This window comes from Coffea arabica, chromosome 8e (assembly GCF_036785885.1).
Source record: "Coffea arabica cultivar ET-39 chromosome 8e, Coffea Arabica ET-39 HiFi, whole genome shotgun sequence".
Taxonomy (NCBI): Eukaryota; Viridiplantae; Streptophyta; class Magnoliopsida; order Gentianales; family Rubiaceae; genus Coffea; species Coffea arabica.
Genome location: NC_092324.1, coordinates 35,283,504 through 35,355,592, shown reverse-complemented (window position 1 = coordinate 35,355,592; position 72,089 = coordinate 35,283,504). Strand labels below are relative to the sequence as shown.

The 72,089-nt window shown below is 37.8% G+C and overlaps 2 protein-coding genes across 2 annotated transcripts; both read left to right on the top strand.

Moving 5' to 3' along the window:
• Positions 1-29,878: 29,878 nt before the first annotated feature.
• LOC140012749 (uncharacterized) lies at positions 29,879-31,522 on the top strand. The gene has a single exon (XM_072061043.1). The coding sequence runs from the start codon at positions 29,879-29,881 to the stop codon at positions 31,520-31,522; it is 1,644 nt and encodes a 547-aa protein (XP_071917144.1).
• A 7,490-nt stretch (positions 31,523-39,012) lies between these two features.
• LOC140012748 (uncharacterized) lies at positions 39,013-39,837 on the top strand. Its single transcript, XM_072061042.1, has one exon. The coding sequence runs from the start codon at positions 39,013-39,015 to the stop codon at positions 39,835-39,837; it is 825 nt and encodes a 274-aa protein (XP_071917143.1).
• The last annotated feature ends 32,252 nt before the right edge of the window (positions 39,838-72,089 follow it).

Sequence of the window (72,089 nt, the reverse complement as noted above, 5' to 3'; positions counted from 1 at the left end):
TTTTGGGTTGCCACTTGAAGCCGGAAAAGTGCAAACCCTAAACTTTGGCCTGTATGAATGAATTTGTAATTTTCGGTTTTCACTTTGGGGTTTGTATTGTATAAGTGTAGTTATGTGTTAAGCTAGTTGGAGATGTACTAAGGGTGAACATGCAGATGTCCAATGCCAATGTTATCTCTGAAATTAATGTGTTTCTAGTATTTTGGATGTTTAAGGGATTGGCTTGTTCGGGTGAGGAAATTTTGTTTTGATTAAAGTTGTACGTGGAAAGGGTTTAGTCGGTTTCCTTGCGTGAGTCCTGACGAGAGCTAGGCAGGCGACCCGCCAACCCTCTGGTTCGCCTTAGGGGGAAGTGGGGCCGCCACAGGTGGTATCAGAGCTTAGGTTAGAAAAGTTATTTGAAAGAAATATTAGATATGTTAGAAACCCTGAACCTTTTAAGAGTTAAGAAGTGAGTTGGTTTGATATACCTTAAGTGGCACTTGAGCAAGTTAGCTATTTAAGTATTAACCTTTGGATTTTGGTTATTTTGCAGGTATGGAAAATAGAAACGGACATGCTAATGGTAATGGAGTGGCTAATGGACATGTAGAGCCTCTTAGGTCTATCTCCTATAGGCCACGAGACGGAAGACCTCGTATACGTTATATACCAGCCGATAGGTTTCCCCGATGCCAGTGTAGGGTCACGTATGCTTACCCTAATGAGTTAGTGCTGTCTTTGGACGACGAGCGTCGCCAGCTGAGGGATGCTAATCACATTTTGACCCAGGATGTCGAGGAATTGAGTATCATGGTTGATACTCAGATGGATCGTATAGCTGAGCTCGAGCAGAGGTTAGTAGCCGAGAGGGCTAGGTTAGATGCCGCTCGTGAGGAGTTAGGGAGACAGAGGTCTCGATTGACTCGAGTAACTGAGGAGGTACGTGATAGGAGTGCGGGTATTAGGGCCGACGCCACTATGATGATAGACGAGGTCATGGGGATTATTCAGGGTACTGCTCAGGCAGGTGTGGTGGAGGACCCGAAGGAGGATCCGGAGAAGGACCCGGAGGAGAATCCGGATGAGGACCCTGAGGAGAACGTTGCTCCTGGTAGCCCTGCTGAGGGTTAGAATAGGTTTGATCTGGTTGTATCTACATTTCTAGGGTTAGTTGGGGTGACACTAGTTTAGGTCGTAGCATTTTGTCTAGCTAGACGGCCTACTTTTGAGACACTATATCCCTATTTTTGGTTTAAGGGAGGCCATACTTTTGGAAGGCACCCTAACCTGTTATTTGTATGACCCTAACCTGTTATTTGTATGAATTTTGGTATGTGAATATATGTGTTAAGTGTTTTATTTTCCTTTCCTTAATATTCGTGTTGATTTTACTTATAAAAGAAAATATAATAAGTAAATAAGTAACAATATCTTCGCTTATTACTTCATTTATATCAATAGGCATAACTAGGTTATGGATCGACGAGTTAGAGGTAGAGAACGTGGGAGATCAACTAGACAACACCCTGAGGGTGGTGGTGATAGGGAACCTGAGGTCCATCAAGACCAGGGTCAAGGAAGCGTGGCCAGAGACCCAATGGCCACCGCAATCAATAGAATAACTGTGAGGACTCGAAAATTTGCTTATTTTTATAGAATATTACAGGGTTATTTAAATAATTATTCACTCATTTTCTCCAAATTATTTATTTCGACCATTTTAAATCCATTTAGATGGAACAACGTCTCTTTTATGTTTTTAAAGCGTTTTGTTGGAAAATTTACTTTTCAAAAATTCGTTTAGTTTGGAACAACGAGTGCACGTCTTTCGAGGCTATACTTGAATCGGGAGCGAATTAATATTGGAGAATTAAGAATGTTTAATAGTAGATTAAGAAAAGTTAATTGAGAAATTAATACTCGACTCATGCAAGAACTCACAAATTTACCTATTTTAAACTCCAGTTACGAGTTTATTTAATTATTTATCTGGCCAATGGCCCCGAATATTATTTTCTATCCTTATTAGACCTAAATACATGGAATTATAGCTTCATTATATTTTTAAAGTGTCTCGTTTCAAAAATAATTTTCTTGGAAGCTTGTTTAGCAAAAAAATGAAAACGCGTTAGGAAATTTTATCCGATTGAGAGTACAATAGGCTTGGAATATTCAAGACTTGTACAATGGTCCTAAAATAGGTAATTTTATATTTAAGTACTCAAGTGATAGTTAGTAGTATAATCGTTATAAGAATTTCTCGAAGGTTTCGCGTTATAGCGTTCAAATTGGCGATACGGATTTTCACACGCGCGATTTTAATTGAGGGACTTTAGACCCTTATTTCGGGACAATTAAGAGTGGATATTATCTATATGAATATAAGTGCATTAGAGGTTAGTGCACTAGTGCAACAAACGCGAGAGAAAATCGAGTCCAAACGCATCCTAATTGCACTATTTTCAAGTTGACTTTGAGATGGATTTTGCACCACACAATGAATCTTCCTTAGGAAGCCACAATTGAACCAACACTTTCTCTCTCCTCACTTCATTTGGCCGTGCAACAAGAAGGGAGAAGAACTCTCCATTGTTCTTCATTTTTCATCTTCAATCCATGCACCAAATTTCATCCAAATCACACCAAACTTGGAGACCAAACCACTTGGAGATTATATCTAGCTAAGAAAGAGAGGAGCTTTCAAGGTTTCTTGGAGCTTCAAGAGGGCCGAAAAATTCTGATCTTGCACACCAAAGGAGTAGGTAATGATCAATCCATGGATTCTTATCTTTTGGAGGTTATATAGCAAGATTAAGCTCATGCATGAACTTAGTTAGTTGTTTATGGTGTAAGATGAAATGGGTGGGCTCTATGAACTCCCACCTTCGTGATGAGGACTGATTTTGGGTAGATGATATTTATAATGTTGGATTAGTGTTTAAAATGTTGGATTATTGGTGCATAATTAGTGGAAACTTCAAGGAGAGCAAAAGGCCAAATCTGACCATTTTGCCTCTGCCTTGTTCGGCCACTTTAATGCAATATTTTGAGGTTCTAATGGCTTGATTGTGTTGTTTACATGTTATATTAGTTGTGTAAAAATTTTCATTGAAAAATATTGAGGTTTGGTTGGTCAAATGAATTTTTCTCCTAGAGCTCGCAATCTGGAAAACTGTCCCGTAATGCACTGACCAGTGGTAGCAGTTCGACCATAACTTTGTCCTCCGACGTCGAAATCGAGTACCGTTGGTGGAATTTGAAACTAGACATCCATACCTTGCAACGGTATAAAATGCACATTCTGATTCCCTGTGTAGGAGCCGAACCATTCATTTTAAGATAGCTGTCCTGTTTCTCTGTTCTGCTGGAATGATTTGTAGAGGCAGCAACTTGAGGCTCAATTTCGAGCTGGTTGTTTGCCAAATTTCAGAACGTTTTCTTCTGTGAATTTTTAGCCCTATGAATTTATTTTCCAACTCCATAAACTATGCTCAATTCCGAGTTAAGTCAACTGAGTTGTGATCAAAACAAGAACACTGCTCTGTTTTGGAAAAACCTAGTTTTGGACAGATTTGAGATGAGACTTTTGTGGTCTTACTAAATGAAATTCTTGGTGTTAAACACCTACTAAATGTCCCATGAATGTTCCTTAAACTTTCCTTTCACATATGAACCATGATTGGAGGATTTTCTTAGCCAAACGATTGGATTTGGAAAGAAAAGGATTAAAGGCAGATTGCCTTAAGAATTTTTCCAAACTTTAGTTGGTTCGTTAACTACCTTTCCGAAGGTATTTTTCTATGAAAAATGATAGAGAGATACCCTTCATATAAGAGTAAAATACTGCCAATTTTGGTACCAATCCAAGTTTGTTCCGATACCTAACTAAACTTCCAATGTTGGAAGTTCAAATCTAGAAATTCTTCTCCAGTCTTGAATTTTCCCCAACTTTGAGCTACTATATCTCGGTGCTCGAAACTCCGATTCTCGATCCGCTTGTTCTGTCCTAAATCTTACTTGCACCTCTAATTGAGATATAAATTCCAAGGGGCTGGTTTGCAACAAGTGAATTCTACCGAATTTCCAAAGCCCAATTCAATCCTGAACATTCTGAACCAGTGATTTCAAGCTCATCTTTGAGTACTTTTCACTTAGATTCGTGGAAAAGTGTCTTCTAAGAACTCTTAGTACTTTCCAAGAGGTTTCCAACGGTATAAAGTTTTCCAATTTTAGACTTGTATTGAGTAAGATACGATTTTTCAAAGATCCATATCAAAACTGAAAATTTTCAACTTTGAAGGAAATAGAGTTTTCCAAGAACTCTTTATTCTTTCGACATTATGCAAACGTTCTAACCTCGATTTCCAAAATAAAAATCCAAATGCTCCTGTACTTTATGAAACTCCACTCGAATCTCGATTTACAAGTAATTAAGGTTCCTTTTCACAAAAATTCCCTAGATTATAATAGTGCCCGAATTATTTATCGATAGTTGGGTTGCGTGAATAATAATTCACTATTATTTGCCCAGGCGCACACGAGGACCTTCAAGAGGATTCCACGGTGGACGCTTGAACTTTGCTTGACCTTACTTGCACTTAATACTTGGTGAGTGTCAAGTGTATGTCAAGTGTATGTAAACTTGTTACGTGCTTAACTGTTATTAATGATTGGAAATCTTGAAAGTGGAGTCGAGTGTGTACTTTACCACACTCGTTCTCATTAGAAATGAAATTTTAAGGATTGAAATGCATTGAATGAAATGAATGATTGAAATGTATTGAATGAATGAATGAAATGTAATAGTATGCTATAGCTGCATACATCGTTGGAGTGAATCTCCTCGACACACAAATGCACATGGGGACGCCCAGATCTCATTGGCCGACCTTGGACTCGAGCCGTCATGGGCTTGGTCGGGAACCTTGGCGAGCCATGAGATATATAAGCTTGACCTAATGAGAGGTCTTGCTTGGCATACTCGAGTAGTATCGCCACAAACAAATGACAGGCGGGTCCGATACAGGGGTATGTAAGGTGAAAGGGGACAGGTTAAGTGGAGTTCTACGGACTAAACCTACCCGATTGACGGAGTGTCAATTCGTGGAGGTTATTGAATGTGCAAGTGGAATATAGCTCCTGAGAGCTCCAGTATCCTTGAATTGTTTCTGGTTATCTTTCCAATAAATTGTTAATTATTAAAATATGATTGCTTGACTTGTAAATTGGGATTGTTATTTGAGCAATGTGTTTGCATGTGTGTTCTTGGCCTCACGAGCGTTTTGCTCACCCTGTAGATTTATTTTCTTTAACAGGACTGGATTTGGAGACGTATTGGAGAAACCCTCCTGATGTACTTTTGTTTAGGGTTTCTATCATATTTTGACTATACCTCTTGGTTTTGGGTTGTACTTTTGTAATTGGAATGTAGTATTTGGGCATAAGGTATTTTGGGTTTAAAATTGTATTTTGAACACCCGATGTACGGGTTGGATAATGGATGACCATGGTTAAACTTGAACGCTTCCGCATCTTTGTATTTATGTTATTGTACTTGTGACATTAGATTGGTAATAAGTTTGAATGCTTTGCTTGAGTTCTGGCGAGAGTTGGGCAGGCGTCCCGCAGATACCCTTTGGTTCGCCTTATGGAGAAGAGGGGGCGTCACAATAACCGATGTACTAGAGCGCATGACTGAGCACCAAGCCCTTGGAGCGGTGCATCATCAAGGAGGCCCAATCGATACAGAGGTGTAAGGCCCAAAGACAACCTAAGAGGGGGGTGAATTAGATTGATTAAAATCTTAATCAAATTTATGCAATTTTTCTTTAATAAAAATTTACCTTCTTTTCTAGTAATGATCAACCAAGTAGATTAGAAGAAGAGAGCAATGTTGATTAGAAAAACAAGTATAGATAAGTAATGAGAATTTTATTAAACAAAAAGAATAAGATAGAATATCAAACCGATTGTCTACCAAGCTTTCCTCAAACTTGAAGACCAATCACTAGGTTGAGCAACTTCTCTTTGATGAAAGATGATCAACTAGATGTACAATGGAGGGAGCACTTCCTCCTTGCCCTAAGCCTCACTTAGTCAAGCTAAGAAGTTTTACAATCACTCAGATAACCCTCAACAAAGCTACACTAATAAAACTTTCAACCACAAGAGAAATGCTCACAAGAAATTCACACAACTTGGAGAACAAATCTTGTCTTGGAGACTATTTTCAAGCTAAAATATCTCTTGAGATCTTGTAAACAAAGTGTGTAAAAGTTGTTGTCTGATTCAGAATCGTTTGTATTTAAAGGGAACCAAAAATGGGCTTCATTAATGCTTCTAACGGATAGAAGGCAGATGAAGAGTCAGCTAGCCGTTGGGGCTGTCGGACGTCTGACAGCTTAGTTATCGTCCGATTCTATCGTCCGAAAATCAGTCAAGTTGTTGTTCGGACGTCCGATGGGATTTTATCGTCCGAGCTTCTGTGTCCGAACGTCGTCTAGAGAGTTATCAAAGCTTTGTGGAATTTTTAGGACGTTCGATGAGATTGATGTGCGTCCGAAGCATGCGTCCGATCCTTCAGGACGTCCGATGCTTCCTTACGAGCGTCCGACAGAGTTTCCTTCTTGATGTTCTTCATCCTTTCGGACGTTCGACAGATTCCTTCGGACGTCCGACATGAGTGTCCTGTTTTTGCTTCTTCTTTTGGTTAATTTTTATTTCTTGACATATTCGTACCTGATTCTTTGATAGGCAAAAAATACTTATATTTGAAGAGAATTAGATAAACATTTCAAAGTACTTTGTGATCATCAAAATCAAGAATAGCATTCTCCCCCTTTTTGATGATGACAAAACAATGGTTTGAAATGAGATTTGATGATTGCAATATAAGCTCCCCCTTTCTCAATTGACAAAAACTCCCCCTTACTCAGTGAATCATAGAGCAAAAATTTGAAAAACTCCCCCTCACTTGGCTACCCTACCGAATTAATCAATTATCCAAAAACATAATAATTAAGCAGCCAACATCCAACATTTTACCAATTCAATCCATCAAGCCAATTCAATTTCAATTAAATCATCAATCAATCCAATCCAGTCCTCTCCCCTTTTTTGTCATCACAAAAGGCCAATCAATCACATATATCACGGAGAACCAATAACAAAAACATTCATATCCACACATTCATCATTCAAAATACTTAAACATCCATCCACATATCCATAACCATTACAGCCATAATCATCCATCAAAAAGTACTAAACGAACACAACATAAACATAAGCATTATATCTACATATCCATTGTTGAACACCACAAACACTAGAAACACATGAAATAGTCAAACAAATGTAAATGACCCTATGTGATCCTAAATGGTGAACTAGGTGGATCCAGGTGTCCTTCGAGAAAGCTGATATTGGGAGAGGTCCTCTTCTTCAGTTTCTTCATCATCTTCAGCAGTTTCTTCAACTAGTGCCTTGCCTTTATCTGATGTGGAAGGGCCATGAGGAGTCACGGGAGTTGATGAGCTCGGGTCTGGAATTGATGAACTTGGATCAGTGGGGCGTGGCTCTTTGCCATGGAAAACTTCCTCAATCACAGGTGGGGAAAAAAGAAGGTTCTTTTTGTCTAGGTAGGCTGTTTGTTGCTCAGAGGACATGGTGAGCATTAGACCATATTCCAGAAGAAGAACATGCTGTTTGAGTTCACGAAGGAGCTCAATCACTTCATCATTGGAGGAGGAAGATGCCTTAGTGGCAGACTTCCTGGGATGAATGGGAGTGAGTGCAACAGATGAAGGAGTGTGTAGTGGATCATGTGCAGCCTTAGACCTAGGTTCACTAGATGATGCCCCCTTATAAGCCCATAGATTATCCTTAAAGACAAGATTTTTCCTTTCAAAATATCCTTTGGTAAAGGCATAAGAAGATGCTTCTTTGGGACAAACACCTAGAATTGGTACTTTGTAAAACTCAAAAATCTTTTGAAGAAATTTTTCATAAGATAATTTTCTGCGAGAATCAGTGGCATAGCGAAGTAAAAACTTGCACATGACAAAACCAAAATCAATACGAATCTTTTCTCGAAAACAGTAAAAGAGATACAACTCCATTTTGTTTGCATCTGTTCTATGGCCATCAGTAGGCACAAGCAGGTTTGAAATGATTGAAAAGGCAATTAGATTCACAGGGGCAAGATCATTTAGTTTAGCATCAGCAGGAGCAGAAAAACTTCTTTTAAAATAAGTCAACATCTTAGCCCCATCAAAATGATTATCAGCAGTAGGATGCTCTTTATAGGAAAAGAAATTTGTAATTTTACTTTTGCATCCAGGTTCAATAGTAGTTTTTAAAATATCATTCACAATTTCAGAATCAAAGACTAAGTCTACCCCATTAACCCTGGACATAATCTCAGTTTGATCAGTGCCTTTCCTAAGATTGGCAAAGAATTGAAACAGCATTTCAGGATAATAGACATTAGGCATAGAAATGAGATGTGACCATTTCTAGAAAGCAAACAGACTCAGAATGGATTCTAAACCTATTTGGCGAAATTTAGAAGAATTTACGGTGCGTTGAGGGATGACACCTTTCTGGGATATCCAGGAGTGTTTGTCTTTTGCAGCATCATCAAAGAATGTAGGGACTGTGGTTGATTTTGGAGGCGGTTGAGATGAGGTTCCCTGTCCAGATTCAGGCTGAGGGGTGGGTTGTAGTGTAGGCTGTGACATTTGACCCTTTACAGCTCCCCTCTTGACGCGTTTGGATGATCGTTTGACCGTTGGAACATCATCATCCTCATCCCTGAGTGGATGCTTGCGTCCGGCAGTGACCTTCCCTCCTCTTAGATTCACCATTGTGCGAAATGTGTGGAATGAAGGATGCAAATGATGCACACAGTAGTATGGAAGTGAATCACACAGAAATTTTGGGACAAAAAGGCCTTGAAGAAGATTGGACAGAGCGGTTATGAGAAAATAGGGTTTTGAGGGAAATTTGGGAATTTGCGAAATGTTATGCGATTCGGTGAAATGATCAGGAGAAACGAATCGCAATCGATCAGGAAAAGTTTTGGTTGAGTCAATTTGGGAATGAGAGCTTCAGAATGGTACGAATTTGAGAGTGAGAAACGAGGGAGTTTTCGTCCGAGAGGAAATAGAAGAAGAAGAGTTTGAAGCAAATGAGGAAGAAGGTTACTTTAAAAAGTGAACCGTTGCACTGTCGGACGGCCGAACAAAGTCGTGCGTCCGACAGCTTCGTCCGAACAAGTGTTTTCTGGAAAAATAGCTGAAGAACATTATCGGACGTCCGTTCATCTTCTTTCGGACGTCCGAAGGCTTTGAAAAATTTTAAGATGATTTTTTGATTATCCCTAATTTTGATCTTAGATGAATGAACTGATCTAATGGCAAAGCTTTCGTAAAAATATCAGCAAATTGATCTTTAGAACAAACATAATTTACACATACTTCACCTTTTTGAACAAGATCGCGAATAAAGTGGTGCTTTATATCTATATGCTTTGTTCTAGAATGTTGAATTGGATTTTTGGTCAAATTGATAGCACTAGTATTATCACAGAATATAGGCATGCAGTCATATGACAATCCAAAATCATTCAAGGTATGCTTCATCCATAAAAGTTGAGCACAACATGCACTAGCGGCAATATATTTCGCTTCGGTTGTAGACAAAGAGATTGCATTTTGTTTCTTGCTAAACCAAGAGACTAAGCAATTACCAAGAAAGTGACAAGTTCCACTAGTACTCTTTCTATCCACACGACAAACTCCAAAATCAGCATCCGAATATCCATATAGTGCAAACTCACTAGATCTAGCATACCAAAGACCATAGTCTAATGTACCTTTCAAATACCTAAAAATCCTTTTAACAGCATTCAAATGTGATTCTTTTGGACAAGATTGAAATCTAGCACACAAGCAAACAACAAACATAATATCGGGTCTACTTGCGGTTAAATAAAGTAAGTTTCCAATCATACCTCTATAGTGCTTTTCATCCACATGTTTACCTTCTTCATCTTTGTCAAGTTTTGTTGAAGTGCACATTGGAGTTCCAACTTGTTTTGAGTCCTCCATGCCAAATCTTTTCAGTAATTCCTTAGTGTATTTTGCTTGATTTATGAAAATGCCCTCTATGGCTTGATGTATTTGAAGTCCAAGGAAGAAATTTAATTCTCCCATCATACTCATTTCAAATTCACTTTGCATAATGGTGGAAAAATTCTTGCATAGATACTCATTAGTAGCACAAAAAATAATTGTCGCGCCCCACTTTTTGAGTAAGTGAAACTAGTGTGTATATGAACATGTGTAAAGATGAAAATAAAAGGCCGTGGGATTGTGAAATGCGATGGTTTGGCCAAACAAAGTTCAAAAAGGGTTTTTGAATGGAAAATGGAGTCGCCACTTGGTATAGAGTTAGGGTGTACCAAGTCACCCAAAAATGATTTTTGGAAAGAAAAGCAAACAAACCCTTTTTAAAGAACTTTTAGGTCTACGTAACCAAAAAAAGGGATCGGGGGTCACATTTGATAAGGGAGAAGGCAAAGGCAAAGCCCAAGGCACTCCCTTACCCTAGTCAAAGCTAGTTGTGTGACTTAGCCCTTCTTTTCCCAATTTTTCTACCCAAAATATGTGTTGCATGTTGGATGTGACTAATGGATGCGAAAAAAATGCAATCCTAAATCTAAAATGTCTCTTATTAGGCTTTTTGGTCCCAATCACATGAGTTGTGATGGCCAATAAGGAAAACTCTCATAGAGGTCACGGGTAATGCAAATAAAGACCCAAATATGAGTGCAAGTGTGAAAAATGTAAGAGGAATGCAAAATAAGATAGAAATACAAATGTAAGTGCAAGTGTGCAAATGTAAGAAAAGTGCAATGTGTGCAAATGTAAGAAAGGTGCAATGTGTGCAAATGTAAGAAAAGTGCAATGTGTGCAAATGTAAGAAAAAGTGCCATGTGTGCAAATGTAAGAAAAATGCAATATGTGCAAATGTAAGAAAAGTGCATGTGTGCCAATTGAGAAAATGAAGGTGTTTGTGTGCAAGTGGATGAAAATATGGTATAAATGGTAGTAAATGCATATAAGTGCAATTGGGTGCAATTTGTGAGGTAGAAAATAAATGAGTGATAGTGAAAGAAGAGAAATGTGAACATGGCATGTGGAGTGAGAAAAATATAAGTAGTGAGAAAATGTGGATAAAAAAAGTGAGGAAGTGATATGATAAAAATGAGAGTGCATTAACCTAGAGGAATGCATCAAGTCGGGTACGGGAATGACTCCTAACTTCACGATTTTAATTTTTCCTTTGATTAGAAGGAAGAACTAGCGTGCTAAGGCTATTTTGTAGCCACACTCGCTCGTTTCCCTTACCAAAAGGGGACTCTCAAGCAAATGTACCCTATAACTAGCATGAGGATGCAAAAACCTAAAATGAACGGGAAAGGATTGGGGGAGCATGCCAAATGCTAGAAAACTAAGAAAAATGTATGAAATGTAGTGAAACATGCAAGTGTGTACTAACGAAAGGGGACGGCCTATTGGGTCTAGCATTGGACTAGCCCTTTTCTAACGCTTTTTCACAAGCATTGGACTTGCGAGAGTTCGAGGGGGAAGACCATGACTAGCATTGGACTAGCCACGGTGACGTGCATTCATCCACATAATCAGATATAATACTAAAGCAAATAGACATGCAAAACACATAGTTTCACATAGCACGTAACACATAAGCATACTTGTTTAGATGCAAAATCCCTATGAAAGCGGTAACAGATAGCACGTAAGCATGCAGATCACACAAGCAACAAGAAAGGAAGCCCTATCTATTACATTGAGGGGGGAAGCCTACTACAATCTAAAAAGGGGAAGGTTTGAAAATAATATCCTAACTATTACAAATTGGGGTTCAAATGCCCTCAAATGACTTGCCAATTAAAGGAAGCAAAATAAAATAAAAAGAAAAGCAAAACAGGCGATTAAACATAAAAAACGAATTAAAGCATGCATATTCACATGTAGCACGTAGGAACACATAGGATAAATGAAAATCAAGGAGATAGAGGTTACCTCCCTTGCAATTGGGCCCCAATGAAATGAAATCACTTATTTGCCCTCCAAAATACAAAAAAAAGGTCAAGGCACCACTTTAATTAACAAAACAATCATAAAGATAAAAATGAATCATGAAATTGAATCAATTAAATCATATAAACAACCTACATTCAAGAAATTAAAACAATGAAGGACTTGATTGCAAATATTAACTAAGCTTTGGGGTCAAATTATAATCATCACAAAAATCTGGGGTCACAATCAAAGAAAAATAAAATTCAAGGACCTATATGCAATTAAATTAAGGACCCAATTGAAAGCATTAAAAGTTGGTAGGGCCATAACAGAATTACAGGGAGCTTGGGGGGCTAGAATGCAATTTTGAAAACTTTTCCAGGCAAAGCTTACGAAGCAACCTTCTGCAACTTTGTTAGTGTCTTTCTTCTGCAAAAATTTTCTACCGTAGCTTCGCAACCATTTTCACAAGGTTTCATAAACGGGAAGGGACTAAACATTAAACAGCAAACTAAAACTTGATGCACCCATTGAACAACAAACTGAACCTTAACTTTGAGCAAACGCAAAGCTTCATCAACTCAAAGCGGCAAATTCTTATGCCAATCTCAACCCGAACATCACGCATCAGGTTTTTTTTTTTTTTTTTAAATACAAACATCAGATAGTAAATCCTACAAAAACTCCAAACAGTTGGGCTGTTCTACAAAGTACAGCAAAAATCATTTTTTGCAAGCAAGACTTTCGGTTAGGCACTTCATCGAACATCAACTGGCAATAAAATTTTACCGACTTTTCACTAAATTACAGTTACAATTCGCCCCAAAAGTATCAGCAAGCCCAATCAAATTGCTCATGCACAACAGCAATTATATGCATCACATGAATGGGATACACCAGAAAGGGATACAACTACGAGCTTCATTTGAGCATTTCATCGAACACCAAACGGGTGTTGAAAAATTTCGCCAATTTCGCTCAATTGCCATAAATCAGCACCCAAAAATTTCGTTAAATGCAAAGAAAAATTATTCCAATCAACCCATAACACATACTCGGTCAAAAATTGTGAGTAATTCACACAAACAATTGAAGAAATCATCCTCTGCTTTAAGCTTCAACAATATGAATTTTGAGCAGAAAAATAAAATTCAAAGAAAGGATCACTTACCATACACGTTTTTTCGGCGAGGATTTGCTGATGGCGGTGGCAAGGGACGGGAAGTTGGCAGTGGGAGCAGAGTTGGCGGCGGCGCCGTTGACCTGAGCATCGGAGGGTTTGGGTTGGGGCGAGTGGAGGCTGTCGGCGTAGTCATGGTGCGGTTTCCCCTTCTCACTCTCCAAGCTTCCCCAGCCGCTATTCCTTCTCTTTCCTTTTCCGCCTGGCCTTCCCCTCTTTTGCCAAACTTTTCCTTGTTGCCATTTCTTTCTTCCCCTTCTCGTTTGCTTGCCTCTGCCCGGAACTCTTCGTTGCCTCCTTCTTGGCCTTCTGCTCTGCTTTTAAGCGTTTTTCTCCTCTGTTTTTCATCAAGCCCCCTGACCTCCTTCTCTTCCATTTTTCGCCGCCCTTCCTCTGGCTTTTCTTCCTTATTTCTGTTTTTCCTTCCCCGATGACCTTTTCATCCGCTTGGCCTTTTTCTTTTTTCCTCTGGTTTTGCTCTCCTAGCTTTTCCAGATTTTTCCAGTCCCCCCCCTGTTCCTCAGACCGCCGCCCTTTTCTTTTTCTCTGTTTTCCTCCCCTTGAAAGCCTCCCTTTTCTTTGCTGCTCTATCTTTTCATCCTTTGCCTAGCCGAAGACTCTTCTCTTCTTGCTCTCTCTTTTTTTATTTTTTTTTTTAGCCCATGACCTTCTTGCTCAGCCCCCTCCCTCTCGGCTTTCCCTGTTTCCTTTTTTTCCCTCTGCCCTTGCTGAAGACCCCCTTGTTTCCCTTTTAGATTTTTTTCGTTAGCCTTTCGTACCTTTCCCCCCTTTTTCTTGACTTGCGGCTCCTCTCATTTTAAAGGCATCTCTAAGGATTATACCTAACTTGAAAGGCCAAGATTTCAAACCCCAAAGTAGGCTTATGTGTCTTATTCTTGTCCCTTCGATTGATTTTTCTTTTTTTTCTTTTCTTTTTCAATTTTATGCTAGAATGTCTAAAAATGAGATTAGTAAAACAAAAATAACAAAAATAATAAATATCGATAAAGATTAAAAATTAAATTAAATTAAATTAAATTAAAAAAAATAAAGCCAAATTTTGGTGTCTACAGTTTGCCCCTCTTTGTCTGAGTTTTGGAAAAATTTGAGACAAAAAAATAGACACCAAATGCTTACCTGTGTCATTCGGCTGCGAACAACTCGAATGATTGACGCCTTCTGAAACGGGAACTGACCCCTTTAACAAAATGTTAAAAAAAAATGAGACTAACCCAGAAGAGAAATTTAAATGAGACTGACCTGAACAAGAAATTTAAAATCATGGGATTGACCCGAATAAAATTTAATATCATGGGACTGACCCGAACAAAATTAAAATCATGGGACTGACCCGAATAAAACTAAAATCATGGGACTGACCCGAATAGAAATTTAAAATCATGGGACTGACCCGAATAGAATTTAAAATTATGGGACTGGCCCGAACAAAATTTAAAATCATAGGGACTGACCCGAACAAGAAATTTAAAACGGGACTGACCCGAACAGGAATTTAAAACGGGAATGACCCGAACAGGAAATTTAAAACGGGACTGACCCGAACAGAAAATTTAAAACGGGAATGACCCGAACAGGAATTTGAAACGGGACTGACCCAAACAGGAAATTTAAAACTGGGAGTGACCCGAACAGGAATTTGAAACGGGACTGACCCGAACAGAAAATTTAAAACGGAATTGACCCGAACAAGAAATTTAAAACGGGACTGACACGAACAGGAATCAGGAAATTTAAAACGGGACTGACCCGAACAGGAAATTTAAAACGGGACTCATCCGAACAGGAAATTTAAAACGGGATTGACCCGAACAGGAAATTTAAAACCGGACTGACCCGAACAGGAAATTTAAAACGGGACTGACCCGAACAAGAAATTTAAAACGGGACTGACCCGAACAAGAAATTTAAAACGGGACTAACCCGAGCAAGAAATTTAAAACGGGACTAACCCGAACAGGAATTTAAAACGGAATTGACCCGAACAAGAAATTTAAAACGGGAACCATGTTTAGTGGCAATAAAAATGAAATGCACGCTAGTGGAACTGACCCATGTTTAGCGGCGATAAAAATGCACACTAGTGGGACTGACCCAACGGCTAGTGGCAGTGCAAATGAAAGGCACGCTAGTGGGATTGACCCAACGGCTAACGGCAAAATAAAAGAAATGCGCACTAGTGGGACTGACCCAATGGCTAGTGGCAGTGCAAATGAAAGGCACGCTAGTGGGACTGACCCAATGGCTAGCGGCAGTGTAAATGAAAGGCACGTTAGTGGGACTGACCCAACGGCTAGCGGCGGAGTAAAAGAAATACTCACTAGTGGGACTAACCCAACGGCTAGTGGCAGTGTAAATGAAATGCTCACTGGTGGGACTGACCCAACGGCTAGTGGCGATGTAAATGAAATGCGCACTAGTGGGACTGACCCAACGGCTAGTGGCAGTGCAAATGAAAGGCACGCTAGTGGGACTGACCCAACGGCTAGCGGCAAAATAAAAGAAATGCGCACTAGTGGGACTGACCCAACGGCTAGTGGCGATGAAATGAAATGCGCACTAGTGAGACTGACCCAACGGCTAGTGGCAGAGTAAAAGAAATGCTGGTATGTATGAAGAGACTGTGTAAGACTTGCTCGAAAAATTATCCAAAGATTTGCCCCAATGTGATGAATTGGTCAGTGGGATTAAACCCGAGCCTGCCTTAGTTGGTGGTACAAAATCCAAGCCCAACGTGAACTTTGTGATGCTGCCGGCACAAAATCCAGGCCCAACGTGGTATAAGCGGTCAGCGGGATAGAACCCAGTTCTGCCGAGGTTGGCGGGATAAAACCCAGTTCCAACGTGATATAAGCGGTCAGCGGGATAGAACCCAGTTCCAACACGATTTTTGTGAAGCTTGTGAATGGTCAGTGGGATAAGACCCAGTCCTGCCATCCAATTGGTCAAGAAATTGAATTTGATTTGTCAAAAAATCAGAAATTAAATTTGATTTTCCAAAAAACAAGAATTTGAACTTGATTTTTGATTTTTGACTTTTTTTCTTTTTCTTTTTTTTTTGAATTTTTCTTGAATTTTTCTTGATTCTTTTTGAGAGGATCTTTCCAAAAATAATTTGCCCCCAGTGTAGGGCCCTTTTCCCTTCTTTCTTCTCTTTCTTCGGCATCGGCCTTCCACATCACCAGATGCTCTTTCGTCGATTTCAACTATGAATACCTGCACAGGGGCTTACCAAAATATGACATGCACTCAAATTTCCATGAAAAGAGCAGCGTGATTGATTTGAAAAATGCATTATTTGATTCTTGGACGAAATCCTCAATTGGACTACACAAATATTTGCCCTTGTGTGGGTTTATTTTACGAAATCTTACAAATAAAATTTTGCCCCCAGTGTGGGCCCATTTGATTGCAAAAATTGATTTGGATGCCTTCATTTATTTGAACAAAGTAAGAAACTGTGTTTCCTATATAATGTGAAGAAATTTGAACGTCTTGCTTAAACTCACACAGAAAATTTCATGATGAATTTCTCCAAATAATGCCAAATTACAAAAGATTTCTTTCTCACTTTAGCACCGATGCTTTGGGTAACGGGTCACCATTTCCTATTGGCTCTCTTTCAGGACCAATCAAGTGACTTTATTTCTGATTTTGAGGTGGCTAAGGAAAATGAGAAGTTAAGATTTGTCTGGTTCTTATGCCCCAGAATTGTATGTAATCCATTCAACATAACATCTTAGTGAAAGCAAAGAGTTTGTCACCCTTATTTCTTAAGAAAAATTAGTCAACATATAAGCTTGTAACGTATGGGCAGAAATGATAGCTAAACATGTGAAAACTGGTTATACCCTTGTGATCACAAATGATTGATGGATTTCTTACGAGCATAATCCTCACTTTGGGTTGTCATGAAGGGTAAGTCAGCGATGGACTTTATGAGCTTGTAATTTGGCTTGAAAACGATAGTTAAAGAATAAGACTTTCAAGGACATTGCACCGAAGATCGAATTTTTCTCAAAATTGCCCTCATTTTGGACTCCGAGATCTTGAACTTTGTTTGACTTTTTATCATCACTCAGCAGAGTCTTTCAGCATCAAATCTTTTTGCATTTTTCTTTTGCATTCATTTCGCTTGTTTTTTCCTTTTTCTCTTTTCCTTTTTTTCAAAAGTACCCTCGCGGGGTTTCACATGAAGAGCAGTGTCAACCTCACACCTAATCAATTCAGAAATACATTCAAAAAAATTCCTTGGCATCAGTATATGAATATCACTTGCCAATTAGAAAATTCCTTGACGGAGATATTGCAAAGAACAGAAGTCAGGACTTTCGGCTTTCGTAATGGGGTTTGGTGGGGTGCTTAGAAAAGTTAAGGCTTAAAAGCGAATTTCAAAAGCGGTTTGAAGAATCTGAGATCGCATTGTTGCGCCAACCCTATTTTAGGGCTAAATCAGAATTTGCCCCAGTTTATGCTCAATTGAGGCTTTTTCTCTTTCATTTTCTTTCTTTTTTGACTTTTCGGCCTTCTGCCATTTTTGAACTTTCACAAAATTTGCCCCAGTTGATTTTTGAACTGAGGTTCTCTTTTCTTTTGTTGTCTTTTGATTTTGTTGCATTATCACCTTTCACTTCTTGAAACTTTTTCTTTTTCAACTCAAACTTACCCCAGTGTGGGGTTTGCGATTCTCAGGGGTTTTGCCAAACGAAATAATTTATTCTGAAGGCTCAAAAGGGATAACTAGGGATAGAATGTTTGATTGGAAAAGAAGAGGGCCTGACTTTTATTCCGTTCCTTACAATAACTCTGAAAGGAAACTTTCATTAATGCGAAATTTCTTGCATGTATCTGAATTAATTGACTGAGGAAGACTCTTGCTCAATCAAACATAGGTGATCCGCCGGACAAAACTCTTTCCTTTTCTTTTCTTTTCTTCTTTTTCCCAAAATTGAAACCCAAGTGGAATCAAATTTCTCCAATTTGGAATTTTCCTCTTTTCTTTTAATTTTACCATTTTTGCTTTTCTCCGTTTTGGAAAACTCTCCAATCTTCCTCCCCAATGTGGGGTGCGATCATAGATGGTTTGAAAAGAACCACCAATTTTAGCTCAAATGAGGATGCAAGGGATAAATGGTGTTTAGGTTGTAGAAATGATGGCCAAAGTATCATTCTTACACCTCATGACAACCAAGTAAACGAATTGCTCGTTGAGAATCCATTCCATTTTGAAAATCTTCCCAATGTAGGGTAGTGATCATTAAGGCCCTTATTTGAAACGAAATTATTCTTTTAAGGCTCAAATGGGAGAGCAAATGATAAAATCTGTATCGGTAGAGAAACGAATGCTTGAAGTATCATTCCAAATTTTCAAAATAAACAAGAATAATGCACATTTTTGCTTTCACTTAGATGTGAATTGAATTTGGTTAGACCGGTGAGCATTTTCAAGCAAAGATTGCCCCAATTTGCAATTTATCAATCAATGTGACTGATTTTATTTTGGGGTTAATAGAAGTGGGCAAAATATGAATTGTACGGTGAAAGAGGATAAGGTATCGTATTGGGTCTTTTGAGTGACTTCTTTTAATTCTGAGCACTCTTATTGCATAACTCGGATCACCAATCTGGTGTATACATTTGTGAGTTTTCAGGCAAGTGGTTGAAAAACCTCAATTTGAGCTTATTTTCTTAAAATTCATCATGAAATCTCTTAATGAGCTCAATAAAGAATGAAATGTACACGAGTATATATAAAACAAATAATTGTCTGAATAAAAGCTTCATTATTGCCAATATTTGAAAAAATTTAAAAGCAATACATTGAGAAAAATTCTAAAAAAAAACTCCTTTGCACATGTATACACATTTTCTCTCTTATCCCATTTTTCTTTGAGCAATGAAACCTCTTAAAGGTTTTACACGAGCGCTTTCAGATGAATTTCCAAATTTACATTGTAAGGCCTGCCCAAAATCAAATAATGCTTGTAATTTTCACACTTTATTAGATCAGAATTGTTATCAGATATAGAAAAATATTCTTTACCTTATTGAAGCATTTTTATGAATGCATGGGAAGGGGGAAAAATAAAAGAAAAATACCCTGAGTTAGTAATCAAGACTATAAAATCGGTATGCATGTCCTATGGGGGAACCCTTTTATGACAAGGGTAGGCCTAGTATGAAAATGCAATCCTCTAGGGCAGGCACCATACAATACCTGATGAATCCGATCAACTGATTGAGTGAAAAATGATTTGAAAAATTTGGCCAATTTGGAGTGAGAAGAGACATTCGTCCTAAAAATGAGAACAAAGTCCGAATGGATGGCCTGCTTTGATCAATGCATGATGTGCCAAAAGGGAAAAAATGGTCAAATGCATTGAATGAAATTTGATTATTTATTGAAAATTGAATGGATAACCCTGAAAATGAATCAAACTAATCAAATGAATTGAATGAAATCAATTGATCAAACAGATCGAGTGAAATGATGATTTATTCAAAACCGACCAAATTGCCCTAAAACTAGGCAAATCGGTCAAATGGATCGGATGATTTATGCAAAATTGACTAGATCACCTTAAAAAGGGTAAACTGGTCAAATGAAATTGAACGGAACTGACGATTTATTCAAAATTGACTATATTGTCTTAAAATGAATGAATTGGCAAAATGGATCGATTGAATTGTCCGGCCATTGATGATTTCAAAATTATTGAGATGCATTAGTCTATGAGCCTCCTAAAATCAAGATTTGGCCTCTATATTTATTGTCTCAACAATGAGGAAATATTGGTGAATTTGTTCTAATTAATGTCCTTTACGCCAGGGATTTTTACCAATTTTGATAAAGTGGCCAAGAAGTGATTATTAGACGCTCATATTCCAAAGATCGCTCTATGAAAATGATCGGATCCTACTTTACCTTGTGCACTACCCCTTTGGATGGTACAAAGAATATAAATGTGCAAGCTTCCTTGGATTCAATATCCGAGACACAAGGTGGCTTATTCCTAACACGGGATCCCCTAAATGGCATTCCCTTTCTAGGGTTTATGCATGATGCCAGTTTATTAAAGCAGTAAAATATGCAATTATGACCTAAAAGGACCCTTTATACGCCAAGGTAGGCCTAGAATGATATGCAATTGAATGAAATAAACCATAATTTCTAAACGTGCAATAGCCTATCTACAAGGGTAGGTTCTAAAAGAAGGTCATGCCAGACCTCTTATTTGCTAGGGTTTTAGGAATGCAATGGAGACACAAAACCAAGAAAGGTTAGTTCAGCCAGATAAAATACACATAACACATTGTAGCAATGAGATAAAGCAATCAATACAAAGAAATAAAGCAATAAAAGAGAAAAAAGGGTTGGATCCCCCCCTCGTGAATAGTGTCCCTAATAAGGCAAGGCAGACTCTACCCTAGGCAAGCTATCATGGATGCATGAGGTATTGGCTCACTAATGCATCTAGACTCGATAGGTTTTAGGTCCCCGAGCCTTCAGACTTGGAAGCCAAGGGTCATCAATCCCAAGGTTCTTTGTCGGTGGCTCGAGCGATTCCCCAGACATTGCTACGCACACATCGTGTTATGGCTACATGTCATGAGTGAATCTATCAAAATCCTCAACCTTCGATTAAAAGCTAAAGGCTATGAACCCAAAGCTTAAAATGGAAGATTGAGTGACTCCTCGGATCATGCTACGTACACATCGTGTCGCGATCGCAAGTCCAAGTGAGTTGCCTAAAATCCTAATAGGGTGGAGTGGCGTGACAAGCCACTAAAAGGAAAATAAATGAGGGGTGAAAAATTAAAGCGTATGCACGTATGCTAGTGCTCGTTTGGAGGGGAGGGATCGAGAACCAACGCGAGGCTCTAGGGTAATATCCCCCACCCAAATGCAATGCAAAGCGCGGAATAAAACAAGTACAACATACATCCAAACAACCAATCATACATACGTGAATGAGGGAATAGTTTGATACGCGCACAAGGCAAAAAGTCCTAAAATGGAAAATGCAACCCTAATATCCAAATGCTATGCATAAAAAGGGTAGAAAAAGGAAAAGAATAGCTAAATCAAATGCTTGGACCCACTTAGGAAGTCCCCAGTGGAGTCGCCAACTGTCGCGCCCCACTTTTTGAGTAAGTGAAAGTAGTGTGTATATGAACGTGTGTGAAGATGAAAATAAAAGGCCGTGGGATTGTGAAATGCGACGGTTTGGCCAAACAAAGTTCAAAAAGGGTTTTTGAATGGAAAATGGAGTCGCCACTTGGTATAGAGTTAGGGTGTACCAAGTCACCCAAAAATGATTTTTGGAAAGAAAAGCAAACAAACCCTTTTTAAAGAACTTTTAGGTCTACGTAACCAAAGAAAGGGATCGGGGGTCACATTTGATAAGGGAGAAGGCAAAGGCAAAGCCCAAAGCACTCCCTTACCCTAGCCAAAGCTAGTTGCATGACTTAGCCCTTCTTTTCCCAATTTTTCTACCCAAAATATGTGTTGCATGTTGGATGTGACTAATGGATGCGAAAAAAATGCAATCCTAAATCTAAAATGTCTCTTATGAGGCTTTTTGGTCTCAATCACATGAGTTGTGATGGCCAATAAGGAAAACTCTCATAGAGGTCACGGGTAATGCAAATGAAGACCCAAATATGAGTGCAAGTGTGAAAAATGTAAGAGGAATGCAAAATAAGTTAGAAATACAAATGTAAGTGCAAGTGTGCAAATGTAAGAAAAGTGCAATGTGTGCAAATGTAAGAAAAGTGCAATGTGTGCAAATGTAAGAAAAAGTGCCATGTGTGCAAATGTAAGAAAAATGCAATATGTGCAAATGTAAGAAAAGTGCATGTGTGCCAATTGAGAAAATGAAGGTGTTTGTGTGCAAGTGGATGAAAATATGGTATAAATGGTAGTAAATGCATATAAGTGCAATTGGGTGCAATTTGTGAGGTAGAAAATAAATGAGTGATAGTGAAAGAAGAGAAATGTGAACATGGCATATGGAGTGAGAAAAATATAAGTAGTGAGAAAATGTGGATAAAAAAAGTGAGGAAGTGATATGATAAAAATGAGAGTGTATGAACCTAGAGGAATGCATCAAGTCAGGTACGGGAATGACTCCTAACTTCACGATTTTAATTTTTCCTTTGATTAGAAGGAAGAACTAGCGTGCTAAGGCTATTTTGTAGCCACACTCGCTCGTTTCCCTTACCAAAAGGGGACTCTCAAGCAAATGTACTCTATAACTAGCATGAGGATGCAAAAACCTAAAATGAAGGGGAAAGGATTGGGGGAGCATGCCAAATGCTAGAAAACTAAGAAAAATGTATGAAATGTAGTGAAACATGCAAGTGTGTACTAACGAAAGGGGACGGCCTATTGGGTCTAGCATTGGACTAGCCCTTTTGTAACGCTTTTTCACAAGCATTGGACTTGCGAGAGTTCGAGGGGGAAGACCATGACTAGCATTGGACTAGCCACGGTGATGTGCATTCATCCACATAATCAGATATAATACTAAAGCAAATAGACATGCAAAACACATAGTTTCACATAGCACGTAACACATAAGCATACTTGTCTAGATGCAAAATCTCTATGAAAGCGGTAACAGATAGCACGTAAGCATGCAGATCACACAAGCAACAAGAAAGGAAGCCCTATCTATTACATTGAGGGGGGAAGCCTACTACAATCTAAAAAGGGGAAGGCTTGAAAATAATATCCTAACTATTACAAATTGGGGTTCAAATGCCCTCAAATGACTTGCCAATTAAAGGAAGCAAAATAAAATAAAAAGAAAAGCAAAACAGGCGATTAAACATAAAAAACGAATTAAAGCATGCATATTCACATGTAGCACGTAGGAACACATAGGATAAATGAAAATCAAGGAGATGGAGGTTACCTCCCTTGCAATTGGGCCCCAATGAAATGAAATCACTTATTTGCCCTCCAAAATACAAAGAAAAGGTCAAGGCACCACTTTAATTAACAAAACAATCATAAAGATAAAAATGAATCATGAAATTGAATCAATTAAATCATATAAACAACCTACATTCAAGAAATTAAAACAATGAAGGACTTGATTGCAAATATTAACTAAGCTTTGGGGTCAAATTATAATCATCACAAAAATCTGGGGTCACAATCAAAGAAAAATAAAATTCAAGGACCTATATGCAATTAAATTAAGGACCCAATTGAAAGAATTAAAAGTTGGTAGGGCCATAACAGAATTACGGGGAGCTTGGGGGGCTAGAATGCAATTTTGAAAACTTTTCCGGGCAAAGCTTACGAAGCAACCTTCTGCAACTTTGTTAGTGTCTTTCTTCTACAAAAATTTTCTACCGTAGCTTCGCAACCATTTTCACAAGGTTTCATAAACGGGAAGGGGACTAAACATTAAACAGCAAACTAAAACTTGATGCACCCATTGAACAACGAACTGAACCTTAACTTTGAGCAAACGCAGAGCTTCATCAACTCAAAGCGGCAAATTCTTATGCCAATCTCAACCCGAACATCACGCATCAGGTTTTTTTTTTTTTTTAAATACAAACATCAGATAGTAAATCCTACAAAAACTCCAAACAGTTGGGCTGTTCTACAAAGTACAGCAAAAATCATTTTTTGCAAGCAAGACTTTCGGTTAGGCACTTCATCGAACATCAACTGGCAATAAAATTTTACCGACTTTTCACTAAATTACAGTTACAATTCGCCCCAAAAGTATCAGCAAGCCCAATCAAATTGCTCATGCACAACAGCAATTATATGCATCACATGAATGGGATACACCAGAAAGGGATACAACTACGAGCTTCATTTGAGCATTTAATCGAACACCAAACGGGTGTTGAAAAATTTCGCCAATTTCGCTCAATTGCCATAAATCAGCACCCAAAAATTTCGTTAAATGCAAAGAAAAATTATTCCAATCAACCCATAACACATACTCGGTCAAAAATTGCGAGTAATTCACACAAACAATTGAAGAAATCATCCTCTGCTTTAAGCTTCAACAATATGAATTTTGAGCAGAAAAATAATATTCAAAGAAAGGATCACTTACCATACACGTTTTTTCGGCGAGGCTTTGCTGATGGCAGTGGCAAGGGACGGGAAGTTGGCAGTGGGAGCAGAGTTGGCAGCGGCGCCGTTGACCTGAGCATCGAAGGGTTTGGGTTGGGGTGAGTGGAGGCTGTCGGCGTAGTCATGGTGCGGTTTCCCCTTCTCACTCTCCAAGCTTCCCCAGCCGCTATTCCTTCTCTTTCCTTTTCCGCCTGGCCTTCCCCTCTTTTGCCAAACTTTTCCTTGTTGCCGTTTCTTTCTTCCCCTTCTCGTTTGCTTGCCTCTGCCCGGAACTCTCCGTTGCCTCTTTCTTGGCCTTCTGCTCTGCTTTTAAGCGTTTTTCTCCTCTGTTTTTCATCAAGCCCCCCGACCTCCTTCTCTTCCATTTTTCGCCGCCCTTCCTCTGGCTTTTCTTCCTTATTTCTGTTTTTCCTTCCCCGATGACCTTTTCATCCGCTTGGCCTTTTTCTTTTTTCCTCTGGTTTTGCTCTCCTAGCTTTTCCCGATTTTTCCAGTCCCCCCTTGTTCCTCAAACCGCCGCCCTTTTCTTTTTCTCTGTTTTCCTCCCGTTGAAAGCCTCCCTTTTCTTTGCTGCTCTATCTTTTCATCCTTTGCCTAGCCGAAGACTCTTCCCTTCTTGCTCTCTCTTTTTTTTATCATCCAGCTTATTTCTAAATACCCACTTAGTGCCAATGATAGGGTGATTTTGAGGTTTATCAACTAGTGTCCAAACCTCATTTCTTTCAAATTGATTGAGTTCCTCTTGCATTGCCAAAATCCAGTTTTCATCCTTTAAGGCATCATTGATATTTTTAGGTTCAAAAAGAGAAACTAAAGCAAAATTGTCTATCAATTTCTTAGATGAGGAACGAGTGTTTACCTTCTCGGATGGATCACCAATTATAAGTTCTTTTGGATGATTTTGGATAAATTTCCAAGCCTTGGGAAGATCTTTGAATGAATCATCATTTTTGTCCTCATCTTCCCTTTCTTGATCTTCATGAGCTTCATTCTCCATTTCCTTTGCTTCCGGTTTAGAGTTTCCTCCATCTCCAATTTTTAGCTTTTCCATTCCTTCACGAACACCTACATCATCATCCTCACACGAACTTTTGGAATTATCATCATTAGTTTCATCAAATGTTATGTGTATGGCTTCTTCTATCACAAGAGTCCTTCTATTAAAGACTCTATATCCTCTTTTGTTCTCACAATATCCCAAAAATATTCCTTCATCAGATTTTTTCTCAAACTTACCAAGATGTTCCTTTAAATTTAAAATAAAACATTTACAACCAAAGACTTTGAAATATCCAACCGTAGGTTTCTTATCAAAAATCAGTTCATAAGATGTTTTATTCAAAATGGGTCTCAAAAGGATTCTATTCATCACATAACATGCAGTGTTTACCGCTTCAGCCCAAAGGTATTTTGGCAAACTACATTCACTTAACATAGTTCTAGCAGCCTCTTGTAGTGTCCTATTTTTCCTTTCTACAACACCATTTTGTTGTGGAGTTCTTGCAATTGAAAACTCATGTGTTATGCCATTATGATCACAAAATTCTGGAAAACCATAATACTTGAATTCCGTTCCATTATCACTTCTAATCCTAACAATTTTTAAACCAAGCAGATTTTGTACTTTAGCAAACAATGAAGTGAAATTCTTGAAGGCATCATCCTTATGAGCAAGAAATATCACCCAAGTATATCTAGAATAATCATCCACAATCACAAAGCAGTATTTCTTACCTCCCAATCTAGTGATTTGAGTAGGACCAAATAAGTCAAGATGCAAGAGTTCTAAAGGTTTAGAAGTTGATACACACTTCTTTGGTTTAAAAGAAACTTTTGTTTGCTTTCCAAATTGACATGCATCACAAATTTTATCCTTTTCAAAACTGATTTTTTGCAAGCCTCTAACCAGCTCCTTTTTCGAAATTTCCTTTAGTAAATCCATGTTAAAATGACAAAGTCTCCTATGCCACAACCAAGGATCTTCATTTGAAGTTTTAAGACATTTGAAGCTAGATGAATCAATTTTATCAAGAACCACAATATATATGTCGTCAAACCTCTTACCTTTGAACACAACATTATATTTGGAATCAAGCACAATGCATTCATGCTTTTTAAACAACACATTCAAGTCTTTATCACACAATTGACTAACACTAAGCAAGTTATAACCTAAGTTATCAACTAAGAGCACATTATGAACAAAAGTTTCACCATCCTTACCAACATCACCTATTCCAATTGTCTTAACTTTCACATCATCACCAAATGTCACCTTTCCACTTGATTTTGATTTTAGCTTTATGAACAAGGAAGGATCACCGGTCATATGCCTTGAACAGCCACTGTCAATGAACCATTTTGACTTGTTTGAGCCTTTTCCCTGAAAAGAGAGAGTGTTTGGTACCCTTTAACTTTTGGGTCCTCAAAAGTTAGCATTGTGCCTAACTACCCACATGCATTTCCCTCCTTTGTTCAGATTTCTTTTAACATAACAATCTCCTTTCAAATGCCCTCTTTGACAACAAAAACTACACAAAATAGAAAAGTCTCTAGCATGTAATGGTTTGATAAATCTCAATGCACTCCTTCTATATGTTGTGAAACCATATGCATTTTTGTTGTGAGCAAATGTTCTTTCATGAGCAGTAAGAAAGGTTGATGACATGTTCTTTTTGAGATAATCTTGCTTTCTAACTCTTAAGATCTCATCCAAATTGTCCATCCTTTTATTCAAATCACCATGTCTTTTCTTTAGCATTTCACAAACATTTGTCTTTCTATCAAGTTCATTTTGAACATCACATCCGGCTCTTACAAGACACTCATTGTCAGTCTTTAGTTGTTTATTTTGGTGAAAAAGTTTTGCATTTTCTTGAATGAGAAACACAACTTTCTGTTTTAACTGCTTGTTTTTATCATAAGATTCCTTTAAGGCATTATGCAATTTTTCAACAAAGGATTCAAGATCATCATCATCTTCATCATCACTATCAGATTGAGAGTGAATGGAAGTTACCTCATTATCTCCAATAGCCATGAAGGCCATTTGAGCTGATTCTTCTTCTTCTTCAACTTCGCCTTCGGAGTTGCATTCATTCCATGTAATCTGGAAGTTGTTGAACCTTGGCTTTCGATCAGCTTTTCCATCTTTCTTTTTCTTTAGAGAGCATTCGTTTGCGTAGTGTCCAGGCTGTCCACACTCGTAGCATTTGTCCAATTGTTTCTTGTTGAATTCTTGTTTTCCTTTGTACCTTGCATTTGAAGGCTAATTCTGGAATTGATTGCTAGGTCCTCCCCTTCTAAACTTCCTTTTATTTAAGATTCTCTTGAAGCTTTTTGTGATGAGAGCAAGATCATTGTCATCACCATCCGAGTCTTCATCATCCAACAGAGCTGGATCATCTTCACCTTGAGCAGCCTTTAGAGCAATGTTTCTTTTTGATCTCGCATCCTCTTCCTTTTGCACTTTAGTTTTCAACTTCAACTCATAGGAGGTTAGTGAGTTAATGAGAGAATCAATAGGTACAGAATTCAAATCCTTAGCCTCTTCTATTGCAGTCACTTTACTTTCCCATTCTTTGCCCAATGCATTAAGAATTTTCCTATTTTTCTCTCCCAAGGTGTATTCTTTGCCCAACACCTCGAGATCTTTGATCAAGTCATTGAACCTGCAATACATTTTGTCAATATCCTCAAGGGGTTCTATTTTAAATGATTCATACTTTGTGACCAAGATAGACTTTTTCTGTTCTCTCACGTTGTCACTACCCTCATGAATTTTTCTTAGCTTATCCCACATTTCTTTGGCAGATTTACATCCTTTGACTCTAATTGACTCATTTGAATCTAAGGCACTATAAAGAATATTCATGACTTTGGCATTCAATGTGAGATTGGTTCTATCTTGAGCATTCATCTCAGCTCTTGTTTTTGGCCGAAACAAACCTGTATCTGCATCAAGAATGTTAGCATCATGCTGTCCTTCATTTACAATAAATCATAGCTCAATATCAATGGATTGCAAGAAGATAATCATTCTTTCTTTCCAACTAACATAATTGGAACCAGTAAACATGGGAGGCCTAGTGACCGATTGTCCCTCAACAAACATGGCATGATTGGTTGTCATCTTTACTCCAAGCCGTTTGAGCTTAATCTCTAGGAGACCAAGCTCTGATACCAATTGTAAGGCCCAAAGACAACCTAAGAGGGAGGGTGAATTAGGTTGATTAAAATCTTAATCAAATTTATGCAATTTTTCTTTAATAAAAATTTACCTTCTTTTCTAGTAATGATCAACCAAGTAGATTAGAAGAAGAGAGCAATGTTGATTAGAAAAACAAGTATAGATAAGCAATTAGAATTTTATTAAACAAAAAGAATAAGATAGAATATCAAACCGATTATCTACCAAGCTTTCCTCAAACTTGAAGACCAATCACTAGGTTGAGCAACTTCTCTTTGATGAAAGATGATCAACTAGATGTACAATGGAGGGAGCACTTCCTCCTTGCCCTAAGCCTCACTTAGTCAAGCTAAGAAGTTTTACAATCACTCAGATAACCCTCAACAAAGCTACACTAATAAAACTTTCAACCACAAGAGAAATGCTCACAAGAAATTCACACCACTTGGAGAACAAATCTTGTCTTGGAGACTATTTTCAAGCTAAAATATCTCTTGAGATCTTGTAAACAAAGTGTACAAAAGTTGTTGTCTGATTCAGAATCGTTTGTATTTAAAGGGAACCAAAAATGGGCGTCATTAATGCTTCCAACGGATAGAAGGCAGATGAAGAGTCAGCTAGCCGTTGGGGCTGTCGGACGTCCGACAGCTTAGTCATCGTCCGATCCCATCGTCCGAAAATCAGTCAAGTTGTTGTTCGGACGTCCGATGAGATTTTATCGTCCGAGCTTCTGTGTCCGAACGTCATCCAGAGAGTTATCAAAGCTTTGTGGAATTTTTAGGACGTCCGATGAGATTGATGTGCGTCCGAAGCATGCGTCCGATCCTTCAGGATGTCCGATGCTTCCTTACGAGCGTCCGACAGAGTTTCCTTCTTGATGTTCTTCATCCTTTCGGACGTCCGACAGATTCCTTCGGACGTCCGACATGAGTGTCCTGTTTTTGCTTCTTCTTTTGGTTGATTTTCATTTCTTGACATATTCGTACTTGATTCTTTGATAGGCAAAAAATACTTATATTTGAAGAGAGTTAGATAAACATTTCAAAGTACTTTGTGATCATCAAAACCAAGAATAACAAGAGGATCGGACATTAGAGAGATTCTTGAAGTTTGGACCTTCTAAGTTCTATGGAGGCCTAGAACCCGAGGTAGCAGAAGGTTGGTGGGAGAGGATCTCTGACATTTTTGCAACTTTAAATTATACGGAAGAGAGACAAGTGACTTTTGCAGCATTCCAGCTTGAGGGAGCTGCTCGTTCCTGGTGGAACCTAATTAGGGTTAATTGGGATATGAACCATATGCCTAGGACCTGGGCAAACTTCACAAGGGAGTTTAATGCCAAGTTTCTACCCCCTCTCATTCAAGAGAAAAGAGAGGATGACTTTATCAAGTGTAGGCAGGGGGCGGTGAGTGTCGCCGAATATGAAATCCAATTCACAAAATTGTCCCGTTTTGCTCCTGAATTGGTAGCCACGGAGCAAAGACGTGTAAGCAGGTTTGTGAAGGGACTGAACGTGAAAATTCAGGAGGGATTAGCTGCTGTTCGGATAGACACATTTGCTGATGTCGTAGAGAGAGCTCGGAGGGTTGAAGTTGCCAGAGCTCAAGTAAAATCCTTCCAAGCCAAGAAAAGATTTGGCCCTAGCAGCAGTCGGGAGTCGACTTATGCAAATGCTCCACCGGCCAAAGTAGGTCGAGGAATGGGTAGAGTAAATAGTCCTGGAGCACCACTAGGCGCTCTAGCAAGAGGAGCTGGGGCAAGAGGTACCGGAAGAACAGATATCGGTACTAGAGGAGGACCAAGTAGAAGGAATCAAACTAGGAACGCCCCGCAAGGAGGTCGTGTGACCACCCCTCAGGTAACTTGTGGATATTGCAGGAGGGCTGGCCATACTGAGGACGGATGTTGGAGGAAAGAAGGGAAGTGCTTGAGGTGCGGAAGCAGTGAACACCAGATTGCCGGTTGTCTAAAAATACAAGAAGGTGGTACCACAAGTGCAGGACAAGCCACTTCTGGAGGAAACAGGCCGAAAGTTCCTGCCAGGGTGTACGCTATGGACGATCAACCTGTACCTGATTCCTCGGAGGTTATGGAAGGTACTCTTCCAATCTTTCACCGATTAGCTAGAGTACTAATTGATCTTGGCGCAACTCATTCATTTGTGAATCCAATTTTTATGTCCGAAATTGAGGTACAACCTATTAAATTACCTTTCGATCTTGAAGTTAGAACACCTATGGGTAATAGGAGTATAATTACTAGCCTGGCCTATAAGAATTGCGAGTTCTGGGTTGGAGAGCATAAGATGCTAGTAGACCTAGTCAGTTTGGACATAAAAGGGTATGATGTTATTATAGGAATGGATTTCCTAACTCATTACCATGCTAAGCTTGATTGTAGAGCAAAAGTGGTGGAATATTGGATTCCTGGGGTAGCAACCCTGAAATTGGATGTGAAAGGTAGACTAGCATCATCTGCTATGATTTCGGGAGTTCGGGCAAGAAAAATGTTGTATAAAGGAGCGCAAGGTTTCTTAGCTTCCTTGATTAACGCTCCCAGGGACCAAGTAAAGTTGGAGGATGTGCCGGTGGTAAGGGAATTTCCAGATGTCTTTTTCGAAGAATTAAAAACATTACCTCCAGAGAGAGAGGTGGAGTTTAAAATTGAAATGGTGCCGGGAATGGCCCCGATTTCTAAGAGTACGTACCGAATGGCTCCTGCAGAGCTAAAAGAATTAAAAATACAATTACAGGATCTATTGGAGAGAGGTTTTGTTAGAGAAAGTGATTCGCCATGGGGGGCACCTATTCTATTTGTTAAGAAAAAAGATGAAAGTTTGAGGTTGTGTATTGATTATCGAGAATTAAATGAAGGAACAATTAAGAATAAATACCCTCTACCATTGATTGACAGCTTATTTGACCAGCTGTAAGGATCAGTAGTTTTCTCCAAGCTGGATTTGTGGCAAGGGTATTATCAGTTGAAAATTAAGAAGGAAGACGTACCTAAAACTGCTTTTAATGCAAGATATGAACACTTTGAGTTTGCAGTCATGCCATTTGGGTTAACCAATGCACCAGCTGCCTTCATTGACTTAATGCAGAGAGTCTTTAAAAAGTACTTGGATCAGTTTGTAGTAGTTTTTATTGATGATATCCTAGTATATTCTAAGACTCGAGAGTAACATGTTCAACACTTGAAAGTGGTTCTGCAGATCTTAAGAAAGCATAAATTGTATGCTAAATTTAGTAAGTATGAGTTTTGGCTGGATGAAATTTCTTTTCTGGGGCACAAAGTTTCTAAAGATGGAATTGCTGTAGATCCGGCAAAAGTTGAGGCAGTCACAATATGGAAATAGCCAGAAACTCCAACAGAGGTTAGAAGTTTCTTGGGTCTAGCAGGTTATTTTAGACGATTCATCAAGGACTTTTCAAAGATTGCCGGAGCTATGACAGAGCTAACAAAGAAAAATAATAAGTTCATTTGGACTCCAAAGTGCGAGTCAAGCTTTCAAGAGTTAAAGAAGCGCTTAACATCAGCTCCTGTTTTAGCATTGCCTGACGGAGTAGAAGGTTATGTCGTATATTCTGATGCCTCTAGGGAAGGTCTAGGATGCGTACTAATGCAAAAGGGTAAAGTGGTTGCCTATGCCTCTAGAAAATTGAAGCCTCACAAACAAAATTACCCAACGCATGACCTAGAACTGGCCGCAGTGGTTTTTGCCTTAAAGAAATGGAGACATTACTTGTACAGTGTGACCTTTGAAGTTTATACGGACCACAAGAGCCTTAAGTACTTATTTTTCCAAAAGGAATTGAATTTGAGACAAAGGCGATGGGTAGAATTTTTGGAAGATTATGATTGTTCAATAAACTACCACCCAGGAAAAGCCAACGTGGTAGCAGACGCTTTAAGTAGAAAGGCTCAAGTAGCGGGGTTAATGGTAAAAGAATGGGACATGTTAGGAGAGGTTAGTAGTTGGAACCCTCGCTTGGAGAGATTGAAGATTTTATTTGGGAACCTGACGTTGAAATCACCATTGTTGGAGCGTATTAAAGAGGCACAGAAAACGGACCCTATAATCCAGAACCAGCTGGAGAAGTTGCGAAAAGGAGAAACCCTAGACTTTAAATTAGGGTCTGAAGGAGTGTTAAGATTTCGAGATCGAATTGTAGTTCCAGTTGATGAAGGATTGGGGAAAGAGATTCTAGAAGAATCACATTGATCGAGGTATACCATACACCCATGAGTGAACAAAATGTATCACGATGTGAAAGAGTTATACTGGTGGGACGGTTTAAAAAAGGACGTGGCAAAATTTGTACAAAAATTTCTGATATGCCAACAAGTAAAAGCTAAACATCAGAAACCCTCTAGTCTATTGCAGCCACTAGAAATCCCTAAATGGAAGTGGGACCATATAACCATGGATTTTGTAACGGGGTTGCCTCGAAATCAAAAGAGATTTGATGCGGTTTGGGTGATAGTTGACAGGCTTACCAAGTCCACGCATTTTCCACCTGTGAGTATGAGCTTTCCTTTGGAAAAAATGGCCAAGTTGTACACGGAAGAGATCGTGAGATTGCATGGTATTCCTATAAGCATTGTGTCGGATCGAGATCCAAGGTTTGTTTCACGTTTCTGGCAGAAATTTCAAGAGACATTGGGGACCAAGTTGAAGTTTAGTACCGCTTATCATCCCCAAACAGACGGGCAGTCGGAAAGGACAATTCAAACTTTGGAGGATATGCTGAGGTCGTGTATATTGGATTTTGGAGGTAAATGGAGCCAGTATATGGCCTTAGTAGAATTTGCCTATAATAATAGCAATCATGCATCAATTCAAATGGCACCTTATGAGGCATTGTATGGGAGAAGGTGTCGATCTCCGATTCTTTGGAATGAAATAGGAGAGAAGAAAATTTTAGATCCAACGGTTATACCTTGGATGGAAGAAACTCATGAGAAAGTGAATGTAATTATGGAAAGGCTTCAAACTGCCCAGAGTCGACAAAAGAGCTACGCCGACACAAGGAGGAAGATCTAGAATTTGAAGTAGGAGACAAAGTTTTCCTAAGAGTTAAACGCGTGAAGGGCGGAGTAGGGTCCAAAAAGGGTAAAAAGTTAAAGCCGAGGTATATTGGACCTTTTGAAATTTTGAAACGAATCGGAAAAGTGGCGTATCAACTGCAACTGCCTTCGAGCATGGCCAAGGTTCAAGATGTATTTCATGTCTCTATGCTTAGGAAATACCACCCCGACCCAAGCCATGTGCTGCATTTGGAAGAAATTGAGATAGATGAGTCGTTAACTTATGAAGAAGGACCAGTCAAGATTTTGGAGAGAAGTAAAAGAACTCAGAAATAAGAAAATTCCTTTGGTGAAGATTCTATGGAGAAATCATGGCTTAGAGGAGGCAACTTGGGAACTAGAAGAAAAAATGCAGAAAGGGTACCCCGACCTATTTCTGTAGAAGGTGAGAATTTTGAGGACAAAATTCATTTTAAGGAGGGGAGGATATGAGAACCTTGAAAAAAAATGCCTACCTATATATATATTTATCCATGCATATTGCATTTGTACTTTTGATTCATTAGTAAATTCTAGCATTAAGTATACTTACTCCTAACTAAGTACGTGAAAACAATTCTTATGTTATAAATACTAAAATTGTGTTAAAATATTAAATTACTTGGTTTTGGTTATGTTAAATTAATATTGCCTGAGTTAGATTAATTTTATTGCCTTAGTATACTTAGTACGGTAAAATCTCGATAATCGAATCTTTGCGAGATTAATATATTATTAGGCATTCAAATTACAGTTGGGGTAAATTTTGGAATTAGATTTGAAGTGAGGACTTAAGTGAAAATTCGGATGAAATGTGAAAAGATTAAAATAACCTCCACAATCTCGGAAATTACCATGCAACCACCAAAGCTTCCTCGCCCAACCTTAAAAACCAATATTCCATTTCTACCGGATGCAATTTCATCTTTCTCCACCCACACAACCAACCCCATCCGCAACTCCTCACCATATCCTCTCCACTACACATCAGACCCACCCACAACAACTCCACTTCACTTCCATTTCCCTGCCTTGGTATCATCGATGAGAGTGAGAGAGTGTGAGAGAGCAAGGAAAAAAAAATAAGAGAGGAAGGAAGTTGAGTGAGCTGCGAGTCCGGGACTGTCCGAGAGATAGTCGTGAGCTTTATCACCTTCCTCATCCCCACCGCGAGCTACCGTTTCATTCTGCAACTTCACCTCAACCAGCTGTGGCCATTTCCAACTACAAACACCGCACCTGCAACCACCGGCAACCAGGACAGCAGACCAACCATCCATCGCATGCGTGAGTTAACCGAGAGGAGAGGAAGAAAACTTCAGCTTCTGTCGCGTGAGTAAGCTTCCAGTAGAGGTAATTTCTGGACTGAAATCAGTAGATTAAGCTGGTTATGGACTTGCATGTGAAGTTGATGCATTCGGATGATGAATCAAAGCATAAGGAAAATCTGATTCGAAGGAATTGGGGATTTGCCGAGAAGCTGAAACAGAAATACAGCTTTAATTTTGTTTCTCTGAAGTAATCTGAGCTTATAAATGTGATTAGCTAACTAAAAACTAGGTGATTAAGCTTTGTATGAAGTTCGTTAGTTCGGTTAAAAAAAAACGAAACAACAATCTTCTGCATGCAAGCTCACCCGAGGTAGTTGAACAAAATTTCTGGAATTACGGATGAATGTTGCTGATATCCGAACCTGCTTTGGACTAGAAATGACAGTTAATTAGTTAAGGAGTTGTGCATGTGAGATTTGAGTGCAAAATACAAGGTTTTGGCCAAAGAAAATTCAGATTTATGATCAATTAACTGCTGGAATTTCTCAGTTTAGCCGAGAGAGGAAGAAAAGAATTTTTTCGGATTTCTTTTACGAATTTTGGGTTCCACATTGTTACATTAAAGTTTGATTCGTTGTAAAATACCATATTATTGCTGATTGCACTTTAGAATATCTTAAGATGGTCATGCATGTAAATTTTGGGGTAACAATTTGATTTTTTTTGGTTGGAATTTTTGGAGATGGAAGTTACTTGGTTGATAAACCACTTGCGGCTTAGTCGTTGGACTTTCTTGGCATTTGAATGGATATTTTGGAATAAAAATTGCTGGAAAATGTTTAATTTGTATTTGTCTGTGTATTATGAGATTATTGGTTGCAACATTGGGTAAGATGTTGTATCAAATCTTGGCCCTGTATCCATGTACAAGTTAGTGACTTTTAACATTTACATTTTGGGTTGATTGGTTATAAAAAAAAAACAGTTATTTGACGCGAAGAGCTAATGATTGATGAAGCTCTTCACCATGTGAGTAATTTTTGCAAGAGTTTAATTTTTGGGGAATTTGTTCAAGTAGTTGGCCGAAATGTACTTGGAAGGTCCATGGGTTGTGATTTGGGTTTGTTTTGATACCTTGGACCTTCTTTGTTGAATTTTGTTTGGAACTGAATCTGTTGAGACTTAGGGCTAATGATTGATGAAACCCTAGTGAAATTGATGTTTGGTTTGTGATTTTACTATATTGGTGACTTGGAATTCAAAGTGCAAATGAGTTGGAGTCGTGAAGTCCGTTTTGGTCTCTTGAATTCGAGTATTTTTGGTCAAGCTTTATTGAAATATTTTATCTTATTATCCAGGTATAGAAATTGAGTATAGTATGATAAAACTAAAATTTAAATGTCGGGATTTTTTTTAAAACCTTACTAACTAGTTAATTCTTTTCTTTGCTTAAACTAGTCCTAGTATTTTTAAGAAATAATTGTATTAACTTCCAAACTTTAAGTTTTTCATAAAATTGTCCTTGTCTAGTTGTTTTAGAGGGAATTGTTAAAAACACTAGATTTGAACAATTTCAAAAAAAAAAGGCATGGAAAACTTGTTCAGCAAGAAAACCTGTTTGAATTAAACTGGTTTAGTTGTACCTCTAGAAAGAAAAGTAGCTTTAAAGGAATCATACGAAATATTCTATTACTTTACCAGCTTTAATTCTAAGAGATTTATTGATTTATTCTGAGAAAATAAATTAGTTTTATACCAGATAATCTTTTGTATATAAACCAAGAGTTTGTTTAGTAAAACTTATAGCTTTCATTAAAAATACTTGGATTTCTAGGGTTTAGCGAGGACGTGGATTTCGATTCTCAGCTTGACTTTTGTGAGTGTCCGTTCTTGTTCTATGACTAAAGTGTTAAAGTGCTTTCTTGACTTGTTATGTGATAATTGGAAAGTGATTTTCCTGAACCATCGAAGTGGCAGTGTGTACTTTATCGCACTAACCTTTCGAGTGGTGACTTCCTTGAAATGTTTTCTCGACTAGTTTATAATGTGACGTCGTTGGGTGAATCCCTCGACTAGTTTAAAAAAAGGTATACTCGAGTACTACCAAACTCTCTCGTGAGGTGTGCGGGCCCGGTGGGAGTAAGTTGGTTGAAGCGTGTTAAGGAAAAAAATAATGAATCTACATGGACTTTAGATAGTAAGAGTTGACGGAGGGTCAACTGCGATTAATTTTGATCAAGTTCGTGGAAATGGCTCCTGAGAGCCCCTGTATCCTACCCTGTGCTGTTATACGCTTTTCTACTTGTTGAATTTAAGCTTGAAGTTATTATTTACTACTTGTGTTATATGATTGCATGTTTTGGGCACCACTGAGCTTTAGCTCACCACACGATATTTGTTTTCCTTAACAGGTTTTGGCGTTCGAGAGATTTGAAATCTATTTTTTTTTTGGTTTTTTTTTAAATATTGCTTCGAAACGGTCTATGTATCTTTTGTTTTGGGTTGCCACTTGAAGCTGGAAAATTGCAAACCCTAAACTTTGGCCTGTATGAATGAATTTGTAATTTTCGGTTTCCACTTTGTGGTTTGTATTGTATTAGTATAGTTATGTGTTAAGTTAGTTGGAGATGTACTAAGGGTGAACATGCAGATGTCCAATGTCAATGTTATCTCTGAAGTTAATGTGTTTCTAGTATTTTGGATGTTTAAGGGATTGGCTTGTTCGGGTGAGGAAATTTTGTTTTGATTAAAGTTGTACGTGGAAAGGGTTTAGTCGGTTTCCTTGCGTGAGTCCTGGCGGGAGCTAGGCAGGCGACCTGCCAACCCTCTGGTTCGCCTTAGAGGGAAGTGGGGCCGTCACAGGTGGTATCAGAGCCTAGGTTAGAAAAGTTATTGGGAAGAAATATTAGATATGTTAGAAACCCTGAACCTTTTAAGAGTTAAGAAGTGAGTTGGTTAGATATACCTTAAGTGGCACTTGAGCACGTTTGCTATTTAAGTATTAACCTTTGGATTTTGGTTATTTTGCAGGTATGGAAAACGGAAACGGACATGCTAATGGTAATCGAGTGGCTAATGGACATGTAGAGCCCCTTTGGTCCATCTCCTATAGGCCACGAGACGGAAGACCTCGTATATGTTATATACCAGTCGATAGGTTTCCCCGATGCCAGTGTAGGGTCACGTATGCTTACCCTAATGAGTTAGTGCTGTCTTTGGACGACGAGCGTCGCCAGCTGAGGGATGCTAATCACATTTTGACCCGGATGTCGAGGAATTGAGCATCATAGTTGATACTCAGATGGATCGTATAGTTGAGCTCGAGCAGAGGTTAGTAGCCGAGAGGGCTAGGTTAGAGGCCGCTCGTGAGGAGTTAGGGAGACAGAGGTCTCGATTGACTCGATTAGCTGAGGAGGTACGTGATAGGAGTACGGGTATTAGGGTCGACGCCACTATGATGATAGACGAGGTCATGGGGATTATTCAGGGTACTGCTCAGGCAGGTGTGGAGGAGGACCCGGAGGAGGATCCAGAGAAGGACCCGGAGGAGGACCCTGAGGAGAACGTTGCTCCTGGTAGCCCTGCTGAGGGTTAGAATAGGTTTGATCTGGTTGTATCTACATATCTAGGGTTAGTTGGGGTGATACTAGTTTAGGTCCTAGCATTTTGTCTAGCTAGACGGCCTACTTTTGAGGCACTATATCCCTACTTTTGGTTTAAGGGAGGCCATACTTTTGGAAGGCACCCTAACCTGTTATTTGTATGAATTTTGGTATGTGAATATATGTGTTAAGTGTTTTATTTTCCTTTCCTTAATATTCGTGTTGATTTTACTTATAAAAGAAAATATAATAAGTAAATAAGTAACAATATCTTCGCATATTACTTCATTTATATCAATAGGCATAACTAGGTTATGGATCGACGAGTTTGAGGTAGAGAACGTGGGAGATCAACTAGACAACACCCTGAGGGTGGTGGTGATAGGGAACCTGAGGTCCATCAAGACCAGGGTCAAGGAAGCGTGGCCTGAGACCCAGTGGCCACCGCAATCAATAAAATAACCGATGTACTAGAGCGCATGACTGAGCACCAAGCCCTTGGAGCGGTGCATCATCAAGGAGGCCCAATCGATACAGAGGATCGGACATTAGAGAGATTCTTGAAGTTTGGACCTCCTAAGTTCTATGGAGGCCCAGAATCCGAGGTAGCAGAAGGTTGGTGGGAGAGGATCTCTGACATTTTTGCAGCTTTAAATTATACGGAAGAGAGACAAGTGACTTTTGCAGCATTCCAGCTTGAAGGAGCTGCTCGTTCCTGGTGGAACCTAATTAGGGTTAATTGGGATAGGAACCATATGCCTAGGACCTGGGCAAACTTCACAAGGGAGTTCAACGCCAAGTTTCTACCCCCTCTCATTCAAGAGAAAAGAGAGGATGACTTTATCAAATGTAGGCAGGGGGTGGTGAATGTCGCCGAATATGAAATCCAATTCACAAAATTGTCCCGTTTTGCTCCTGAATTGGTAGCCACGGAGCAAAGGCGTGTAAGGAGGTTTGTGCAGGGACTGAACGTGGAAATTCAGGAGGGATTAGCTGCTGTTCGGATAGACACATTTGCTGATGCCGTTGAGAGAGCTCGAAGGGTTGAAGTTGCCAGAGCTCAAGTAAAATCCTTCCAGGACAAGAAAAGATTTGGCCCTAACAGCAGTCGGGAGTCGACTTATGCAAATGCTCCACCGGCCAAAGTACATCGAGGAATGGATGGAGTAAATAGTCCTGGAGCACCACGAGGCGCTCTAGCAAGAGGAGTTGGAGCAAGAGGTACCGGAAGAAGAGATATCGGTACTAGAGGAGGACCCAGTGGAGGAATCAAACTAGGAACTCCCCGCAAGGAGGTCGTGTGACCATCCCTCAGGAAACTTGTGGATATTGCATGAGGGCTGGCCATACTGAGGACGGATGCTGGAGGAAAGAAGGGAATTGCTTGAGGTGCGGAAGCAGTGAACACCAGATTGCCGGTTGTCCAAAAATACAAGAAGGTGGTACACCAAGTGCTAGACAAGCCACTTCTGGAGGAAACAGGCCGAAAGTTTTTGCCAGGGTGAACGCTATGGACGATCAACCTGTACCTGATTCCTCGGAGGTTGTGGAAGGTACTCTTCCAATCTTTCACCGATTAGTTAGAGTACTAATTGATCCTGGCGCAACGCATTCATTTGTGAATCCAATTTTTATGTCCGGAATTGAGGTACAACCTGTTAAATTACCTTTCGATCTTGAAGTTAGAACACCTATGGGTAATAGGAGTATAATTACTAGCCTGGCCAATAAGAACTGCGAGTTCTGGGTTGGAGAGCGTAAGATGCTAGTAGACCTAGTCAGTTTGGACATAAAAGGGTATGATGTTATTATAGGAATGGATTTCCTAGCTCATGACCTTGCTAAACTTGATTGTAGAGCAAAAGTGGTGGAATTTTGGATTCCTGGGGAAGCAACCCTGAAATTGGATGTGAAAGGTAGGCTAGCATCATCTGCTATGATTTCGGGAGTTCAGGCAAGAAAAATGTTGTATAAAGGAGCGTAAGGTTTCTTAGTTTTCCTGATTAACGCTCCCAGTGACCAAGTAAAGTTGGAGGATGTGCCGGTGGTAAGGGAATTTCCAGATGTGTTTCCCGAAGAATTAAAAACATTACCTCCGGAGAGAGAGGTGGATTTTAAAATTGAACTGGTGCCGAGAATGGCCTCGATTTCTAAGAGTTCGTACCGAATGGCTCCTGCAGAGCTAAAAGAATTAAAAATACAATTACAGGATCTATTGGAGAGAGGTTTTGTTAGAAAAAGTGATTCACCATGGGGGGCACCTATTCTATTTGTTAAGAAAAAGGATGGAAATTTGAGGTTGTGTATTGATTATCGAGGATTAAATGAAGGAACAATTAAGAATAAATACCCTCTACCATTGATTGACAGCTTATTTGACCAGCTGCAAGGATCAGTAGTTTTCTCCAAGCTGGATTTGAGGCAAGGGTATTATCAGTTGAAAATTAAGAAGGAAGACATACCTAAGACTGCTTTTAATACAAGATATGGACACTTTGAGTTTGCAGTCATGCCATTTGGGTTAATCAATGCACCAGCTGCCTTCATGGACTTAATGCAGAGAGTCTTTAAAAAGTACTTGGATGAGTTTGTAGTAGTTTTTATTGATGATATCCTAGTATATTCTAAGACTCGAGAGGAACATGTTCAACACTTGAAAGTGGTTCTGCAGATCTTAAGAGAGCATAAATTGTATGCTAAATTTAGTAAGTGTGAGTTTTGGCTGGATGAAATTTCTTTTCTGGGGCACAAAGTTTCTAAAGATGGAATTGCTGTAGATCCGGCAAAAGTTGAGGCAGTCACAATGTGGAAATAGCCAGAAACTCCAATAGAGGTTAGAAGTTTCTTGGGTCTAGCAGATTATTATAGGCGATTCATCAAGAACTTTTCAAAGATTGCCGGAGCTATGACAGAGCTGACAAAGGAAAATAATAAGTTCATTTGGATTCCAAAGTACGAGTCAAGCTTTCAAGAGTTAAAGAAGCGCTTAACATCAGCTCCTGTTTTAGCATTGCCTGACGGAGTAGAAGGTTATGTCGTATACTCTGATGCCTCTAGGGAAGGTCTAGGATGCGTACTAATAATGCAAAAGGGTAAAGTGGTTGCCTATGCCTCTAGAAAATTGAAGCCTCACGAACAAAATTACCCAACGCATGACCTAGAACTGGCCGCAGTGGCTTTTGCTTTAAAGAAATGGAGACATTACTTGTACCGTGTGACCTTTGAAGTTTATACGGACCACAAGAGCCTTAAGTACTTGTTTTCCCAAAAGGAATTGAATTTGAGACGAAGGCGATGGGTAGAATTTTTGGAGGATTATGATTGTTCAATAAACTACCACCCAGGAAAAGCCAACGTGGTAGCAGATGCTTTAAGTAGAAAGGCTCAAGTAGCGGGGTTAATGGTAAAAGAATGGGACATGTTAGAAGAGGTTAGTAGTTGGAACCCTCGCTTGGAGAGATTGAAGATTTTATTTGGGAACCTGACGTTGAAATCACCGTTGTTGAAGCGTATTAAAGAGGCACAGAAAACGGACCCTATAATCCAGAACCAGCTGGAGAAGTTGCGAAAAGGAGAAACCCTAGACTTTAAATTAGGGTCTGAAGGAGTGTTAAGATTTCGAGATCGAATTGTAGTTCCAGTTGATGAAGGATTGAGGAAAGAGATTCTAGAAGAATCACATCGATCGAGGTATACCATACACCCATGAGTGAACAAAATGTATCACGATATGAAAGAGTTATACTGGTGGGACGGTTTAAAAAAGGACGTGGCAAAATTTGTACAAAAATGTCTGATATGCCAACAAGTAAAAGCTGAACATCAGAAACCCTCTGGTCTATTGTAGCCACTAGAAATCCCTGAATGGAAGTGGGACCATATAACCATGGATTTTGTAACGGGGTTGCCTCGAAGTCAAAAGGGATTTGATGCGGTTTGGGTGATAGTTGACAGGCTTACCAAGTCCGCGCATTTTCTACCTGTGAGTATGAGCTTTCCTTTGGAAAAAATGGCCAAGTTGTACACAGAAGAGATCGTGAGATTGCATGGTATTCCTATAAACATTGTGTCGGAACGAGATCCAAGGTTTGTTTCACGTTTCTGGCAGAAATTTCAAGAGACATTGGGGACTAAGTTGAAGTTTAGTACCGCTTATCATCCCCAAACGGATGGGCAGTCGGAAAGGACAATTCAGACTTTGGAGGATATGCTGAGGTCGTGTATATTGGATTTTGGAGGTAAATGGAGCCAGTATATGGCCTTAGTAGAATTTGCCTATAATAATAGCTATCATGCATCAATTCAAATGGCACCTTATGAGGCATTGTATGGGAGAAGGTGTCGATCTCCGATTCATTGGAATGAAATAGGAGAGAAGAAAATTTAGATCCAACGGTTATACCTTGGATGGAAGAAACTCATGAGAAAGTGAATGTAATTAGGGAAAGGCTTCAAACTGCCCAGAGTCGACAAAAGAGCTACGCCGACACAAGGAGGAAAGATCAAGAATTTGAAGTAGGAGACAAAGTTTTCCTAAGAGTTAAACGCGTGAAGGGCGGAGTAGGGTCCAAAAAGGGTAAAAAGTTAAAGCCGAGGTATATTGGACCTTTTGAAATTTTGAAACGAATCGGAAAAGTGGCGTATCAACTGCAACTGCCTTCGAGCATGGCCAAGGTTCACGATGTATTTCATGTCTCTATGCATAGGAAATACCACCCCGACCCAAGCCATGTGTTGCATTTGGAAGGAATTGAGATAGATGAGTCGTTAACTTATGAAGAAGGACCAGTCAAGATTTTGGAGAGAAGTAAAAGAACTCAGAAATAAGAAAATTCCTTTGGTGAAGATTCTATGGAGAAATCATGGCTTAGAGGAGGCAACTTGGGAACTAGAAGAAAAAATGCAGAAAGGGTACCCCGACCTATTTCTGTAGAAGGTGAGAATTTTGAGGACAAAATTCATTTTAAGGAGGGGAGGATATGAGAACCTTGAAAAAAAATGCCTACCTATATATATATTTATCCATGCATATTGCATTTGTACTTTTGATTCATTAGTAAATTCTAGCATTAAGTATACTTACTCCTAACTAAGTACGTGAAAACAATTCTTATGTTATAAATACTAAAATTGTGTTAAAATATTAAATTACTTGGTTTTGGTTATGTTAAATTAATATTGCCTGAGTTAGATTAATTTTATTGCCTTAGTATACTTAGTACGGTAAAATCTCGATAATCGAATCTTTGCGAGATTAATATATTATTAGGCATTCAAATTACAGTTGGGGTAAATTTTGGAATTAGATTTGAAGTGAGGACTTAAGTGAAAATTCGGATGAAATGTGAAAAGATTAAAATAACCTCCACAATCTCGGAAATTACCATGCAACCACCAAAGCTTCCTCGCCCAACCTTAAAAACCAATATTCCATTTCTACCGGATGCAATTTCATCTTTCTCCACCCACACAACCAACCCCATCCGCAACTCCTCACCATATCCTCTCCACTACACATCAGACCCACCCACAACAACTCCACTTCACTTCCATTTCCCTGCCTTGGTATCATCGATGAGAGTGAGAGAGAGTGAGAGAGCAAGGAAAAAAAAATAAGAGAGGAAGGAAGTTGAGTGAGCTGCGAGTCCGGGACTGTCCGAGAGATAGTCGTGAGCTTTATCACCTTCCTCATCCCCACCGCGAGCTACCGTTTCATTCTGCAACTTCACCTCAACCAGCTGTGGCCATTTCCAACTACAAACACCGCACCTGCAACCACCGGCAACCAGGACAGCAGACCAACCATCCATCGCATGCGTGAGTTAACCGAGAGGAGAGGAAGAAAACTTCAGCTTCTGTCGCGTGAGTAAGCTTCCAGTAGAGGTAATTTCTGGACTGAAATCAGTAGATTAAGCTGGTTATGGACTTGCATGTGAAGTTGATGCATTCGGATGATGAATCAAAGCATAAGGAAAATCTGATTCGAAGGAATTGGGGATTTGCCGAGAAGCTGAAACAGAAATACAGCTTTAATTTTGTTTCTCTGAAGTAATCTGAGCTTATAAATGTGATTAGCTAACTAAAAACTAGGTGATTAAGCTTTGTATGAAGTTCGTTAGTTCGGTTAAAAAAAAACGAAACAACAATCTTCTGCATGCAAGCTCACCCGAGGTAGTTGAACAAAATTTCTGGAATTACGGATGAATGTTGCTGATATCCGAACCTGCTTTGGACTAGAAATGACAGTTAATTAGTTAAGGAGTTGTGCATGTGAGATTTGAGTGCAAAATACAAGGTTTTGGCCAAAGAAAATTCAGATTTATGATCAATTAACTGCTGGAATTTCTCAGTTTAGCCGAGAGAGGAAGAAAAGAATTTTTTCGGATTTCTTTTACGAATTTTGGGTTCCAAATTGTTATATTAAAGTTTGATTCACTGTAAAGTACCATATTATTGCTGATTGCACTTTAGAATATCTTAAGATGGTCATGCATGTAAATTTTGGGGTAACAATTTGATTTTTTTGGTTGGAATTTTTGGAGATGGAAGTTACTTGGTTGATAAACCACTTGCGGATTAGTCGTTGGACTTTCTTGGCATTTGAATGGATATTTTGGAATAAAAATTGCTGGAAAATGTTTAATTTGTATTTGTCTGTGTATTATGAGATTATTGGTTGCAACCTTGGGTAAGATGTTGTATCAAATCTTGGCCCTGTATCCATGTACATGTTAGTGACTTTTAACATTTACATTTTGGGTTGATTGGTTGTAAAAAAAAAAACAGTTATTTGACGCGAAGAGCTAATGATTGATGAAGCTCTTGACCATGTGAGTAATTTTTGCAAGAGTTTAATTTTTGGGGAATTTGTTCAAGTAGTTGGCCGAAATGTACTTGGAAGGTCCATGGGTTGTGATTTGGGTTTGTTTTGATACCTTGGACCTTCTTTGTTGAATTTTGTTTGGAACTGAATCTGTTGAGACTTAGGGCTAATGATTGATGAAGCCCTGGTGAAATTGATGTTTGGTTTGTGATTTTACTATATTGGTGACTTGGAATTCAAAGTGCAAATGAGTTGGAGTCGTGAAGTCCGTTTTGGTCTCTTGAATTCGAGTATTTTTGGTCAAGCTTTATTGAAATATTTTATCTTATTATCCAGGTATAGAAATTGAGTATAGTATGATAAAACTAAAATTTAAATGTCAGGATTTTTTTTAAAACCTTACTAACTAGTTAATTCTTTTCTTTGCTTAAACTAGTCCTAGTATTTTTAAGAAATAATTGTATTAATTTCCAAACTTTAAGTTTTTCATAAAATTGTCCTTGGCTAGTTGTTTTAGAGGGAATTGTTAAAAACACTAGATTTGAACAATTTCAAAAAAAAGGCATGGAAAATTTGTTCGGCAAGAAAACCTGTTTGAATTAAACTGGTTTAGTTGTACCTCTAGAAAGAAAAATAGCTTTAAAGGAATCATACGAAATATTCTATTACTTTACCAGCTTTAATTCTAAGAGATTTATTGATTTATTCTGAGAAAATAAATTAGTTTTATACCAGATAATCTTTTGTATATAAACCAAGAGTTTGTTTAGTAAAACTTATAGTTTTCTTTTAAAAATACTTGAATTTCTAGGGTTTAGCGAGGACGTGGACTTCGATTCTCAGCTTGACTTTTGAGCTTCACTTTTGGTGAGTATCCGTGCTTGTTCTATGACTAAAGTGTTAAAGTGCTTTCTTGACTTGTTATGTGATAATTGGAAAGTGATTTTCCTGAACCATCGAAGTGGCAGTGCGTACTTTATCGCACTAACCTTTCGAGTGGTGACTTGCTTGAAATATTTTCTCGACTAGTTTATAATGTGACGTCGTTGGGTGAATCTCTCGATTAGTTTATAATGTGACGTCTAGTTTATAATGTGACGTCGTTGGGTGAATCTCTCGACTAGTTTACAAAAAGGTATATTCGAGTAATACCAAACTCTCTCGTGAGGTGTGCGGGCCCAGTGGGAGTAAGTTGGTTGGAGCGTGTTAAGGAAAAAAATAATGAATCTACATGGACTTTAGATAGTGAGAGTTGACGGAGGGTCAACTGCGATTAATTTTGATCAAATTCGTGGAAATGGCTCCTGAGAGCCTCTGTATCCTACCCTGTGCTGTTATACACTTTTCTACTTGCTGAATTTAAGCTTGAAGTTATTATTTACTACTTGTGTTATATGATTGCATGTTTTGGGCACCACTGAGTTTTAGCTCACCACACGATATTTGTTTTCCTTAACAGGTTTTGGCGTTCGAGAGATTTGAAATCTGTTTTTTTTTTGGTTTTTTTTTTAAATATTGCTTCGAAACGGTCTATGTATCTTTTGTTTTGGGTTGCCACTTGAAACTGGAAAAGTACAAACCCTAAACTTTGGCCTGTATGAATGAATTTGTAATTTTCGATTTTCACTTTGTGGTTTGTATTGTATAAAGTGTAGTTATGTGTTAAGCTAGTTGGAGATGTACTAAGGGTGAACATGCAGATGTCCAATGTCAATGTTATCTCTGAAGTTAATGTGTTTCTAGTATTTTGGATGTTTAAGGGATTGGCTTGTTCGGGTGAGGAAATTTTGTTTTGATTAAAGTTGTACGTGGAAAGAGTTTAGTCGGTTTCCTTGCGTGAGTCCTGGCGAGAGCTAGGCAGGCGACCCGCTAACCCTCTGGTTCGCCTTAGGAGGAAGTAGGGCCGCCACAAGAATGGCCTTAAACTATATAGTTGGTTGATTTTTAGCCTCCAACTATTAAATACATACTTTTGCATGTTAAACTTGTAAAATGGTATCCTTTTCACCTTTACAGCTTGAGATAATTTTAGAACCCTCCCCTAATATTTACGGTAATATCACTTGGCACCTTTGAAGTTTCAAAAATATCACTCAACTTCCATATTAGTGAGATAGGGCCACTAATTACTATCATAGTATATATATTGACAAAATTATTTTTACTACTTGAACAATTTTTAGGGAAAACATTATGGAAAAGAAAATTTTTAGGCGAAAATTGTAAATCTTACATTATAATCAATTTGGTAGAAAATTCTATATAAGACAACAATAAAGGATAGAATTGGAAGAAAAATATCACTTTCTCGTTAAATGATTATTATAAGAATTTTTAATGATGCAAGAGTAAGGTTGTTACAAAAAAGTATGGTTTTAGGAGAGGTTATTGTACTTTTTTGAAACTTTAGAGATGCAAAGTAATATTAACATAAATCTCTAGGAGGTTTATAAAATTATCCCTAGCTAAAAGGGTGGAGAATATATCCTTTTACAAGTTCGAGAGATAAAAATGTGCACTTAATAGTTGAAGGACTAAAAGTCGACCAACTTAATAATTTGAGGGCCATATAATTTATTGCCCTTTAGTTTCTCAAACAAAAAATTTTCTTCTTTTTGCTAGTTAATTAATTAGCATTGTAGTTATTAGTTCTTGTTGTACAAAGTTAGCTACTATTTTGCTTCTTTATTTTGAAATTTAATTTCATGGACACATATCAAGACATGAAAATTCCTTCTGTAATTTGGAAAAAAAATCTTCAAATGTCGTAAATCTGCTTTAAATTGGAAAATTTGAGAATTAGATTTTCTCTTATCAAATTGTTAGGGACTAAAATTGTACATTTGCTAAACATTGAGGGCCAAATTTACTTGTACCAGAACTTTAAGAACTAAAACAGCATATAGATTGAAGATTGGGAACTAAAACTTCATTTCTTCGTTACACATTATTATTGACTAGTGGTTGAGGTACACCTAATGTGTGTACAACTAAGAAAAGGATACCAAAAAATATTAGAATTATTCTTTTGTTGGAAAGTAATAGTTTAGAATAATTCAACTATATTTTAGTATTTTAGAAAAATGGTAGTTTTTTGTTAAAGAAATGGTAGTTAATTCAACAGATTTGGTGTGGTTGTAAGGAGGTGGGTAGTTAAAATGGTACAATTGCCTTTAGAAATTAGGATAGATTAGACAATACATTGAATGATACAATTTATTTACACCTTTCACCTCCCTCCCTCTTTATGTATAAGTGTATATAGTATAATAAGATATGTTTGTAACAAGTACTCTCTTTAATTTGTGACAGGTTTTCCCTTCTCAAATTATAAGAACTAATCAACTCCAAAAATCAAACTCAATTCACCTTCTGTAAATTACTAAAAGAAAAAACAGTTGAATTGACAATATAAAGGTATACCATAGGTTGGTCTAATGGTCGAAGGACGGTATTTAGAGTTTTTCCTGCCATCAAATTTACTTAACCATACATTGGAACATAATTCAAAATTTGAAACTCTTTTTTGGAATAGAAAATATAAATGAACTGTCTCTATAATATGATTAATTGATCCTCCCACATGATCACAATTTAGAAGAATCCCTTAAGACCATTACTGCTCATGTGAAACTCACATGAATGATAATCTTCAGGAGCTGAAGTATTGGAAATTTCAAAATTTGTATCTAGTAATTTTAGAATGTACATATATGTATTGTATTATGAATCAAATAATTTTAAGATGTGCATACATTGTGATAAATGTATATTCATTCATGAATATATTCATATATGTGGGAATCCTTGAATGTAAGGATACATTCATATCTTTGATTATACAATCAAGTGATGCATAAATTAAAGTACATGAATTTGTACATAATACCTTGAATCTATTCATACAAGTATTTATTAAATTCATTTGTGTTTTAAACAATCTCTCCTATATAAAAAAGTCAAGTAAAGAGTGCTTTGTGGTAGAAAACCACTTTTCTACTATTTTGAATTCTCTCAAAAGCGCTCCATAGTTTGCAGGAGATTAATATAAACAAACTTCATCTTATTCTAAAAAAATTTGTCTAAGGTTATTGCACATTATACTAGACAAATAAAGTCTAAAGAAAAGTGATATACAATCAAGATTTGAAACCAATTCTTGTTACTTTGTTTGGCAGTTCATTGTAATACTTTCAACATGAAGTGGCAATGATTTCCGATTCTTTTATAGTTTAAAGGATAAGGTAAACAATTTTAATATTTTATCCGGCTTTTGATGTGGAAAATCTACCTAAACTTTCATCCACGTAAAACAACTAATAGGCAAAGAAATGAAGCTTAAGATTTAATCATTGGAACCAATCAATCTATATATATATATATATATCTTTCTCCAATTGAGATGTTTCTAATCATTTTCTAAGATTATTAAAATTTTTAATAAATTTGATGGATGATATCCAGTGCTATTGTTTACTAAATTCAAACTTCAAATCTCAATATAATATGGGACACAAAATTAAATGCCTAAATCATTACTTTATTTTGAAAATTCAAATTGTTTTCAAGTATTTATAATTCCATGCTTGGCATGGGATAAAAAGCTAATAAAGAGTTTTAAAGGAAAAATAACTTTAGTTTTCTATAAGAACAGAGAATAAGCAAATCTAAATTTCATAGCAACCAAAATGAAAACTACCAAGCAATACGGTATCCACCAGAGGAATTACTAGAGCTACTTGGAGCTGATTGTATAGGGGTTACGACCCCCTAGAGCTCTATAAGACACCAAAAAAAAAAAAAACTACCAAGTAGTTCATACTTGGGACAAAAGTAGTATCAGATACTTCAATTTTTTATAAACTTAAAATCCAAGTTCCATATTGAAAATATTGAAAGTACAATTAGTTTTTTGGAGCTGACAAGTTTTTTTTTTTTTTTTGGCTGTTTGTTTATTGGATCTAACAATGTTTTTGCAAATCTATCAGATCTGTGATTTCTTGGGTTATTTCATCAGATCTCAGCATCAACTTTACGCTTAAACGAGTTGGATAGCACATTTGATGGTATTTTATAAATATATTAAATCTAGTAATTTTTCAGATTAAATGTTTTTGTGACATTTTCAGTGTTTTTTTCTGCCATTAGTGCTATTTAATGGAATAAAATTTTATCTTTCATCAAAAAAAGGTTCCATATCGAAAATAGTCATTGGACTCCCAGCTTTCCTCTAAAACTAAAGATACAAAAAATGAAAAAAGAAACAAATTAAACAAGAGAAAAGAAATGAAAAGAAATACTAAAAACGTTCAAGTCGGGATTTACTAAGCCTTGTGGACAAAATTATCAACACAAAAAACCCTACTCTCACAACGGCTTAGGGCCATGCAAAACATGCTCAAAAAAGCAATTAGATGATAAAAACCTAACCTTTACACTTTTCTAAACAGCATCAATGTGATTAACATGTGTAGGACGGATAATTAATTGTTTCGTACCACACTTTTATCCGCAAATCCAAGTCCAAATTAACAAGCCCCCTCATGGCTTAATTATATTCATAACAGCGGAGTCTGAAACAGTACTGTCGTCAAAATTTCAACAAGTGGGTCAAATTTTTTGTACAACAAAGTTTGGTATTTGGAAATTTGAGATAAAGGTGTTACAGCCGCCATACCCAGTGATGGATGCGGAATTTAGCCAGTGATGGATGTGGAATTTTGATTTAGGGGAGCAAACAATCAAACAACGAGTAAGAAAAAATTATCAAAACAAATGATGCACACTAACCTAGAATCAAAGTCTTAAAACCAAAGTTTAATAGATGATAACTAAACACTAAATGCTTTTAATAATAAGAGACAAAACATGAAGCAAACGATGAAAATTAACCCACGGACCAAAATCATATAAACATTAACTAAATTCAATAAATGGACATTAACGCTATACAAATTAACAAAAAAAATTTTAAAATACAAATTTAGAAAAAGAACAATTGACAAATTAAAAATCATAAAAAAATCTAAATCACAAATTTAAAATAAGTGTATGTGTCTAGATAATGAATGAATATGAATCAAAATATAAAGGAATTATAGAGAAAACAATTGGACTTGCCTTGAAAAAATAAAGTTTTGGGAAGAGTGAATGTTTGGAATGAATTGAACGAACTTGGGGAAAGATTGATGCATGTTCATTTAGGTGCTGGCTTTTGACTAATACATCAAGTCAATCACGTATAAAAATATGATTCAATTTCCTTTTATTTGACAATTATTTGTTTCCTTACCTTAATTAATTTAAGGATACACTAAATATATTAAGGTTTGTTGTAAGGCAAACCCAATTCACGGGGTGGGGATGCCAGCCCCTAATTTATTGTTTAAAATGAAATAGTACAAAGAGTGAAAGGTATCATCCACAATGAGCTAGCAAATAGGGCTCTAATCCCTTACAGACCACCAATGTAGGTAAGAGACTTCCCTACTATCTAGTTTTATCAAGGTCCTAACTATTCCCGGAAGCTGCAGATACGAAGTACAATATAGTTTAGACGACAATCGCAACCCCGCTAACTTATCTGCCGAAGAGTTCGCTTCTCGTACCACATGAGATATGGAAGCTGGCAATGCATTTTATAGCGCTTTTATGCTCCTCAGTGTATTGCATAGTGGCCATTTTGATGCACCCCCGGCATTTAGCATGCGAACCAAACTCTCAGAGTCTACCTCCACCAGCAAAGAACTCATGGCTACTTCTTTACACAAGTGAAGGCCATGCAACAATGATAAGCTTTCCGCCCTCAACACATCCATTTCCTCAAATTCCTTGTAAAAAGCAAATATTAAATGGCCTTCCAAGTCTCGGAGCAATCCCCCCCCCATATGCTTGATTGTGAGAGACACCAGCATCAGTGTTCAATTTGACATAGTTCGATGGTGGCCGCTTCCAAGAAACCACATATCCCTCATTCTTCCTTGACAACCAGACACCAAGAAAAGCCCATGGATCTTCATAGTGTTGGGTGTGGGCCAGCCCATTTGTGGGCCAACCCATAAATAACACTTGAGGGTTTCTCAAGTTGATTAGAGCAAGTGGCAGCTGCAGAGTGTTTTTCTTTTCTTCGATCTTTGTGTGAGAAAAAGAGACAGCCGCCACTTTGAGAGAACAACGAAGAGAGAGAAAGAGCTAGAGAGATAAATTTTACGGTCTTGATTGGAGGGTGATTCGAAATCCGATTGAGACGAAATTTTACACACGCGATCCTCTCGTCAAGTTCTACTCATCTACTATTCAGATTTCAGATTTCCTCTTTGTTTGATAACACCTTTCCAAACCCACTTCTTTGACAGTTGTAGTTTTTGGGAGTGATTTTGTAGCAATTTGTTTGGTTGATATTGGTGCTATTATTGTCATCCGAATATTTCGGATAGACCTGTGTATTCCCATTATTGTGATAGTGGAGATTTTGACAGGACTAGTGTCGCGCCCCACTTTTTGATGGTGAAAGTGGTGTGTGGGATATGTATGTGAATGTGTGTGAAGATGAAAATAAAAGGCCGTGGGATTGTGAAATGCGACGGTTTGGCCAAACAAACAGTTCAAAAAGGGTTTTTTGAATGGAAAATGGAGTCGCCACTTGGTATAGAGTTAGGGTGTACCAAGTCACCCAAAAAGTGATTTTTTGGAAAGAAAAGTAAACAAACCCTTTTCAAAGAACTTTTTAGGTCTACGTAACCAAAGAAAGGGATCAGGGGTCACATTTGATAAGGGAGAAGGCAAAGGCGAAACCTAAGGCACTCCATTACCCTAGCCAAAGCTAGTTGCGTGACTTAGCCCTTCTTTTCTTAATTCTTCTACCCAAAATATGTGTTGCATGTTGGATGTGACTAATGGATATGAAAAAAAATGCAATCCTAAATCTAAAATGTCTCTTATGAGGCTTTTTGGTCCCAATCGCATGAGTTGTGATGGCCAATAAGGAAAACTCTCATAGAGGTCACGGGTAATGCAAATGAAGACCCAAATATGAGTGCAAGTGTGAAAATGTAAGAGGAATGCAAAAGAAAATAAAAATACAAATGTAAGTGCAAGTGTGCAAATGTAAGAAAAGTGCATGTGTGCAAATGTAAGAAAAGTGCATGTGTGCAAATGTAAGAAGAGTGCATGTGTGCCAATTGAGAAAATAAAGGTATAATGGTAGTAAATGCATATAAGTGCAATTGGGTGCAATTTGTGAGGTAGAAAATAAATAAGTGATAGGGAAAGATGAAAAGTGTGTGAACGTGGCATGTGGATTGAGAAAAATATTAGTGAGAGAACGTGGATAAAGAAATGAAAAAGTGATATGGTAAAATGGAGGTGCATGAACCTAGAGGAGTGCATCAAGTCGGGTGCGGGAATGACTTCTAACTTCATGATTTTTAATTTTCCCTTTGATTAGAAGGAAGAACTAGCGTGCTAAGACTATTTTGTAGCCACACTCGCTCGTTTCCCTTACCGAAAGGGGACTCTCAAGCAAATGTACCCTATAACTAGTATGAGGATGCAAAAACCTAAAATGAAGGGGAAAGAGTTGGAGGGACATGCCAAATGCTAGAAAACTAAGAAAAATGCATGAAATGTAGTGAGACATGCAAGTATGTACTAACGAGAGGGGACAACCTATTGGGTCTAGCATTGGACTAGCCCTTTCTAAAATTCTCTCACAAGCTTGGACTTGCGAGAGCTCGAGGGGGAAAACCATGACCAGCGTTGGACTAGCCACGGTGACGTCACACATTCATCACATTCATCTACGACTATAGAAAGCAAGTAGACATGCCAATCACTTATAAACACGTAGCACATAACACTTAGCATGCTCGACTAAATGCAAGAGCCTAATAAAGCAAATTAACACGTAGCAACAAAAGCAAGCAATCAAACTAATGAACCTATTACATTGGCTAACTAAAACAAATGGGGAAGGGGAAAAGTGAATAAAAATGCTCTCCAAACCCTATCTATTACAAGCCAAGAGGTGTACACATACCCCATAAATAAATAAAAGATTGACTTAATAAAAGCGAAAGTAAATGAAATAAATGAAATGAATTAAGGAAAAGCAAGGAAAACAAAGTAGACATGCAATTCTCACTTAGCACGTTGGATCACATAGGGGAGAGACAAAAAAGATAAAAGAAGTTATACCTCCTTTGAATTGATGCCCTAACGAAGTGAAATTACTAATTTACCCTCCAAAACAATAAAAAGGTCAGGGTATCAATTTAATTGAGAAAAATTAGAAGCAATGCGCAAATACAAAGCTCACTTGATCGTAAAGCCCCTAAAATTAATGACTTAAGTGCAATGGAAACAAAGCATAGTAGTCAATTGAAGCAAACAAGCAATGAAGTTGCAAAAATCAAAAGCTACCAAGGACCAAATTGAAGACATTATTCAATTGGTTGGGTCATGGTGAAAAAAGAGAGATTTAGGGGGCCAAAGTGTAATTTTTGGGAGCTGTTTTCATGCAAAGAAACATGCAAATGCTTCAGGCAAGCCAACGAACCAAGCTTCCTTTGCTTCCTGCAATATTCCAGCCGTGGCTTTCTCTATCTTAAGCATGTCAAAAGGCTCACCTCTCAGCCGGATTCTAGTATCAAAAAACTGACTCTAGCACACATGAACTTGCCACAGGAATGCAGCCAAGCAATCGAGATACCCATCAGGGGGGAAAAGAACTAAACAGCAAAAGGAAAAGAAAAAATACAGCAAGAACTCTCTCTGCAGACTCTCATTCACAAGCTTCATTCACGAGTCTTTGGCAAACAAAATATATACAAAATCTGCTGCAACCTTGGCAGCCGCAACTCATCTGAAGTTGACATGAAAACCTTTATAGCTTCGACCAACACATACAACCTCATCATTAAGCACTTAGGCAAAGGATTTAACTAGCAAAGGGATTCAAAATTTGGTGAGTAGCTGCAGAGCAGACAGCAACGAAGAAAATGCAGCAGCTTTTGGTTTCTCACGCGATTTTAACGTACCAAGGAAATAATTTAATGTGGTTCCCAATTTGTCCAAGGCCAGAAATGAGAGAACACGAGGCAAAGGAGAGGGGAGGCATCCAACATACACTCTCGAATACGAAATGCAGAAAGGTAACGTGAACTGGCTGCTCAAATATGCAAAATTCGAAACCAGAAATTCCAACCCATTTCCAAACCAACAAAAACCCATGTTATCCAAGCCTTTCATTGCTAAAACCCATCATCAACATCGCAAGACATAAAAGAAACGGCAACCAGGGAAGCATTAGGAATCCAAACACGACGAAAGGCATAAAGCCGAAAGCTTTTTCACAGTTTTCTGGTTTTGTCCATTCAAACACCATTAATGGCTTCAAACAACGAAAGCATGAATCAAAGCTACAACATAACTGCACATTCTTTCCACTTTCAACCATAAAACTCTCAAGGGTAAATACAAAAACTTAGAGGAAAAGAGCCTGCAAAAAACTAAAGAAACTTCTACAACCTCCCTTCGGCAAATTTGAGGACTAATCATTGGCTAAAGGAGGCCAGAAATGATCCCTATACCCTGGGTTTTATGAGCTATAACACACAATCCAAACACAGAGATATAGAGACAAAACGAGTTACCAAACGGGTTTCTACCAAAGATCCAGAGATGAAACCACAAAGAAAGGAAACAGAACATGCGTGCACAAGGAAGAAATTCATGGAACGAAACCCAGATCTTCACAGAAATGGTATGAAAATGACAGCAAGAAAGGCTAGACTCACCTGCAAACGTCGGTGAAGTAATCAAACGTGAAAACTCAGGAAAGTGACGCTGGTTTCTGGAAAAATGACGCCCAGGTAGATTTGTTGCAGCGGCATCAACACCTCATTTTTCCTTTTCCTTTGCTTTTCCCTACCTCAGTTTTCTCTCCTCCCTTGCTCTCTTCTCAATCTGCAGCCGCCAACTCTCCGTTTCTTTTCCTCCACCTAGCCGTCATTCCCCCACGATGAAGCTTATCTTTTCCCTGTTCTTCCTCTTTTTTCCGAAGCCCCCAGACGAAGCTCCCTCTCTTGCCCAAGTTTTTCTTATTCCCGTTTCTTTTCCTCTTGCTCCAACCCCAGCTCTCTGGTTCTCTCTCAGCTTCCCAAGACTCCAGCCGTCATAAAACTCTTCCCCTTTTATCACTCTTCAAACCCTAGCCATCATTCAGATTTTCTCTTCTCAGCCGCGCCTCCCTCCTTCTGTCCAGCTGCGGCTGTTCCTTTTATAGGAATCCCTAAGCCCCTAAACCCTCACCTCAAAGGTGAGGATGAAGAGTAGATTATTACAAAAGATCTGAGCCATTGGATGATATTTTTTGGATAAGGTTGGGGATCAAAGAAACCGCTGCAAATTTCTGTGGTTTTTTTTTCCGTTTCATGCTTCTGCCTCAAAAATGAGATATTGAGAAGGAGCTTGGATCCAGTGCAGCATGGTGCATGAGCTCTTTTTTTTTTTTATAACAATGAATTAAATAAATAAAGAAAAATAACAATTTAAAATAAATTCAGATAAAATGAACAAAACTATGAATAAAAGATAACAACAAAATGCTAATGATTTTTCTTCTTTTCTTTCTTTCTTTTTTTTCAAAAAAATTCTATGCTAAAATGACTTAAAACAAAAATAAAAGACTAAAAGCAAATAAAAACTAACATTGTCGCGCCCCACTTTTTGATGTGGTGAACGTAGTGTGTGGAATATGTATGTGAATGTGTGTGAAAATGAAAATAAAAGGCCGTGGGACTTGAAAATGCGACGATTTGGCCAAACAGAGTTCAAAAAGGGTTTTTTGTATGGAAAATGGAGTCGCCACTTGGTATAGAGTTAGGGTGTACCAAGTCACCCAAAAATGATTTTTTTTGAAAAAAGTAAACAAACCCTTTTTAAAGAACTTTTAGGTCTACGTAACCAAAGAAAGGGATCGGGGGTCACATTTGATAAGGGAGAAGGCAAAGGCAAAGCCTAAGGCACTCCCTTACCCTAGCCAAAGCTAGTTGCATAACTTAGCTCTTTTTTCCTGATTTTTCTACCCAAAATATGCGTTGCATGTTGGATATGACTAATGCAATCCTAAATCTAAAATGTCTCTTACAAGGCTTTCTGGTCCCAACCACATGAGTTGTGGTGGCCAATAAGGAAAGTCCTCATAGAGGTCGCGAATGATGCAAATGAAGACTCAAATATGAGTGCAAGTGTGAAAATGTAAGAAAACGTGCATGTGTGCAAATGTAAGACAAGTGCATGTGTGCAAATGGAGAAAATAAAGGTGTTTGTGTGCAAATGGATGAAAATATGATAGTAGATACATATAAGTGCAATTGGGTGCAATTTGTGAGGTAGAAAATAAATGATAAAAGAAGAATGTGCAAACACGGCATGTGGATTGAGAAAAATATAATTCGTGAGAAAATGTGGATAAAAGAGTGAGGAAGTGATATGACAAGAATGAGAGTGCATGAATCTAGAGGTATGCATCAAGTCGGGTACGGGAATGACTCCTAATTTCACGACTTTAATTTTTCCTTTGATTAGAAGGGAGAACTAGCGTGCTAAGGCTATTTTGTAGCCACACTCGCTCGTTTCCCTTATTGAAAGGGGACTCTCTGGCAAATGTACCCTATACCTAGCATGAGGATGCAAACAACTTAAAATGAAAGGGAAAGGGTTGGAGGGGCATGCCAAATGCTAAAAAACTAAGAAAAATGCATGAAATGTAGTGAGACATGCAAGTATGAACTAGCGAGGGAAATCCCTAAGGGTCTAGCGTTGGACTAGCCCATATCTATGAATTCCTACTAGCGTTGGACTAGTGGAAAACGGGACAATGAGCCACAACTAGCGTTGGACTAGTGTGGTGACGTGCATTCATCCATCATATTCATCTATGACTATAGAAAGCAAGTAGACATGCCAATCACATATAAACACATAGCACATAACACTTAGCATGCTCGACTAGATGCAAGAGCCTAATAAAGCAAATTAACACGTAGCAACAAAAACAAGCAATTAAGCTAATGACCCTATTACATTTGCTAACTAAAACAAAAGGGGAAGGGGAAAAATGGACAAAATTGCTCTCCAAGCCCTATCTATTACAAGCCAAGAGGTGTACACATACCCCATAAATAAATTAAAGAATGACTTTAATAAAAGCAAAAGTAATTGAAATAAATGGAAGGAATTAAGGGAAAGCAAGAAAATCAAGTAAAGTAGGCATGCAATTCTCACTTAGCACGTTGGATCACGTAGGAGAGACAAAAAAATAAAAGAAGTTATACCTCTCTTGAGTTGACGCCTTAAATGGAGTGAAACCACTTATTTATTCTCCAAAATAAAAGAAATGGTCAAGGTACCAATTTATTTGAGAAAATTAAAGGAAGTATGCAAACACAAGCTCACTTGGTCCGAAAGCCCTTAAAATTATGAATTAAAAACAATTTAAACAAAGCAAGGTGGCTAATTGAAGCAAACAAGTAATGAAGTTGCAAAAATTAAAACTACCAAGGACCAAATTGAGGAGATTATTCAATTAATTGGGTCATAGCAGCATTGGCTGGAAACCAAGGTGTCAAAGTGCAATTCTTAGAAGATTTTTCATGCAATCCATGCAATCCACGAAGGGAAAAACAGACTTCTGCAACATTTTTGCTCTTAAACCTTCAGTAGCTAAACAAACATCCGAACGCAACTTGCTTTGAAAACCAATTCTTTGATCAAAATCCTAGCGTGAAACTAAGCCACAAAGCCCATAACTTTAACACCAAACAAGCAAGAAAAACATAAAGGGAACTGATGCAGCTTCTTGGAAATTTCTATACAAAATGGTTCGGCAGCCTATTTTCCTTCTGCAATTTTCTCATTCGGCCGAGACAAACATCCATGCCAAAGACTCAAACGCATCTTCACCCATTCAAACGCAAAGTGCAGAAATTTTCAACAAAGGTAGAGAAAAACCTAATAAGCTTCAGGATACAAAATGCAATGAGAGGGCCTGGAAAACAGGCTAACATTTGAAGAACAAGCTGCGGCAACTTTCTCAATTTCTTATTCAAACAACCAGGATTAGCATTGTGCATTTTATCGTGACCACGGTAATTTATATACAATCAAATTCATTGTAATGAAGTAAACAAATGCATCCAGGCCGCAAAACAAAAAAATAAATGGCTTTACACTTGGTTCGAAGAGCATCAAAATCACAGGCTTCCGTGCTAGTTTCTGGTCTTGAACAAGAAATTTCTTTTGCGAAGGACACCATTCCCATTACATGCTCATCGCACCAAGCTAGAAACAAAGCAAAAAGAAAGACAAATGCAACCCGGAGATAGCAAACAAGTCCCAACAGGTTAAGCAAGCCAAAACTTTAGCAACTCAAGGGAAAAAGAATCTGTTCGCACGGCTGCAGAGAGCCTCGACCCTTCCTCAACAGAATTTCTGCAACTCTCGGACGCAATCCCAATGCATCATTAACATCTCAACCCAATTCAGTTTGAGCCAAACAATAAAATCACCAAATGTTCTCCTCATTTTTACCATAAAATTCTCATGTTTAAGCACTAGAAAATTCAGACGGAAGATCATACAAGCATCAAATAACAAAATTCTGCAATTTTTCAGATTCGATTTTCTACCATTGTTGCGTTTATTCAGTGTAATTTTCCATCCAAACACTGCTAAAACTTCAACCAAACATCAAGCTTCGATCTTAAGCCAGAAAAAAACAACATTCAACGTCCAAACATACCAAAATCAGTCCCAAAATGCAATCTTTTCTGGGTTCGTTCATTCAGCATACATACACCAGTCATGAACTCAAGTAAGAAAACATGATGTGATCTTATAAAAGACCTTTTCTGCCCCAAAACCCCAACAACAGAAGCAAGAAAACATAGCAAAAACACAAGATTCATGGCTCATGCCTTCTTCAGCAGATTCAGGACTTCACAAAAACAGACGTACAAAGGAGGAAGCCAAGCAGGAACAAGCATCGCAATTCTAGTGGGCTAATGAACAAAGTAAAAACATTACCTTCAGCCAGACGAAAGGCAAACCACGATCTGAAGTGATCAAAACCAAAAAGGTATCGTTGCCCAGACCAAAACCTCTTCTCGAAGCCTGCTCCCCTTGCCCTTTCCTCGATGAAGGTCTGCGGCTGATGACAGCTTGATGAAGGCTATAACAGCGTCCTCCCTCGGCCTTGTTTCTCTCTCTTTCTCTTTTCCAAGACTCCAGCTTTGAGTCACCAGTCCCTCCGAAGCTCCCCTCCTCTCGGCTCTCTCCCCCAGCTCTCCCTTTTCCTCTGATGTTTTTTCCTTTTCCAATGCTCAGCCCGTCACTCTTACCCTCGGCTTCTTTCTTTTGCTAAGCCTGGCCGCTACTCCCTAGCCGTTCCTCTCTCTCTTTGGATTTTCAGCCATCCTTTCTCTCTGGTCCTTGCTCTCTCTCACAAAACCTTCGCTATCCCGTTTTCTTTTCTTTCTCCAAACCTCTCTATCTCTCTCCAGTTTTAGCCGTTATCTCTCCTTTCGGTTTTTTCTTTTGCCGTCTCACGCACTCTCTTTTTTCCTTCTCCGCCGTCAACTTGGACCCTCCCCCAATCTCCCCGGCTTCATGGCTTTATATAGGCATCAACCATCCCTCAACCTAGCATCTACGGTCCCCTTTTTCTGCATTTTCTGTGACCCTTCCTGAGCCATTAGATGGCTTTTGCATTCCAGGATTTTGAGTTGCCGGATGAAGGGTCAGATCCTTGTACTATGCTAATCCGATGGAGCAAAATATTGAGCAAAAATGTCCGGAAAACCCACTGGAAGAAAACTGCATTTTTGTTTCTTGCATTCTGGCATGCCGCGTATATTTTTTTTTTTTAGAATAATAATTTAACAAAATCAATAATAAAGCTAAGTAATGAAAAACAACAATTTAAGTAACATCACATCAAAATATACAAACTAAAACAACAAAGTTGCCATTTTTCAATCTTTTTTCCTTCATTTTTCACTTTCATCTTTTTTCTTTTCTTTTTCCTCTTTTTTTTTACTTTTTCGAGAAATTCTATGCTAAAACCTTACAAATAAAAAAACTAAAAATAACTAAAAAGTATATAAAAACTAATACGACAAATAAAAATAAAAAAATAAATAATAAACGAAATTACTCTAAAAATTTGGTGTCTACAAACATGACAAATAAAATAATAGTAAATAAAAATACACTAAAAATTTGGTGTCTACAGTTTGCCTCTCTTTGTCTGAGTTTTGGAAAAACTTGAGACAAATAAGTAGACACCAAATACTTACCTGTGTTATTCGACCACAAAATGATTCCAACGGATAGGAATTTAAAACGAGACTGATCCGAACATGAAATTTAAAACAGGACTGACCCGAACAGAAAATTTAAAACGGGACTGACCCGAACAGGAAATTAAAACGGGACTGACCCGAACAAGAAATTAAAACGGGACTGACCCGAACAGAAAATTTAAAACGGGAATGACCCGAACAGGAATTTAAAACGGGACTGACCCGAACAGGAAATTTAAAACGGGAATAACCCGAACAGGAATTTAAAACGGGATTGACCCGAACAAGGAATTTAAAACGGGAATGACCCGAACAAGAATTTAAAACGGGACTGACCCGAACAGGAAATTTAAAACGGGAATGACCCGAACAGGAATTTTAAAACGGGACTGACCCGAACAGAAATTTTAAAACGGGACTGACCCGAACAGGAAATTTAAAACGGGACTGACTCGAACATGAATTTAAAACGGGACTGATCCGAACAGGAAATTTAAAACGGGATTGACCCGAACAAGAAATTTAAAACGGGATTGACCCGAACAGGAAATTTAAAAAGGGACTGACCCGAACAGGAAATTTAAAACGGGATTGACCCAAACAGAAATTCAAAATCATGGGACTGCACACTAGTGGGACTAACCCATGTTTAGTGGCAATAGAGCTGAAATGCACGCTAGTGGGACTGACCCATGTTTAGCGTGATTGATTTGAAAAATGCATTATTTGATTCTTGGACGAAATCCTCAATTGGACTACACAAATATGTGCCCCTATGTGGGCTTGTTTTCACGAAATCTTATGAACAAAATTTTGCTCCAGTATGGGCCATTTAATTGCAAAAACTTGTTTGGATGGCTTTCCATTTATTTGAACCAAGAGAAATCGCACTTTCCAAAATTTAGAAAGTAACGTGAAGCAATTTGAATGTTGAGTTCATGCAGAAATTTCATGATGAATCTCTCAGAATAACACCAAATTACAGAAGATTTCTTCCTCACTTTTTGCATCGGTGCTAAGGGTAACAGGTCACCATTTCTTGTTGGCTCATCTTTCAGGGCCAATCGAGTGGGGCGTTATTTCTGATTTGGAAATGTGAGGTCAAGATTTGTCTTATTCTTGTGCCCAAATGGTATGTAATCCCTTCAATACCACATCTTAGTGAAAGCAAAGAGTTTGTCACCCTTTGATAAGTGACTAATTTACGTAATAATTGTATGACATTATATATTATTTTTAGTCACTTTGGGTATATTATTGGAAGAAAATGATTCATTTTGGCTATAATTGGTGAAAAATGTTTTTAAGTGGTTAAATGAGGTTTTTATCACTTTTTACTTGGATTTTGTGTATTTTGACAGTTTTGACACATTTTCGTATTTCGGCTATAACTTGAGCTACAGTGATCGGATTAAGATGATTCTTGAACCAATTTGAAGATAAGAGATAGATCTACAACTTTGGTGAAGACATCTAAATCCAGTTTGAAGGTTTTCCAGGTCAAAATGCCGAATTACAATAGCAAATTTCTACTGGTCGAAACTGGAACAGGGCAATGAGCAGGTAAGGGTATTTCGGTCATTTCTCAGCCTACACAGATCCAAATGAGGTGATTCTTGATGAATTGGAAAGCTAACTCAAAGGGCTACAAGTTTTATGTTTTGGTCAAGAGCTAAATCAGCTTTTATCATCAAGAAAAGTTCAGTTGAAGTTGAGTCAAAATCGGAGCAGAGCTGGAAATTGAACCAGAAGTGACCAAATGGTCACTGTAGCAATCCGGCCGGAATTTGGCCGGATTTGTGGCCGGATTCCTGGCCGGATTGTGGTCAGAAAAGGTTGCTATGTACGCGTAAAACTCAATTTCACCTCCACCAACTCACATGGGATGCTATACATGTGAGAAACATTCCCAGCTGTAAAAGGGAGATGTAATCCTCATTTCTTGACCATATTTCATCATAAAATAGCCAAGATTGCAAGATTGAAGGGGATCCAATAATATAGAGAGGAGATGAGTAGATAGCAGAGAAGGGAGTTCATAGCAGAGTAAGAGATAGAGAGCTACGGGAGAAAGCTTGAAGTTGCAGAAATGTAGCTCTTTCATCTCCCTAGTGTTAGTTTAGCTTAGTATAGAGTAGTGTAGCTTTTCCATTCTTGTTTATTATCTAGATTAGGATGAAGATGGAGGATGAAGAAGGCAAGGAAGAAAGCTCATGTGACAAGGGTTGTATTCCTTCCAAACTCTTTATCTTTTGTATTTGATTCCAAGTTTAGTTAATATACAAGTTCTGGATTTTGTGTTCATTATGTGTTTCTAAAGTTTATACCTTGGGTTTGGTTGAACTTTCTATAATTGTTAGTGTTTATTATTTGGTTATTTGACTGCTATGTTTTGAGCAAGTTATTTAGCACTTTAGCTCTTGAAATCATGATTAATCTGGTACCATTGATTGTGATTATCTAAGGTGTTGTTTCTGCAATGAAAATTGAGATTTAACACTAGTTCAAGGAGTGCTAAACATAGGGAGTACACTCACGAAAGTAGAGGTGCACTTATGTGGTTTTTAGTGATTCATTTCATGTAATTTCATTGAAGAAATGAACTTGTAGCTAATTTCATAACCATGACAATAGGTATGGATTAGTTATGAGTATAATTGATTCACTACGAAAGTAGGATTCAAATGCATAAGGAAATTACACCATAATTAGCCTAGATGTAGTACTCAATGATCCAAATATAGCACTTGCATGAGTAGTTAGGGATGCCACAACCTAAGGAGCTTTTATTTGTTATTTTGTATAATTTCAGTAGGTTAAATTTGTTATAATTTATTGATAGTCTAAATAATAGAGAAGCTTTAGTAATACCGGTAATTGTTCACTCTTCCTTGTGGGATCGACCCGATATATACCCTAAACTACTAGTTGATCTGTATACTTGCAGTGAACGGGTGTAATTCGGTATTTTTTAGCTTGCACGTATGTAAAATACCCGTCAAGTTTTTGGCGCCGTTGCCGGGGAAGATTTGGCAATATCGGTGTGAAGAGCAACTTTATTAATTTAGACAATTTTTCTTATTTTTGTTGTTTTTGCTGTATCTTATGTGTTTTATGTCATTTTTTTTTTTAATCAACTTTTATTTTATTTTATTTTTCTGTTTTAGTTTGTGTCTTGGAATCTATCCTTCTTAACTAATCTTACTTTTGAGATTGTTTAAAAGTAATTTTAGATAATGAGGAGGGTAGGTCAATTTGGAGGACAATGCTTGAGAAGTGGAAGATTGGAAATGGATGGTTACCAAGTGCAAAGCTCTTTCAATAGAGGTAACCAAGAAATTACTAGAGGTATGTCTTATGAAGATGGTTTGAAGTGTTTAAAGGCTAAATTTGATGTTATGATGTTACAAGTTCAAATGGACACAATTATGCATAAAATTGAGCAAGGGAGGAATGTTAATGCTTTTAATTCTTATCATGTGATTTGTGACTTGTGTGGAAGTTATCATGCTACTAATACATGTATGCAAGCACAAAATGTGGATTATTATGATGAATTAGAGCATTACAATCCTTGTTTTGATCAATATAGTGCTAATTGGAGCAATTCTCCTGCTTATGGTTGGAATAATCAATGTACTTATAGTGATAATTCATGTTTTTATGATTACCAATCTGAAAGTGTCCAATATGAATCAAAACCATCTTGGGAGTTGGCAATAGAGAAGTTAGCTAATACACTTCTACCTTGGGAGTTAGAAAGTGAACCATTAGCTAATGATTCTAATGCATCTTGGGAGCTAGCTGTAAAAAATTTTTCTAATCAATTTGATTTAGCCATAGAAAAGCTAGCAAATGCAACCTCTGACCGTTTTGATAGGATTGAGGAAAGGTTAGATGAATTAGCTTCTCACTTTGGTGATATACATGAGCAATTGAGTGCATTGTGTGAAGTTATTTCCTCTAATAATGTGCAAAATGATCCTAGCATGAATGGTGGGAATGTTGTATGTGAAAATGGGTTGCATTTTGATGAAAATGATGAATCTCAAGAGTGTTTTAATGAGCAAATATCCATTTCACATGATAATATCTTTGGAACTAACTTTGAACCTAAAGAGGTGAGTTTTAATGGCTCAATTTTCACCCCTCTTGAGGAGTGTATAAAAAGTACAGGTTTTAAAGATATTCCTGCCCAAGATACTTTCATGGCATTTCATTTGGTAAGTTCTCAAGTGGTGCATATTCAAGGTAATATCTATGAAACACTTGGTATAGGTAAGTCACTTTCATTTCTCACATCATTAGATCATGTGGCTTTTTCTATTAAGTCACCTTTTAATGATCCACCACGGCCTAAAATGGTGGATTATTCGTTAACTAAACCTCCTTGAAAAATGAGGTGATATAGTCAAGCTATTGACTTTAAAGAAGCGCTTATTGGGAGGCAACCCAATGCTTGTTTAAGTTGGTGTTACTTTGGAGTGATTTTATGTTTAAAGTATAAGTTTGAGTAATTTTGTTGTTTTTCATTTGTAGGTTTTGAAAAAGTGACCAAATGAGGTGAAAAGAGCGAAGTTTGATCAAAGATCTCAATACCTCAAATTCAGTAATTATGGTTTTTGATGCATTAAAGAGGTTTAGAATGCATGTTTAGATCATTTTACATGTGCGTGAATGGTTTATTTTGACATAGAAATGATCTAGGGTGTATTTTGAAAAATTGAGGTAAAACTGAAAATTGCAAAAATTCTGCAATAAGTGCAGATTCAATGGATCCAAGGCCTCGGATCCATATGGATCCAAGGCCTCGGATCCACTTCTGCAATCAGAGAAAACTTCGAGTTTCTTGATCCGAGCTCGGATCCATATGGATCCAAGGCCTCGGATCCACTTCTGCAATCAGAGAAAACTTCGAGTTTCTTGATCCGAGCTCGGATCCATATGGATCCAAGGCCTCGGATCCACTTCTGCAATCAGAAAAAATTCGAGTTTCTTGATCCGAGCTCACTTATCATGATCCGACCTCGGATCCTTTCAAAAACAACCTCGGATCCTTTCAAAAACGAAGGCTTGGATCACTTTTCAACTCCACTTTTCTTCATGTTGGCTTGTTTTTAGTAAGTTTTAGTTTTTCGATTAATGTTTTTGTGTGTTTTGTAGGTGGCAATGGCAAGAGTTCATGCAAATGATCTCAATTGCAAAGGTGTTTACATTAAGGCAAAAAGGGAGTTTTCATGTTCAATTGCTGCATCTCATGCATTTAAGGTGTTTCATGTTTAAGTTATATTCATGCATGATCATGTTAAATTTGAATTTTATTCAAAGAACATGAAGTAGGTTGAATGTGGAAGGTTGGCCAAGCAAATTTGGAGGAAAAACTGCAGAAAACAGCTTTTTCTGCAGCAAATCCGGCCATAAATCCGGCCAAATGTTGGCCGGATTGAAGGCCGGATAGTCAGGGGAGAAAAGAAAATTTTTTCGAGCATTCTGGACAGAATCCGGCCGAAAATCCGGCCTGAAATCCGGCCAAAAACTGGCCGGATTGTAAAAAAAAAAAAAAAAATCACTGTAGCAAATCCGGCCAAGAATCCGGCCGGAAATCCGGCCAGAAACTGGCCGGATATGCAACAGTATAAAAAAAAAAAAAAAAAAAAAAAAATTTTCTGCCCAGAATCCCTCCAGCAATCCCTCCACGAATCCCTCCAATTTCTGGCCGGATTGTGAACAGTAACCTGCCTAAGATGAATTCGTTTCACGGATTCCTCACAATTTTTCTCCCTTCTTCTTCAACCCAACTCACACACTAACACCTCAAACACACACTACTCACTAAACTCACTCTTTTCACCATCCAATCTTCAAACCAACTATACCAAAACACTCCCCTTTTACTTGAGAGATGATTTCATAGCTAAAAAATTCTTCAAAAACAAGTCTAAATTCGGATTTTAGCTTAGCAAGAACAAGGGTTTCAAATTTTTGAACTCTTCATTTGAGGCCGAATTGGAGTGAAATTTTTGGGGGTTTCATCACCATTGGCATCCATAATCATCAACCAACAAGTTTGAGGTAACAAATCTTCACCAAATGTTGTTATTTGAATTTTGCCAATTTTTATTTTTTTTCTATTTTTGGGCAATTTCGAATTTTTTTCATTTTGTGAAGTTTGGTGCTTTACATTGTGCTTATTGAGCTTATTGATGATTATTGGTGATGTTTAACTCATGAGTTTGTCATTATTTGGTGAAATTTTGCTAATTTTATGCTTAATTTGGCTTAGTGATCAAGTTGCATATTAAGTGGCCAATGTAGCATTTTAATTAGTTTTGTGGGAGTTTATGATATTCATGTGAGTAATTTAGATTACCTAATGAATGAAAAGGTGCTTGGTTGAATAATTTCGTAAATTCTTAGGTAATTCTAAAAGAAGAGGTGAATTGAAGATGACCTTAATTGATGAAATTCATAAATGCACTTATAATCCTTGTGGTTCAATGGTTTTTAGTATTTCATGAATTCTCAAGAAGGTCATCTATATTTTGGTTTGGTGTGTTTGTCTCCATTTTGAGATTACTTTTGTACTTGAGGGGATTTGATCATTGATGACAAAATGTATAAATGGAACCTATTTTGTTCATGATTGTGGATTTTTTGTGTGAAATTAGCTTCCCTTTGCTTTGGATACTAATGCATATATTTGATTAGCAAAGATTAGCTCATTTCATGTTTTTATCCCATGAACATTGTATGGTTCCACATGCTTGATCATTTTTCCTTTTTCCTTAAATTGCATGATTTTGTTGATTGCAACCTTTTATTTTTAAGAAATTTATTTGTTTTTATTTTGTCTTTTTCAGGGTGCAACAAGTGAACTCTCCATTCTTTCTCAATTACGGTTGGAAATTCATCACTTGGACATGGATTCGGATTGCGCAAGTTCAATTGAGCAGTATTTTCTTTTACTCCTTATTTATTTTTCTTTTCTCACATTGAGGACAATGTGAAGTTTAAGTGTGGGGGAGGAAAGTATTGAACTTGCATTTACTTGCTAGGTGATGATATTTTGTGGATTTAAATGCTTAGAAATGTTGGAATTGTGTTTGAATTATTTGCCATGTGGATAATTTGATTGAAATTGGGTTTGTTGGCAGGGAGTTTTCTTCCATTTATATGGGGAAACTCCGTCAAAATTTTTCTAACATCTTGTCCAATATTTCGCTATGGCCCAAAAGTTCTTCAATTTTTTCATTTTTATTTCAAAAAGGGCCAAAGTATTCCAAACTTAAGTGTTTAATTCTTCCAATTGTTGAAATGTTATATGTATTTTGGAAAGTTTAGTCCTCATTTAACTTGGAAATGGTTATTATGCAATTAGAATTTTTACATTTTAGAAAGTATATTTGGTAAAGTAAGGAAAATTATGCCTATAATTTTACATGTTTAATGAGATTTCTTCTCTTTACTTAATTTTGCAAGTAAGTGATTGATATAGTCGATAAAGGTTATACTCCTCCTTTGATTATTTCTATATATATTTTTTTTCTATGAGGGAAAAAAAAAGAGAAAAAAAAAAGAAAAAAAAAAAGAGAAAAGAAAAGAAAGTAAATAAAAATTGTTCTACTCCAATGATTCTCGTATCGAGTAACCGGGGGTTGGCATCTACAAATGTCGATATTCGCGTAAAAAGGTACTTGAATTAAGAGTATGCATTAGCAACTTGAATAAGTGAAATGTTGAGTAACCGGGGATCTTCACCTAAAAGTATCGATTTTCGCGTAAAAAGGCATTCTCACTATTTAAGTAAAATTTGTGTGAATAAATCCCTCTTAGTTATAGAATTTTGAGAAAAAGATGATTATAGTAGGAGGAAAGCTATAAATTGACTATGTGATTTGCTTATTTGTAAAATTAAGTTAGGATCAGAGATTAAGTTTAACTTGTTGAATTTAGGGTATAATTATCTTTCCTTTACTTGATATTATGAGTATTTAGTGTAAATTGAATAATTGTATAATGATTATTTTCCAAGTCTTGAGGAATTAAATTGGACAAAGTGCATATATTATTTCACCTCTTGAATCATTGCATTTGATTATGTGTGAATTGCTTGAGGACAAGCAATGATTTAAGTGTGGGGGAATTTGATAAGTGACTAATTTACGTAATAATTGTATGACATTATATATTATTTTTAGTCACTTTGGGTATATTATTGGAAGAAAATGATTCATTTTGGCTATAATTGGTGAAAAATGTTTTTAAGTGGTTAAATGAGGTTTTTATCACTTTTTACTTGGATTTTGTGTATTTTGACAGTTTTGACACATTTTCGTATTTCGGCTATAACTTGAGCTACAGTGATCGGATTAAGATGATTCTTGAACCAATTTGAAGATAAGAGATAGATCTACAACTTTGGTGAAGACATCTAAATCCAGTTTGAAGGTTTTCCAGGTCAAAATGCCGAATTACAATAGCAAATTTCTACTGGTCGAAACTGGAACAGGGCAATGAGCAGGTAAGGGTATTTCGGTCATTGCTCAGCCTACACAGATCCAAATGAGGTGATTCTTGATGCATTGGAAAGCTAACTCAAAGGGCTACAAGTTTTATGTTTTGGTCAAGAGCTAAATCAGCTTTTATCATCAAGAAAAGTTCAGTTGAAGTTGAGTCAAAATCGGAGCAGAGCTGGAAATTGAACCAGAAGTGACCAAATGGTCACTGTAGCAATCCGGCCGGAATTTGGCCGGATTTGTGGCCGGATTCCTGGCCGGATTGTGGTCAGAAAAGGTTGCTATGTACGCGTAAAACTCAATTTCACCTCCACCAACTCACATGGGATGCTATACATGTGAGAAACATTCCCAGCTGTAAAAGGGAGATGTAATCCTCATTTCTTGACCATATTTCATCATAAAATAGCCAAGATTGCAAGATTGAAGGGGATCCAATAATATAGAGAGGAGATGAGTAGATAGCAGAGAAGGGAGTTCATAGCAGAGTAAGAGATAGAGAGCTACGGGAGAAAGCTTGAAGTTGCAGAAATGTAGCTCTTTCATCTCCCTAGTGTTAGTTTAGCTTAGTATAGAGTAGTGTAGCTTTTCCATTCTTGTTTATTATCTAGATTAGGATGAAGATGGAGGATGAAGAAGGCAAGGAAGAAAGCTCATGTGACAAGGGTTGTATTCCTTCCAAACTCTTTATCTTTTGTATTTGATTCCAAGTTTAGTTAATATACAAGTTCTGGATTTTGTGTTCATTATGTGTTTCTAAAGTTTATACCTTGGGTTTGGTTGAACTTTCTATAATTGTTAGTGTTTATTATTTGGTTATTTGACTGCTATGTTTTGAGCAAGTTATTTAGCACTTTAGCTCTTGAAATCATGATTAATCTGGTACCATTGATTGTGATTATCTAAGGTGTTGTTTCTGCAATGAAAATTGAGATTTAACACTAGTTCAAGGAGTGCTAAACATAGGGAGTACACTCACGAAAGTAGAGGTGCACTTATGTGGTTTTTAGTGATTCATTTCATGTAATTTCATTGAAGAAATGAACTTGTAGCTAATTTCATAACCATGACAATAGGTATGGATTAGTTATGAGTATAATTGATTCACTACGAAAGTAGGATTCAAATGCATAAGGAAATTACACCATAATTAGCCTAGATGTAGTACTCAATGATCCAAATATAGCACTTGCATGAGTAGTTAGGGATGCCACAACCTAAGGAGCTTTTATTTGTTATTTTGTATAATTTCAGTAGGTTAAATTTGTTATAATTTATTGATAGTCTAAATAATAGAGAAGCTTTAGTAATACCGGTAATTGTTCACTCTTCCTTGTGGGATCGACCCGATATATACCCTAAACTACTAGTTGATCTGTATACTTGCAGTGAACGGGTGTAATTCGGTATTTTTTAGCTTGCACGTATGTAAAATACCCGTCACCCTTATTTCTTAAGAAAATTGAGTCAACATATAAGCTTTAAGCTTACAACAAAATGGGTAGAATCGATAGCTAAACATGCGAAATCTGGTTATACCCTTATGATCATGAGTGATTGATGGATTTCTTACGAGCATAATCCTCACTTTGGGTTGTCATGAAGGAATAAGTCAACGATGGACTTTATTAGCTTGTAATTTGGCTTGAAAACGATAGTTAAAGAATAAAACTTTCAAGGACATTGCACCGAAGATCGCATTTTTCCAAAATTGCCCCTATTTTTGAACCCAAAGATCTCAGACTTTGTTTGCATTTTTCTCATCATTCACCAGGGATTTCAGAGTCGATTTTTCCTTGCATTTACTTTTCTTGCTTTGCGTTTTGCCTCTTTTCCCTTTCCCTCAACTTGGT

Excerpts from the sequence above, each read along its gene's own strand:
- LOC140012749 (XM_072061043.1), top strand. The coding sequence starts at position 29,879 with ATGAACCATATGCCTAGGACCTGGGCAAACTTCACAAGGGAGTTTAAT.
- LOC140012748 (XM_072061042.1), top strand. The coding sequence starts at position 39,013 with ATGACTGAGCACCAAGCCCTTGGAGCGGTGCATCATCAAGGAGGCCCA.